This window comes from Astatotilapia calliptera, chromosome 22 (genome assembly GCF_964374335.1).
Source record: "Astatotilapia calliptera chromosome 22, fAstCal68.1, whole genome shotgun sequence".
NCBI lineage: Eukaryota > Metazoa > Chordata > Actinopteri > Cichliformes > Cichlidae > Astatotilapia > Astatotilapia calliptera.
The window spans coordinates 9890123-9962211 of NC_137442.1; the positions used below are offsets into that span (position 1 = coordinate 9890123).

At 40.5% G+C, this 72089-nt stretch overlaps 3 long non-coding RNA genes across 4 annotated transcripts; all 3 read right to left on the reverse strand.

Annotated features, from left to right (window-relative positions):
* Positions 1 to 9554: 9554 nt before the first annotated feature.
* LOC145423630 (uncharacterized) lies at positions 9555 to 14108 on the reverse strand. Of its 2 annotated transcripts, XR_013904688.1 has the most exons (4): positions 13625 to 14108; positions 12545 to 12630; positions 12313 to 12376; positions 9555 to 11068 (listed from the first exon to the last, which is right to left on the reverse strand). It is a non-coding gene; the product is annotated as an uncharacterized LOC145423630 (long non-coding RNA). The 2 variants fall into 2 exon arrangements; XR_013904687.1 differs by lacking the exon at positions 9555 to 11068 and having other exon boundaries at positions 11207 to 12376.
* A 13515-nt stretch (positions 14109 to 27623) lies between these two features.
* Positions 27624 to 32094, reverse strand: LOC145423663 (uncharacterized). The gene is made up of 3 exons (XR_013904720.1): positions 31745 to 32094; positions 30662 to 30747; positions 27624 to 30493 (listed from the first exon to the last, which is right to left on the reverse strand). It is a non-coding gene; the product is annotated as an uncharacterized LOC145423663 (long non-coding RNA).
* A 26731-nt stretch (positions 32095 to 58825) lies between these two features.
* LOC145423661 (uncharacterized) lies at positions 58826 to 64027 on the reverse strand. Its single transcript, XR_013904719.1, has 3 exons — positions 62870 to 64027; positions 61790 to 61875; positions 58826 to 61621 (listed from the first exon to the last, which is right to left on the reverse strand). It is a non-coding gene; the product is annotated as an uncharacterized LOC145423661 (long non-coding RNA).
* Between the last annotated feature and the right edge of the window lie 8062 nt (positions 64028 to 72089).

The following is a 72089-nucleotide window of genomic DNA, read 5'->3' on the forward strand; positions in this document are numbered from 1 at the left end:
CAGGGACTTGGAGGAGAGAGACCTAATATTTAATAATCCACATTTCACTGTTTTACTCTTTGGTTCAGATGTGGATACTGTATTGTTCTTTCTTTGTAATTGTTTATGTTTAAGTTGTTTGTTGCTGGTTTTTAGTTTGTTTTTTGTCTTTTTGGGAGCTGACACAGTCTCTATGGAGATGGGTTTTTGGGAGGGTAGCAGGAGGAGAGAAGCTGCAGAGAAGCGTGTAAGACTGCAACTCTGCTTCCTGGTCCCAACTCTGGATAGTCATATTTTGGGGGGTTTAATAAATTTGTCCATATTTCTAGAAATGAGAGCTGCTCCATCCAAAGTGGGATGGATGCCGTCTCTCCTAACAAGACCAGGTTTCCTCCAGAAGGTTTGCCAATTATCTATGAAGCCCACATCGTTTCTGGGACACCACTCAGACAGCCAGCAATTTAAGGAGAACATGCGGCTAAACATGTCACTCCTGGTCTGATTGGGGAGGGGACCAGAGAAAACTACAGAGTCCGACATTGTTTTGGCAAAGTTGCACACCGATTCAATATTGATTTTAGTGACCTCCGATTGGCGTAACCGGGTGTCATTACTGCCGACGTGAATTATGAATAAACTGAGATCCAAACTCTGTCTCGCAGCCTTTTCTATTAAAATACCTCATATAGCACTAAATCTGGTACCTGAACACACTGAAATATCTTCATTTTTAACATATTTATGGCTGTGATGAATCAGCATCTCTCTCATGTGTTTTAATACCTGTGACATGACGGTCATGAGCCTGCACACAGACGTCTTGTTGAACAGATGGCGCTGTGGTGAGGTCAGAATAACTAAGAGCTGATTGCGCTCAAAACTGAGACTTTTTTGTCTGATTGTAAACAGCCTTCAAAGTTAAATGTTGCTACCAGGAGCGTCATAGTGGAGGCTAAAGTGATGCTCAGACACCCACGGAGCCAAAGGAAGGAGGCAGCCGCAGGTCTCTCTCTTAAGGATGTGACACAAGATGAGCTCATACAACGACAATGAAACATTATTAAAACAGCAAATAGCTTTTATTGGTGGAAGTGAAGAGAGCGGAAAATAAAAGGTTTTCTAACACAGAGAAGAGCTTTTCTCTAAGTGGTGAAAATGGTTTTCGGGTAAATGAAGAGGGATGAGTTCTACTAAATTTAAATGGATATATTTCTAATTAATTTCTACTTTATTATTTGTAACTATGAATTCAATTGTAAAAATCTGTTCTTTGTGGGCGTTACCTATTTTCAATCAGACAATGGGGAACGTTGTTGTGGGCGGGGCCTGTTTCAAAGATGAAAGGCAAGAGAATCAGGCTTGTGACATCACAGTCAACCCAACTCTATAAATAGCAGGTGAGACCCACACAGGACAAGCACGTTTCTTACAGTCACGAGCGATTCACTGGATGAACTTTTGTTCTGCTGCCCTCAGTCATATCTGAATATCTGTTTCATTGTAACACCGTAGCGTTGTTTCAAATGTCAAAAATGAGCAACCAAAAAGCAAAACCACAATTTGTGTGCACTTTGCCAAAGAGTACACTGGACAACCTTATTCAGGTGAGGAAAGCCTTCCAAAACACTCTCTCTGAAAATAACATTTTAAAAGAGGATACAAAGACAGCCAGACAGCAAATCAAACAGCTGATGGCCCAAATTTCCCTGATGCGTGCTGAGCTGGACCAGTATGAGATCCAAGCTGGAGAACTCACTGATGAATCAGTGTCACGCAAAGTGGAAATGAGCAGCGCCACCAAAGAAAAAGGGGATCAGACTTGTTCAGGTCAGACCAACAACTTTGACCTTGACATGAACCGTCTGAAACAGCAGCTTCAGCAGAGGGACAGCGAAATCCTGACCCTGAAACAGGAGAAGGACAGTCTGTCTCCCAAACCTGCACAGCTTCAGACACACGAGAATCCCAAAGTTGTGTGCACGCTGCCAAAGAGTATAGTGGACGACCTTGTTCGGGTTAGGAAAGCCTTCCTAAAAGCTCTGTCCGAAAATAAACGTTTAAAAGAGGATTCAAAGACAGCCAGACAGCAAATCAAACAGCTGATGGCCCAAATTTCCCTGATGGGTACCAAGCTGGAACAATTTAAGATCCAAGCTGGAGAAGAAAAGGAGGAACAGACCATCGCCTTTGACCTTGAAATGAACTGTGTGAAAGAGCAGCTTGGGCAGAGTGACAGCAAAATCCTGATCCTGAAACAGGAGAAGGAAAGTCTGTCTGCTGAGCTCGCACAGCTTCAGCAACACCAGGCCTCTCTGGCAGACACTCTGTGGAATGAGAAAAAACACAGAGAGAATCTGGAGCAGGAGAAGAAAGTGCTGGAGGAAGAAAGTAAAGTCCTGGAAGAGCAGAAAGTGGTGAAGGACACAAAAGAAATTCAGAAAATTCTGGACGAGCAGACCCAAGAATTAGCGGAGGCAAAGACTGAGACAGTAGAGACGGCAACCCCAGAGTCGCCCTCATCAGAAACCCTCCAGGTGTATCACAGTGCAGATGAGACCAAACAAATACTGGAGACAAAGGCTGAAACATCAACACTGGAGAAAACACTGAAAATGGAGGATAAGTTGCGCGTCAACAGACTGATCCAGTCGGTGGTTTCTCAGGCCATAGAAAAAGTCTCCTCTAAATACAAGCTCTTCACAGAGCGCCTCACTCCCGACTGCATCAGCGATCGCCTGATTGAGAAAATCTGGCCTGATGTTGAGAAGAAACATTTGGATCTGTCCCCAAAACGGCTGAAAAATCTAGACAAGGCCATTCTCAAGAATCTTTCCAAAGCACATAACTGCAAGGAAAAATATTTGATTTTTAATCTGAGGGAACAGCTTGATAATATTACTGTCCCAGTCTTCACCGAAAAGCTGTTGTCATTACCAAGAAGAGTCCTCAGTGTCTCTAAACACAGAGAAGAGTACAAGGAAGTGGTGAAAAACGTCACTAAAGATCTGGTAATGCACGCTATGAACCAAGAAAATGAGACGACAACATGGCGTCCAGGAACATCAGATTTTATTATACAGAAGCTTTCCCATAAGATCTGGAACAAAATTCTGTCCAAAAACTACAAAATGTCCTTGGAGAACATTGAACAACTCGCCCTGACGGTGTACAACGAACTCCATGACAGGTGGGATTCTCCAGCACTCTTATTGAAGTCAAGCAACCCAGTGGTTGACGAAGCAATCATCAAAAGCTTCAAAAAACACGCCAAACTGAGGAGCCAAAACATCATCTTTAGGGCTTTCTCGTGTGCACGCTAAAATTGAACTGACACGTGCATGCCACTATGTGGCAAAACTCTTAAAGTGGCTTAAAATATTCATTGAAATTGGGCATCTAAATTTAATTTTAAAACCAGGTGGTTAAAAAGAACCCCTCTTCTTCTCCCAACTTCCTTCCCTCATCACCAACTGGCCGAGGCAGATGGCCACCCCATCCCAGAGCCTGGGTCTGCCGGAGGTTTCTCTCTTTTCAAAGAGAGTTTTTCCTTCCCACTGTCGCCAAAGTGCTTGCTCTAGGGGGTTGGACTTTTTGTGCAATATTGTAGGGTCTTGACCTTACAATATAAAGCACCATGAGGGAAGTGTTGTTGGGGCTTGGTGCTGTTTCTTAGCTCAAAATGTCCAATTACAACAGGACATTTTGAGTTCAGAAACAGCACCAAACCACAAAATAAAATAAAATTAAAAAAAAAAAAAAAAAAGAATTTGTGCTTTGTTCTATTTGCTGTAAATTTGCTAAGAATGTCATATCAGATTAGAATTGTTTGTCTCAATATCATGTATCGTAGCATCGCCCTGTAGTTCAATTTGAAGTGGATGTCACAGTAATGTCTTTCTGTATGTGTGAAAAACACGGGAGACACTCAAAGTATAACCGGTGTTTGAGGTTAGCTGGTTGCATTTGTTTAGATATTCTACTCTCCGTGTTCCAGATCCCCAGAATTGATATTTTCACCAAATGGTCTTTTCTGCCTGCCAGTGTGTCATGCAGTTTTCAAGATTAAAGACTTTGGATAAGAAGAAAAATAAATCCCCACTCCTGGAAATGCATCTAGCCTTCATAACAATATTATTTACAGACAATTAATTATTTTAATTTTGAATAGAAAGCCTTCAACCTGGTTTTATTTAGATTTGTTTAGATTGTGTTCCCCCTCAGACTGACACATCTGAATTAAAACTGATAAACAGGATTTAAAAGGACACTGAGCAACAGATCAGTCCATGTAGAAACAGGACATAAGGTTAAGGAACAGGGGGGATCATTTGATTGTGATCATTTTTTGATCTGACTCAGTGATGCTGGCTTCTCTCCTGGACACATCTTCCCTTTGCATGCAATTCACTGATGTAGAATAGGTGTAACACGGTGAAGGACCAGGGCGCCTGACTGTAGCATGATAAATAATAAGCTAATCAGAATTGCTTCGCCTACGGAGGCCGAATGTTTGAATAAAACACAGGAAACAGAAATAGAGCCCAAAAATAAATATATTATTTATGTTAAGTTGATGCTGAGTTTATAGACAGATATACAAAAAATAAATATGCATATATCACAACAAAAACAATAGTAATAATACAAAACAGCTCATTCCTCATTTCCCCTTTAATTTAATGACTGATATGTTGAAATGGTTTGACACACAGTGAAATGATTTAATGCACAGCAGAAAGTGCATATTCAAATTCATCTCCACATTAAGATGAGTGTAGCCTGGAAAATGGTTAGCCACACAGGACACAAATACTGGGGTTCTTAACGTGCAGTTTTTATTGTCAATAAACAAAAATGTCCTTTGACCTTTACTTTTGTCAAACAGCAGCCATGTGGACTTGTACTGAACACTGACAACATGAGAGGTAACGTGGCAAAGTAACAGAATAAACGATTTTTAAAAAAAGATGTGCCGGCACAATATGAGGAAGAAAGGAAATGAAATAAAATACAAAACACAAAAATACGGCAGTGGCCTCTGTCTGTGCAGAACAAAATACAAAGAGCTAAATCACACAAGGCTCCTTTAAAAAAAAAAAGTGGAAGTGTTACATACATTTTCTATAAACACTGATATTCCACAGCAATCTCAGCTCACTTGGAATACTGCAGCACACAGCTCACAACTTATCCCTTGCATGCAGAAAATAGCCGCTCATACACATACAGGTCCTTTGCATCATCCATTTCAGAAACACATCATCTTGTTAAAATACTGATGTTTTACCACTGCACTACAATTATACCAATATCTTTCAACGAGTTATGTGCATATTTAACAATTCCTTACCAACAATTTAACTTCTTCACAACAATCCGATCCACATCCACAAATAAAAGTAAACAGGAAGTCCCAAGATGCATTTCTTGGTAAGTTTTTTTGGGGAAACTGCAGGTAAAGCCTTAAGCACTGCTCCCCCCGTGACCACAATATGTAACTACACAAACCAATAAAATTAACAGGTTCAAGTGCACATAACATGCAGATAACATGCAGATAACAAAAGAAATAGCACAAGAAATAACATAAAATTACTCAATAACATTGTTGTCTTAACATACATGGAAATAAAGAAACAACATTTTAAGACCCTGTTTTGAACCTTATATGGATATTTGGTTAACTGAAGGTTAACTGGCATGTTTTCTGCTACTGCAAACATACGAAATCCCATCTCATCTTTAGGTTGCTGCTCTGCGCTGGTCCTTTTCAGCTCATCTTTGTCAGGATTTGGATGGAAGACTTTATAATAAATAACTTTAAGTATTAGACCGAGGACGTAAACTGCAATAACACAGGCAGCTGTGATTAAAGCGTGCATGGGCTGTATCACAAAATCAGGAGGATGTTTGCTCATCTTCCAGCACCACACAGCACAGAGGATGCAAATATCAGTCATTATCAGTCAATAACCAGCATTTTTCCGTCTACAGAAAATGAAAATGGACTTTCTTTTGGTACTGTCACGAATACCTCGTACATTAAGGGATAGTATTTTTAAGGAACTGAAATGTAAGTCTGCCATAGGGGAAGAAGGGAACAAATAAAGTGAACTGGATGTCTGTTATTAAATTAACTGAAACTTGTAACGTGCTAAGGTATAAACACCTAAAGAAGATGCTCTCAAAAGGGAACAATAAGTTTTCAGTACCTCAGTAAAATTTATCAGACTGTTTTTTCTTTTTTCAATGAAGTGACCAAAATGCAAATTAATCGAGCCATGACGTCAGAAGCTCTGTTCTTTGTGGGCGTTACCTATTTTCAATCAGACAATGGGGAACGTTGTTGTGGGCGGGGCCTGTTTCAAAGATGAAAGGCAAGAGAATCAGGCTTGTGACATCACAGTCAACCCAACTCTATAAATAGCAGGTGAGACCCACACAGGACAAGCACGTTTCTTACAGTCACGAGCGATTCACTGGATGAACTTTTGTTCTGCTGCCCTCAGTCATATCTGAATATCTGTTTCATTGTAACACCGTAGCGTTGTTTCAAATGTCAAAAATGAGCAACCAAAAAGCAAAACCACAATTTGTGTGCACTTTGCCAAAGAGTACACTGGACAACCTTATTCAGGTGAGGAAAGCCTTCCAAAACACTCTCTCTGAAAATAACATTTTAAAAGAGGATACAAAGACAGCCAGACAGCAAATCAAACAGCTGATGGCCCAAATTTCCCTGATGCGTGCCGAGCTGGACCAGTATGAGATCCAAGCTGGAGAACTCACTGATGAATCAGTGTCACGCAAAGTGGAAATGAGCAGCGCCACCAAAGAAAAAGGGGATCAGACTTGTTCAGGTCAGACCAACAACTTTGACCTTGACATGAACCGTCTGAAACAGCAGCTTCAGCAGAGGGACAGCGAAATCCTGACCCTGAAACAGGAGAAGGACAGTCTGTCTCCCGAACCTGCACAGCTTCAGACACACGAGAATCCCAAAGTTGTGTGCACGCTGCCAACGAGTACACTGGACGACCTTGTTCGGGTTAGGAAAGCCTTCCTAAAAGCTCTGTCCGAAAATAAACGTTTAAAAGAGGATTCAAAGACAGCCAGACAGCAAATCAAACAGCTGATGGCCCAAATTTCCCTGATGGGTACCAAGCTGGAACAATTTAAGATCCAAGCTGGAGAAGAAAAGGAGGAACAGACCATCGCCTTTGACCTTGAAATGAACTGTGTGAAAGAGCAGCTTGGGCAGAGTGACAGCAAAATCCTGATCCTGAAACAGGAGAAGGAAAGTCTGTCTGCTGAGCTCGCACAGCTTCAGCAACACCAGGCCTCTCTGGCAGACACTCTGTGGAATGAGAAAAAACACAGAGAGAATCTGGAGCAGGAGAAGAAAGTGCTGGAGGAAGAAAGTAAAGTCCTGGAAGAGCAGAAAGTGGTGAAGGACACAAAAGAAATTCAGAAAATTCTGGACGAGCAGACCCAAGAATTAGCGGAGGCAAAGACTGAGACAGTAGAGACGGCAACCCCAGAGTCGCCCTCATCAGAAACCCTCCAGGTGTATCACAGTGCAGATGAGACCAAACAAATACTGGAGACAAAGGCTGAAACACCAACACTGGAGAAAACACTGAAAATGGAGGATAAGTTGCGCGTCAACAGACTGATCCAGTCGGTGGTTTCTCAGGCCATAGAAAAAGTCTCCTCTAAATACAAGCTCTTCACAGAGCGCCTCACTCCCGACTGCATCAGCGATCGCCTGATTGAGAAAATCTGGCCTGATGTTGAGAAGAAACATTTGGATCTGTCCCCAAAACGGCTGAAAAATCTAGACAAGGCCATTCTCAAGAATCTTTCCAAAGCACATAACTGCAAGGAAAAATATTTGATTTTTAATCTGAGGGAACAGCTTGATAATATTACTGTCCCAGCCTTCACCGAAAAGCTGTTGTCATTACCAAGAAGAGTCCTCAGTGTCTCTAAACACAGAGAAGAGTACAAGGAAGTGGTGAAAAACGTCACTAAAGATCTGGTAATGCACGCTATGAGCCAAGAAAATGAGACGACAACATGGCGTCCAGGAACATCAGATTTTGTTATACAGAAGCTTTCCCATAAGATCTGGAACAAAATTCTGTCCAAAAACTACAAAATGTCCTTGGAGAACATTGAACAACTCGCCCTGACGGTGTACAACGAACTCCATGACAGGTGGGATTCTCCAGCACTCTTATTGAAGTCAAGCAACCCAGTGGTTGACGAAGCAATCATCAAAAGCTTCAAAAAACACGCCAAACTGAGGAGCCAAAACATCATCTTTAGGGCTTTCTCGTGTGCACGCTAAAATTGAACTGACACGTGCATGCCACTATGTGGCAAAACTCTTAAAGTGGCTTAAAATATTCATTGAAATTGGGCATCTAAATTTAATTTTAAGACCAGGTGGTTAAAAAGAACCCCTCTTCTTCTCCCAACTTCCTTCCCTCATCACCAACTGGCCGAGGCAGATGGCCACCCCATCCCAGAGCCTGGGTCTGCCGGAGGTTTCTCTCTTTTCAAAGAGAGTTTTTCCTTCCCACTGTCGCCAAAGTGCTTGCTCTAGGGGGTTGGACTTTTTGTGCAATATTGTAGGGTCTTGACCTTACAATATAAAGCACCATGAGGGAAGTGTTGTTGGAGTTTGGTGCTGTTTCTTAGCTCAAAATGTCCAATTACAACAGGACATTTTGAGTTCAGAAACAGCACCAAACCACAAAATAAAATAAAATAAAAATAAAAAATAAAAAAAAACTTTGAATTTGTGCTTTGTTCTATTTGCTGTAAATTTGCTAAGAATGTCATATCAGATTAGAATTGTTTGTCTCAATATCATGTATCGTAGCATCACCCTGTAGTTCAATTTGAAGTGGATGTCACAGTAATGTCTTTCTGTATGTGTGAAAAACACGGGAGATACTCAAAGTATAACCGGTGTTTGAGGTTAGCTGGTTGCATTTGTTTAGATATTCTACTCTCCGTGTTCCAGATCCCCAGAATTGATATTTTCACCAAATGGTCTTTTCTGCCTGCCAGTGTGTCATGCAGTTTTCAAGATTAAAGACTTTGGATAAGAAGAAAAATAAATCCCCACTCCTGGAAATGCATCTAGCCTTCATAACAATATTATTTACAGACAATTAATTATTTTAATTTTGAATAGAAAGCCTTCAACCTGGTTTTATTTAGATTTGTTTAGATTGTGTTCCCCCTCAGACTGACACATCTGAATTAAAACTGATAAACAGGATTTAAAAGGACACTGAGCAGCAGATCAGTCCATGTAGAAACAGGACATAAGGTTAAGGAACAGGGGGGATCATTTGATTGTGATCATTTTTTGATCTGACTCAGTGATGCTGGCTTCTCTCCTGGACACATCTTCCCTTTGCATGCAATTCACTGATGTAGAATAGGTGTAACACGGTGAAGGACCAGGGCGCCTGACTGTAGCATGATAAATAATAAGCTAATCAGAATTGCTTCGCCTACGGAGGCCGAATGTTTGAATAAAACACAGGAAACAGAAATAGAGCCCAAAAATAAATATATTATTTATGTTAAGTTGATGCTGAGTTTATAGACAGATATACAAAAAATAAATATGCAAATATATCACAACAAAAACAATAGTAATAATACAAAACAGCTCATTCCTCATTTCCCCTTTAATTTAATGACTGATATGTTGAAATGGTTTGACACACAGTGAAATGATTTAATGCACAGCAGAAAGTGCATATTCAAATTCATCTCCACATTAAGATGAGTGTAGCCTGGAAAATGGTTAGCCACACAGGACACAAACACTGGGGTTCTTAATGTGCAGTTTTTATTGTCAATAAACAAAAATGTCCTTTGACCTTTACTTTTGTCAAACAGCAGCCATGTGGACTTGTACTGAACACTGACAACATGAGAGGTAACGTGGCAAAGTAACAGAATAAACGATTTTTAAAAAAAGATGTGCCGGCACAATATGAGGAAGAAAGGAAATGAAATAAAATACAAAACACAAAAATACGGCAGTGGCCTCTGTCTGTGCAGAACAAAATACAAAGAGCTAAATCACACAAGGCTCCTTTAAAAAAAAAAAGTGGAAGTGTTACATACATTTTCTATAAACACTGATATTCCACAGCAATCTCAGCTCACTTGGAATACTGCAGCACACAGCTCACAACTTATCCCTTGCATGCAGAAAATAGCCGCTCATACACATACAGGTCCTTTGCATCATCCATTTCAGAAACACATCATCTTGTTAAAATACTGATGTTTTACCACTGCACTACAATTATACCAATATCTTTCAACGAGTTATGTGCATATTTAACAATTCCTTACCAACAATTTAACTTCTTCACAACAATCCGATCCACATCCACAAATAAAAGTAAACAGGAAGTCCCAAGATGCATTTCTTGGTAAGTTTTTTTGGGGAAACTGCAGGTAAAGCCTTAAGCACTGCTCCCCCCGCGACCACAATATGTAACTACACAAACCAATAAAATTAACAGGTTCAAGTGCACATAACATGCAGATAACATGCAGATAACAAAAGAAATAGCACAAGAAATAACATAAAATTACTCAATAACATTGTTGTCTTAACATACATGGAAATAAAGAAACAACATTTTAAGACCCTGTTTTGAACCTTATATGGATATTTGGTTAACTGAAGGTTAACTGGCATGTTTTCTGCAGAATACAGTTAAGTAAATAGAAATACTTGAGTAAAGTAGAATCTAAGCTGGGGCGCTTCTGCTGTTGGTTTGTTTTCTATCAGTGCAACACTGCCACCTTGTGTTTAAACTGTGGGGGGACAAGGGAAAAGTGAAATTTGGATCTTCTCCAGCTTTGATGGCACCATGCCTTTGCTTCACTTCAGTCTATCCACAGTCAGGTTAATTTCTCACCAAGATCTTGCACTGATGAAGCACATCCCAAAGATTCTCAAAGGGGTCAAAATATGGACTTGATGATCCAAGTGTGAAAATGATGCCTCCTGCTCCCCAAACCACTCTTTCATGGTTTGATCCTGGTTAATCATTTTGGAACACACACACACACACACACACACACACACACACACACACACACACACACACACACACACACACACACACACACACACACACACACACACACACACACACACACACACACACAACCATAAGAAGTCCCGTTTGTACTTTGCCACAAGCCATGTGGGGGACACAGCAAACATGTGGAAGAAGGTGCTCTGGTCAGATGAGACCAAAAGGGAACTTTTTGGCCAAAATGCAAAACACTGTGTGTGGCGGAAAACTAACACTGCACATCACTCTGAACACACCATCCCCACTGTCAAATATGGGGGTGGCAGCATCATGCTCTGGGGGTGCTTCTCTTCAGCAGGGACAGGGAAGCTGGTCAGAGTTGATGGGAAGATGGATGGAGCCAAATACAGGGCAATCTTGGAAGAAAACCTCTTAGAGTCTGCAAAAGACCTGAGACTGGGGCAGAGGTTCACCTTCCAGCAGGACAACGACCCTAAACATAAAGCCAGGGCAACAATGGAATGGTTTAAAACAAAACATCCATGTGTTAGAATAGCCCAGTCAAAGTCCAGATCTAAATCCAATCGAGAATCTGTGGCAAGATCTGAAAACTGCTGTTCACAAACGCTGTCCATCCAATCTGACTGAGCTGGAGCTGTTTTGCAAAGAAGAATGGGCAAGGATTTCAGTCTCTAGATGTGCAAAGCTGGTAGAGACATACCTGGTCAAACTTAAGCTCTCCTCTGTCTGCAGCAAACTTGCAGGCAGCACCTTCTCCCCCCTCGCTCACATGCGTAAGTGCTCAGTCGCCTAGTGCCCAAGCTCGGATCATACCAAAATTAGGGGGAATTTACGACTGTGCGCTATGTGCTTCGAATATTGTATAGTTTTTGTTTTATACAGTTGTCAGTCAGGCATCTAACTATGAGACAAATTACACTCCAAAAAACCCCGGGCTTCTGAAACAACAGCCCGGGCTTAAGCCCAGTAATGTCCCACTTGTCAGTCTGGACAGCCCTGACCACCAACCGAAACATATTCATGTCATGAAAGCATATTTTTTAAAAATGGCTAAGCAAACACAGCCAATAACCTTCATTCTGATGATCTGCAGAATGATTTGGGCACAAAACAAATTTCACTGTTCAAAAACTTGCAAACTATATACTGTGTGGACAGTGTGGACTGATCATATCCCACAAACTAAGTTTGTGCAGACTAAACTGTCTTTGTATTCACTTACACAACATGTCTCTCAGGATTAACTGGAGTCATCAGCAACAGCATAGAGCAATCAGGTCTCAAGTCTAATAACAGAAGACAGGAAAAGATCAATAAAGAAACAACTTCCCCAAACCAAAGCACAAATGAAACAATAAGTAAAACAGGTTGATCTAAAGTATAATTAAAGCTCAGCCTGATTAATATAAATGTCACTGACAATTATTAATATATTGGAAAACCAAAATAGTTACCACTCAGTTAAAGACTTTCTGTCCAACTGCTTCTTCTTACAGACTTGTAAGGGTTTGATGTAACCTGGGGAGTGCTGGTCCCGAGCCTCAAAGACCGTAAGAAGCAAGCAGAGGGAGAAAAAACAGAAAATTATTTAGAAACTGATTTGATCCTTAATGGCTGTGCAGCAGTTATAACTTACAACACAGAAGGTCAATGTAGTAGACCTCATACAACCAAATTAGACTAGCACATATAGTACTAAAATCCTCTATTACTGTGTCTGAATTTGTGGCATTAACACTGTTAGTTTAGGCCTAAAGAGATGTGTTTAAAGAAAAGACCACCTAACTTAAATGTAATCATTGCACGCTTGTTAAAAGCTAACTTTCAATATATAAAGTCTCTAATAAGCACAATTACCAGATAAAACATATGGCAGTGTTTATATGTGACACAGGCAACCCCAACATGTTCTGATGATTCAACTGTGGGATTTAGCTTCATTATTTAGAATATAGAAGAAGCTATAAAGCCAACATAGACTTTAACCATTTAGCAAGCCACGAATCTGGTTTATGGCTTTGGACTTTCACAACAAAAAATGTGTCTAAACACATGTTTTAACAAAACAAATACTGTTGTTGTTCTTCTTCTTATTGTTTAAAATGTAATTACACAGATATGTTTGTTAAATGTAAAAGCAGTTTGCTTATGGCTAAAGGCTAGATTTGACATTAATAGATGCCACAGATGTTCAAAAGCTGCCTCAAAGCATTCAAATAAATACAGGGGTTAAGAATAAACGGTTCATATGTTAGAAAGTTTTATATGGACTAAAAACAAGCCCCCAACCTTAACGGCTGCACCTTTCGAAAAGGTTTCTTCTGGGCTCTTATATAATAGCTGCTCACTTTTCTATTTCAATTAATCAAAATAAAGTTTCACTTTTTAAAACTGTGGGGTTAATTTGAAGTAACAGGAGCCGAGAGGTAGCAGCAACGTTAGGCTAACACTAGCTAGCTAGCAAGATCATAAATCTGGTGCTAAACTGAGAGAAGGCACAAAAGCAGTTTGAATAACAGTAAACATTTACTCACCAAATCAGTATATAACGTAAGGAATCACAGCAATGACAAGCGGCTCGATAAAACCATTCTCCACAACGACTTTCCATGAAGTTCGTCTTGAATCGCTAACGAAGAAGAATAAAACCAGCCAAGTGCAGATGAAGTGGGCGAAGATGAAGCAGGGCAGCACGGAGGCGAAAGGAGCGAGGGCAGTGAGACGAGATGAGAAACAGTGTGACGGCCTTTAAGTTCTGGAAAAATATAAACAAAAATCAATAGAAAGCCTTCAACCTGGTTTTATTTAGATTTGTTTAGATTGTGTTCCCCCTCAGACTGACACATCTGAATTAAAACTGATAAACAGGATTTAAAAGGACACTGAGCAACAGATCAGTCCATGTAGAAACAGGACATAAGGTTAAGGAACAGGGGGGATCATTTGATTGTGATCATTTTTTGATCTGACTCAGTGATGCTGGCTTCTCTCCTGGACACATCTTCCCTTTGCATGCAATTCACTGATGTAGAATAGGTGTAACACGGTGAAGGACCAGGGCGCCTGACTGTAGCATGATAAATAATAAGCTAATCAGAATTGCTTCGCCTACGGAGGCCGAATGTTTGAATAAAACACAGTGTTAGGTATTTTAGTACCATGGGAGCATTTACTGGATATTGTTTTATAGTGACATCATGCAGGAAAACTCTGTCATTCAATAAGGCCCCTTTGTTTCAGTGTTTTTCTCTTTGACCCAAGAATTGATGTGTGAGAATCACAGGCTGGTACAAGGTTGAAATACCACAGAGATCACTCCCTCAGCTACATTAGTTTCTTAATCTTTTAGACGCCTGTTGAAGGCCAAATGGTTTGTTTCAGATTTCACTAATGTAAGAACTCTTCGTTTTGTGCCTTGAAAATATGTCGCTGAGATAATCACAATTGTAGCTGAACTAATAAACTACACAAAGGATGCTTCTTCACCCAAGGGCAGGAAGACGCTGCCTTATCTTGGTCTGTACTGGTTTAAACTGATAATCTGCTGTCTCATGAATTTTACCCTCTATATAAACTGTTGTACTTGTGAATAAAGTTGAGTCACTTTGGGAAGACAATCTAAAGCAGTCTCTGTTTTCTTGTTCTCCCAAGCTGCTCCCGAGCTCGTACTAACACGCTGAATGGCATGCTTGAATATTACTTGAGAATATATTTGACTGTGTTACAGACTAAGGGACATTCTCTGCTGATAGGTGAAGGTACATTCTCTGCTGATAGACGTCCACGCCTCGGAAGAAGCCGATCCACGGAGTAGGCCCTGGAAACAGTTTCCTTCACACAGGAAACAGAAATAGAGCCCAAAAATAAATATATTATTTATGTTAAGTTGATGCTGAGTTTATAGACAGATATACAAAAAATAAATATGCATATATCACAACAAAAACAATAGTAATAATACAAAACAGCTCATTCCTCATTTCCCCTTTAATTTAATGACTGATATGTTGAAATGGTTTGACACACAGTGAAATGATTTAATGCTCAGCAGAAAGTGCATATTCAAATTCATCTCCACATTAAGATGAGTGTAGCCTGGAAAATGGTTAGCCACACAGGACACAAACACTGGGGTTCTTAATGTGCAGTTTTTATTGTCAATAACCAAAAATGTCCTTTGACCTTTACTTTTGTCAAACAGCAACCATGTGGACTTGTACTGAACACTGACAACATGAGAGGTAACGTGGCAAAGTAACAGAATAAACGATTTTTAAAAAAAGATGTGCCGGCACAATATGAGGAAGAAAGGAAATGAAATAAAATACAAAACACAAAAATACGGCCGTCAATGAAGTGACCAAAATGCAAATTAATCGAGCCATGATGTCAGAAGCTCTGTTCTTTGTGGGCGTTACCCATTTCAATCAGCCAATAGGGAACGTTGTTGTGGGCGGGGCCTGTTTCAAAGATGAAAGGCAAGAGAATCAGGCTTGTGACATCACAGTCAACCCAACTCTATAAATAGCAGGTGAGACCCACACAGGACAAGCACGTTTCTTACAGTCACGAGCGATTCACTGGATGAACTTTTGTTCTGCTGCCCTCAGTCATATCTGAATATCTGTTTCATTGTAACACCGTAGCGTTGTTTCAAATGTCAAAAATGAGCAACCAAAAAGCAAACCCACAATTTGTGTGCACTTTGCCAAAGAGTACACTGGACAGCCTTATTCAGGTGAGGAAAGCCTTCCAAAACACTCTCTCTGAAAATAACATTTTAAAAGAGGATACAAAGACAGCCAGACAGCAAATCAAACAGCTGATGGCCCAAATTTCCCTGATGCGTGCCGAGCTGGACCAGTATGAGATCCAAGCTGGAGAACTCACTGATGAATCAGTGTCACGCAAAGTGGAAATGAGCAGCGCCACCAAAGAAAAAGGGGATCAGACTTGTTCAGGTCAGACCAACAACTTTGACCTTGACATGAACCGTCTGAAACAGCAGCTTCAGCAGAGGGACAGCGAAATCCTGACCCTGAAACAGGAGAAGGACAGTCTGTCTCCCAAACCTGCACAGCTTCAGACACACGAGAATCCCAAAGTTGTGTGCACGCTGCCAAAGAGTATAGTGGACGACCTTGTTCGGGTTAGGAAAGCCTTCCTAAAAGCTCTGTCCGAAAATAAACGTTTAAAAGAGGATTCAAAGACAGCCAGACAGCAAATCAAACAGCTGATGGCCCAAATTTCCCTGATGGGTACCAAGCTGGAACAATTTAAGATCCAAGCTGGAGAAGAAAAGGAGGAACAGACCATCGCCTTTGACCTTGAAATGAACTGTGTGAAAGAGCAGCTTGGGCAGAGTGACAGCAAAATCCTGATCCTGAAACAGGAGAAGGAAAGTCTGTCTGCTGAGCTCGCACAGCTTCAGCAACACCAGGCCTCTCTGGCAGACACTCTGTGGAATGAGAAAAAACACAGAGAGAATCTGGAGCAGGAGAAGAAAGTGCTGGAGGAAGAAAGTAAAGTCCTGGAAGAGCAGAAAGTGGTGAAGGACACAAAAGAAATTCAGAAAATTCTGGACGAGCAGACCCAAGAATTAGTGGAGGCAAAGACTGAGACAGTAGAGACGGCAACCCCAGAGTCGCCCTCATCAGAAACCCTCCAGGTGTATCACAGTGCAGATGAGACCAAACAAATACTGGAGACAAAGGCTGAAACACCAACACTGGAGAAAACACTGCAAATGGAGGATAAGTTGCGCGTCAACAGACTGATCCAGTCGGTGGTTTTTCAGGCCATAGAAAAAGTCTCCTCTAAATACAAGCTCTTCACAGAGCGCCTCACTCCCGACTGCATCAGCGATCGCCTGATTGAGAAAATCTGGCCTGATGTTGAGAAGAAACATTTGGATCTGTCCCCAAAACGGCTGAAAAATCTAGACAAGGCCATTCTCAAGAATCTTTCCAAAGCACATAACTGCAAGGAAAAATATTTGATTTTTAATCTGAGGGAACAGCTTGATAATATTACTGTCCCAGCCTTCACCGAAAAGCTGTTGTCATTACCAAGAAGAGTCCTCAGTGTCTCTAAACACAGAGAAGAGTACAAGGAAGTGGTGAAAAACGTCACTAAAGATCTGGTAATGCACGCTATGAGCCAAGAAAATGAGACGACAACATGGCGTCCAGGAACATCAGATTTTATTATACAGAAGCTTTCCCATAAGATCTGGAACAAAATTCTGTCCAAAAACTACAAAATGTCCTTGGAGAACATTGAACAACTCGCCCTGACGGTGTACAACGAACTCCATGACAGGTGGGATTCTCCAGCACTCTTATTGAAGTCAAGCAACCCAGTGGTTGACGAAGCAATCGTCAAAACCTTCAAAAAACACGCCAAACTGAGGAGCCAAAACATCATCTTTAGGGCTTTCTCGTGTGCACGCTAAAATTGAACTGACACGTGCATGCCACTATGTGGCAAAACTCTTAAAGTGGCTTAAAATATTCATTGAAATTGGGCATCTAAATTTAATTTTAAGACCAGGTGGTTAAAAAGAACCCCTCTTCTTCTCCCAACTTCCTTCCCTCATCACCAACTGGCCGAGGCAGATGGCCACCCCATCCCAGAGCCTGGGTCTGCCGGAGGTTTCTCTCTTTTCAAAGAGAGTTTTTCCTTCCCACTGTCGCCAAAGTGCTTGCTCTAGGGGGTTGGACTTTTTGTGCAATATTGTAGGGTCTTGACCTTACAATATAAAGCACCATGAGGGAAGTGTTGTTGGAGTTTGGTGCTGTTTCTTAGCTCAAAATGTCCAATTACAACAGGACATTTTGAGTTCAGAAACAGCACCAAACCACAAAATAAAATAAAAAATAAAAAAACCTTTGAATTTGTGCTTTGTTCTATTTGCTGTAAATTTGCTAAGAATGTCATATCAGATTAGAATTGTGTGTCTCAATATCATGTATCGTAGCATCGCCCTGTAGTTCAATTTGAAGTGGATGTCACAGTAATGTGTTTCTGTATGTGTGAAAAACACGGGAGATACTCAAAGTATAACCGGTGTTTGAGGTTAGCTGGTTGCATTTGTTTAGATATTCTACTCTCCGTGTTCCAGATCCCCAGAATTGATATTTTCACCAAATGGTCTTTTCTGCCTGCCAGTGTGCAGTTTTCAAGATTAAAGACTTTGGATAAGAAGAAAAATAAATCCCCACTCCTGGAAATGCATCTAGCCTTCATAACAATATTATTTACAGACAATTAATTATTCTAATTTTGAATAGAAAGCCTTCAACCTGGTTTTATTTAGATTTGTTTAGATTGTGTTCCCCCTCAGACTGACACATCTGAATTAAAACTGATAAACAGGATTTAAAAGGACACTGAGCAACAGATCAGTCCATGTAGAAACAGGACATAAGGTTAAGGAACAGGGGGGATCATTTGATTGTGGTCATTTTTTGATCTGACTCAGTGATGCTGGCTTCTCTCCTGGACACATCTTCTCTTTGCATGCAATTCACTGATGTAGAATAGGTGTAACACGGTGAAGGACCAGGGCGCCTGACTGTAGCATGATAAATAATAAGCTAATCAGAATTGCTTCGCCTACGGAGGCCGAATGTTTGAATAAAACACAGGAAACACAAATAGAGCCCAAAAATAAATATATTATTTATGTTAAGTTGATGCTGAGTTTATAGACAGATATACAAAAAATAAATATGCAAATATATCACAACAAAAACAATAGTAATAATACAAAACAGCTCATTCCTCATTTCCCCTTTAATTTAATGACTGATATGTTGAAATGGTTTGACACACAGTGAAATGATTTAATGCTCAGCAGGAAGTGCATATTCAAATTCATCTCCACATTAAGATGAGTGTAGCCTGGAAAATGGTTAGCCACACAGGACACAAACACTGGGGTTCTTAACGTGCAGTTTTTATTGTCAATAACCAAAAATGTCCTTTGACCTTTACTTTTGTCAAACAGCAACCATGTGGACTTGTACTGAACACTGACAACATGAGAGGTAACGTGGCAAAGTAACAGAATAAACGATTTAAAAAAAAAGATGTGCCGGCACAATATGAGGAAGAAAGGAAATGAAATAAAATACAAAACACAAAAATACGGCAGTGGCCTCTGTCTGTGCAGAACAAAATACAAAGAGCTAAATCACACAAGGCTCCTTTAAAAAAAAAAAAAGTGGAAGTGTTAAATACATTTTCTATAAACACTGATATTCCACAGCAATCTCAGCTCACTTGGAATACTGCAGCACACAGCTCACAACTTATCCCTTGCATGCAGAAAATAGCCGCTCATACACATACAGGTCCTTTGCATCATCCATTTCAGAAACACATCATCTTGTTAAAATACTGATGTTTTACCACTGCACTACAATTATACCAATATCTTTCAACGAGTTATGTGCATATTTAACAATTCCTTACCAACAATTTAACTTCTTCACAACAATCCGATCCACATCCACAAATAAAAGTAAACAGGAAGTCCCAAGATGCATTTCTTGGTAAGTTTTTTTGGGGAAACTGCAGGTAAAGCCTTAAGCACTGCTCCCCCCGTGACCACAATATGTAACTACACAAACCAATAAAATTAACAGGTTCAAGTGCACATAACATGCAGATAACATGCAGATAACAAAAGAAATAGCACAAGAAATAACATAAAATTACTCAATAACATTGTTGTCTTAACATACATGGAAATAAAGAAACAACATTTTAAGACCCTGTTTTGAACCTTATATGGATATTTGGTTAACTGAAGGTTAACTGGCATGTTTTCTGCTACTGCAAACATACGAAATCCCATCTCATCTTTAGGTTGCTGCTCTGCGCTGGTCCTTTTCAGCTCATCTTTGTCAGGATTTGGATGGAAGACTTTATAATAAATAACTTTAAGTATTAGACCGAGGACGTAAACTGCAATAACACAGGCAGCTGTGATTAAAGCGTGCATGGGCTGTATCACAAAATCAGGAAGATGTTTGCTCATCTTCCAGCACCACACAGCACAGAGGATGCAAATATCAGTCATTATCAGTCAATAACCAGCATTTTTCCGTCTACAGAAAATGAAAATGGACTTTCTTTTGGTACTGTCACGAATACCTCGTACATTAAGGGATAGTATTTTTAAGGAACTGAAATGTAAGTCTGCCATAGGGGAAGAAGGGAACAAATAAAGTGAACTGGATGTCTGTTATTAAATTAACTGAAACTTGTAACGTGCTAAGGTATAAACACCTAAAGAAGATGCTCTCAAAAGGGAACAATAAGTTTTCAGTACCTCAGTAAAATTTATCAGACTGTTTTTTCTTTTTTCAATGAAGTGACCAAAATGCAAATTAATCGAGCCATGACGTCAGAAACTCTGTTCTTTGTGGGCGTTACCTATTTTCAATCAGACAATGGGGAACGTTGTTGTGGGCGGGGCCTGTTTCAAAGATGAAAGGCAAGAGAATCAGGCTTGTGACATCACAGTCAACCCAACTCTATAAATAGCAGGTGAGACCCACACAGGACAAGCACGTTTCTTACAGTCACGAGCGATTCACTGGATGAACTTTTGTTCTGCTGCCCTCAGTCATATCTGAATATCTGTTTCATTGTAACACCGTAGCGTTGTTTCAAATGTCAAAAATGAGCAACCAAAAAGCAAACCCACAATTTGTGTGCACTTTGCCAAAGAGTACACTGGACAGCCTTATTCAGGTGAGGAAAGCCTTCCAAAACACTCTCTCTGAAAATAACATTTTAAAAGAGGATACAAAGACAGCCAGACAGCAAATCAAACAGCTGATGGCCCAAATTTCCCTGATGCGTGCCGAGCTGGACCAGTATGAGATCCAAGCTGGAGAACTCACTGATGAATCAGTGTCACGCAAAGTGGAAATGAGCAGCGCCACCAAAGAAAAAGGGGATCAGACTTGTTCAGGTCAGACCAACAACTTTGACCTTGACATGAACCGTCTGAAACAGCAGCTTCAGCAGAGGGACAGCGAAATCCTGACCCTGAAACAGGAGAAGGACAGTCTGTCTCCCAAACCTGCACAGCTTCAGACACACGAGAATCCCAAAGTTGTGTGCACGCTGCCAAAGAGTATAGTGGACGACCTTGTTCGGGTTAGGAAAGCCTTCCTAAAAGCTCTGTCCGAAAATAAACGTTTAAAAGAGGATTCAAAGACAGCCAGACAGCAAATCAAACAGCTGATGGCCCAAATTTCCCTGATGGGTACCAAGCTGGAACAATTTAAGATCCAAGCTGGAGAAGAAAAGGAGGAACAGACCATCGCCTTTGACCTTGAAATGAACTGTGTGAAAGAGCAGCTTGGGCAGAGTGACAGCAAAATCCTGATCCTGAAACAGGAGAAGGAAAGTCTGTCTGCTGAGCTCGCACAGCTTCAGCAACACCAGGCCTCTCTGGCAGACACTCTGTGGAATGAGAAAAAACACAGAGAGAATCTGGAGCAGGAGAAGAAAGTGCTGGAGGAAGAAAGTAAAGTCCTGGAAGAGCAGAAAGTGGTGAAGGACACAAAAGAAATTCAGAAAATTCTGGACGAGCAGACCCAAGAATTAGCGGAGGCAAAGACTGAGACAGTAGAGACGGCAACCCCAGAGTCGCCCTCATCAGAAACCCTCCAGGTGTATCACAGTGCAGATGAGACCAAACAAATACTGGAGACAAAGGCTGAAACATCAACACTGGAGAAAACACTGAAAATGGAGGATAAGTTGCGCGTCAACAGACTGATCCAGTCGGTGGTTTCTCAGGCCATAGAAAAAGTCTCCTCTAAATACAAGCTCTTCACAGAGCGCCTCACTCCCGACTGCATCAGCGATCGCCTGATTGAGAAAATCTGGCCTGATGTTGAGAAGAAACATTTGGATCTGTCCCCAAAACGGCTGAAAAATCTAGACAAGGCCATTCTCAAGAATCTTTCCAAAGCACATAACTGCAAGGAAAAATATTTGATTTTTAATCTGAGGGAACAGCTTGATAATATTACTGTCCCAGCCTTCACCGAAAAGCTGTTGTCATTACCAAGAAGAGTCCTCAGTGTCTCTAAACACAGAGAAGAGTACAAGGAAGTGGTGAAAAACGTCACTAAAGATCTGGTAATGCACGCTATGAGACAAGAAAATGAGACGACAACATGGCGTCCAGGAACATCAGATTTTGTTATACAGAAGCTTTCCCATAAGATCTGGAACAAAATTCTGTCCAAAAACTACAAAATGTCCTTGGAGAACATTGAACAACTCGCCCTGACGGTGTACAACGAACTCCATGACAGGTGGGATTCTCCAGCACTCTTATTGAAGTCAAGCAACCCAGTGGTTGACGAAGCAATCATCAAAAGCTTCAAAAAACACGCCAAACTGAGGAGCCAAAACATCATCTTTAGGGCTTTCTCGTGTGCACGCTAAAATTGAACTGACACGTGCATGCCACTATGTGGCAAAACTCTTAAAGTGGCTTAAAATATTCATTTAAATTGGGCATCTAAATTTAATTTTAAAACCAGGTGGTTAAAAAGAACCCCTCTTCTTCTCCCAACTTCCTTCCCTCATCACCAACTGGCCGAGGCAGATGGCCACCCCATCCCAGAGCCTGGGTCTGCCGGAGGTTTCTCTCTTTTCAAAGAGAGTTTTTCCTTCCCACTGTCGCCAAAGTGCTTGCTCTAGGGGGTTGGACTTTTTGTGCAATATTGTAGGGTCTTGACCTTACAATATAAAGCACCATGAGGGAAGTGTTGTTGGGGCTTGGTGCTGTTTCTTAGCTCAAAATGTCCAATTACAACAGGACATTTTGAGTTCAGAAACAGCACCAAACCACAAAATAAAATAAAATTAAAATTAAAAATAAAAAAAACCTTTGAATTTGTGCTTTGTTCTATTTGCTGTAAATTTGCTAAGAATGTCATATCAGATTAGAATTGTGTGTCTCAATATCATGTATCGTAGCATCGCCCTGTAGTTCAATTTGAAGTGGATGTCACAGTAATGTCTTTCTGTATGTGTGAAAAACACGGGAGATACTCAAAGTATAACCGGTGTTTGAGGTTAGCTGGTTGCATTTGTTTAGATATTCTACTCTCCGTGTTCCAGATCCCCAGAATTGATATTTTCACCAAATGGTCTTTTCTGCCTGCCAGTGTGTCATGCAGTTTTCAAGATTAAAGACTTTGGATAAGAAGAAAAATAAATCCCCACTCCTGGAAATGCATCTAGCCTTCATAACAATATTATTTACAGACAATTAATTATTTTAATTTTGAATAGAAAGCCTTCAACCTGGTTTTATTTAGATTTGTTTAGATTGTGTTCCCCCTCAGACTGACACATCTGAATTAAAACTGATAAACAGGATTTAAAAGGACACTGAGCAACAGATCAGTCCATGTAGAAACAGGACATAAGGTTAAGGAACAGGGGGGATCATTTGATTGTGGTCATTTTTTGATCTGACTCAGTGATGCTGGCTTCTCTCCTGGACACATCTTCCCTTTGCATGCAATTCACTGATGTAGAATAGGTGTAACACGGTGAAGGACCAGGGCGCCTGACTGTAGCATGATAAATAATAAGCTAATCAGAATTGCTTCGCCTACGGAGGCCGAATGTTTGAATAAAACACAGGAAACACAAATAGAGCCCAAAAATAAATATATTATTTATGTTAAGTTGATGCTGAGTTTATAGACAGATATACAAAAAATAAATATGCAAATATATCACAACAAAAACAATAGTAATAATACAAAACAGCTCATTCCTCATTTCCCCTTTAATTTAATGACTGATATGTTGAAATGGTTTGACACACAGTGAAATGATTTAATGCTCAGCAGGAAGTGCATATTCAAATTCATCTCCACATTAAGATGAGTGTAGCCTGGAAAATGGTTAGCCACACAGGACACAAATACTGGGGTTCTTAATGTGCAGTTTTTATTGTCAATAAACAAAAATGTCCTTTGACCTTTACTTTTGTCAAACAGCAGCCATGTGGACTTGTACTGAACACTGACAACATGAGAGGTAACGTGGCAAAGTAACAGAATAAACGATTTTTAAAAAAAGATGTGCCGGCACAATATGAGGAAGAAAGGAAATGAAATAAAATACAAAAAAACACAAAAATACGGCCGTCAATGAAGTGACCAAAATGCAAATTAATCGAGCCATGACGTCAGAAGCTCTGTTCTTTGTGGGCGTTACCCATTTCAATCAGCCAATAGGGAACGTTGTTGTGGGCGGGGCCTGTTTCAAAGATGAAAGGCAAGAGAATCAGGCTTGTGACATCACAGTCAACCCAACTCTATAAATAGCAGGTGAGACCCACACAGGACAAGCACGTTTCTTACAGTCACGAGCGATTCACTGGATGAACTTTTGTTCTGCTGCCCTCAGTCATATCTGAATATCTGTTTCATTGTAACACCGTAGCGTTGTTTCAAATGTCAAAAATGAGCAACCAAAAAGCAAACCCACAATTTGTGTGCACTTTGCCAAAGAGTACACTGGACAACCTTATTCAGGTGAGGAAAGCCTTCCAAAACACTCTCTCTGAAAATAACATTTTAAAAGAGGATACAAAGACAGCCAGACAGCAAATCAAACAGCTGATGGCCCAAATTTCCCTGATGCGTGCCGAGCTGGACCAGTATGAGATCCAAGCTGGAGAACTCACTGATGAATCAGTGTCACGCAAAGTGGAAATGAGCAGCGCCACCAAAGAAAAAGGGGATCAGACTTGTTCAGGTCAGACCAACAACTTTGACCTTGACATGAACCGTCTGAAACAGCAGCTTCAGCAGAGGGACAGCGAAATCCTGACCCTGAAACAGGAGAAGGACAGTCTGTCTCCCAAACCTGCACAGCTTCAGACACACGAGAATCCCAAAGTTGTGTGCACGCTGCCAAAGAGTATAGTGGACGACCTTGTTCGGGTTAGGAAAGCCTTCCTAAAAGCTCTGTCCGAAAATAAACGTTTAAAAGAGGATTCAAAGACAGCCAGACAGCAAATCAAACAGCTGATGGCCCAAATTTCCCTGATGGGTACCAAGCTGGAACAATTTAAGATCCAAGCTGGAGAAGAAAAGGAGGAACAGACCATCGCCTTTGACCTTGAAATGAACTGTGTGAAAGAGCAGCTTGGGCAGAGTGACAGCAAAATCCTGATCCTGAAACAGGAGAAGGAAAGTCTGTCTGCTGAGCTCGCACAGCTTCAGAAACACCAGGCCTCTCTGGCAGACACTCTGTGGAATGAGAAAAAACACAGAGAGAATCTGGAGCAGGAGAAGAAAGTGCTGGAGGAAGAAAGTAAAGTCCTGGAAGAGCAGAAAGTGGTGAAGGACACAAAAGAAATTCAGAAAAATCTGGACGAGCAGACCCAAGAATTAGCAGAGGCAAAGACTGAGACAGTAGAGACGGCAACCCCAGAGTCGCCCTCATCAGAAACCCTCCAGGTGTATCACAGTGCAGATGAGACCAACCAAATACTGGAGACAAAGGCTGAAACACCAACACTGGAGAAAACACTGAAAATGGAGGATAAGTTGCGCGTCAACAGACTGATCCAGTCGGTGGTTTTTCAGGCCATAGAAAAAGTCTCCTCTAAATACAAGCTCTTCACAGAGCGCCTCACTCCCGACTGCATCAGCGATCGCCTGATTGAGAAAATCTGGCCTGATGTTGAGAAGAAACATTTGGATCTGTCCCCAAAACGGCTGAAAAATCTAGACAAGGCCATTCTCAAGAATCTTTCCAAAGCACATAACTGCAAGGAAAAATATTTGATTTTTAATCTGAGGGAACAGCTTGATAATATTACTGTCCCAGCCTTCACCGAAAAGCTGTTGTCATTACCAAGAAGAGTCCTCAGTGTCTCTAAACACAGAGAAGAGTACAAGGAAGTGGTGAAAAACGTCACTAAAGATCTGGTAATGCACGCTATGAACCAAGAAAATGAGACGACAACATGGCGTCCAGGAACATCAGATTTTATTATACAGAAGCTTTCCCATAAGATCTGGAACAAAATTCTGTCCAAAAACTACAAAATGTCCTTGGAGAACATTGAACAACTCGCCCTGACGGTGTACAACGAACTCCATGACAGGTGGGATTCTCCAGCACTCTTATTGAAGTCAAGCAACCCAGTGGTTGACGAAGCAATCATCAAAAGCTTCAAAAAACACGCCAAACTGAGGAGCCAAAACATCATCTTTAGGGCTTTCTCGTGTGCACGCTAAAATTGAACTGACACGTGCATGCCACTATGTGGCAAAACTCTTAAAGTGGCTTAAAATATTCATTGAAATTGGGCATCTAAATTTAATTTTAAGACCAGGTGGTTAAAAAGAACCCCTCTTCTTCTCCCAACTTCCTTCCCTCATCACCAACTGGCCGAGGCAGATGGCCACCCCATCCCAGAGCCTGGGTCTGCCGGAGGTTTCTCTCTTTTCAAAGAGAGTTTTTCCTTCCCACTGTCGCCAAAGTGCTTGCTCTAGGGGGTTGGACTTTTTGTGCAATATTGTAGGGTCTTGACCTTACAATATAAAGCACCATGAGGGAAGTGTTGTTGGAGTTTGGTGCTGTTTCTTAGCTCAAAATGTCCAATTACAACAGGACATTTTGAGTTCAGAAACAGCACCAAACCACAAAATAAAATAAAATAAAAATAAAAAATAAAAAAAAACTTTGAATTTGTGCTTTGTTCTATTTGCTGTAAATTTGCTAAGAATGTCATATCAGATTAGAATTGTGTGTCTCAATATCATGTATCGTAGCATCACCCTGTAGTTCAATTTGAAGTGGATGTCACAGTAATGTCTTTCTGTATGTGTGAAAAACACGGGAGACACTCAAAGTATAACCGGTGTTTGAGGTTAGCTGGTTGCATTTGCTTAGATATTCTACTCTCCGTGTTCCAGATCCCCAGAATTGATATTTTCACCAAATGGTCTTTTCTGCCTGCCAGTGTGTCATGCAGTTTTCAAGATTAAAGACTTTGGATAAGAAGAAAAATAAATCCCCACTCCTGGAAATGCATCTAGCCTTCATAACAATATTATTTACAGACAATTAATTATTTTAATTTTGAATAGAAAGCCTTCAACCTGGTTTTATTTAGATTTGTTTAGATTGTGTTCCCCCTCAGACTGACACATCTGAATTAAAACTGATAAACAGGATTTAAAAGGACACTGAGCAGCAGATCAGTCCATGTAGAAACAGGACATAAGGTTAAGGAACAGGGGGGATCATTTGATTGTGATCATTCTTTGATCTGACTCAGTGATGCTGGCTTCTCTCCTGGACACATCTTCTCTTTGCATGCAATTCACTGATGTAGAATAGGTGTAACACGGTGAAGGACCAGGGCGCCTGACTGTAGCATGATAAATAATAAGCTAATCAGAATTGCTTCGCCTACGGAGGCCGAATGTTTGAATAAAACACAGGAAACAGAAATAGAGCCCAAAAATAAATATATTATTTATGTTAAGTTGATGCTGAGTTTATAGACAGATATACAAAAAATAAATATGCAAATATATCACAACAAAAACAATAGTAATAATACAAAACAGCTCATTCCTCATTTCCCCTTTAATTTAATGACTGATATGTTGAAATGGTTTGACACACAGTGAAATGATTTAATGCTCAGCAGAAAGTGCATATTCAAATTCATCTCCACATTAAGATGAGTGTAGCCTGGAAAATGGTTAGCCACACAGGACACAAACACTGGGGTTCTTAATGTGCAGTTTTTATTGTCAATAAACAAAAATGTCCTTTGACCTTTACTTTTGTCAAACAGCAGCCATGTGGACTTGTACTGAACACTGACAACATGAGAGGTAACGTGGCAAAGTAACAGAATAAACGATTTTTAAAAAAAGATGTGCCGGCACAATATGAGGAAGAAAGGAAATGAAATAAAATACAAAACACAAAAATACGGCAGTGGCCTCCGTCTGTGCAGAACAAAATACAAAGAGCTAAATCACACAAGGCTCCTTTAAAAAAAAAAAAAGTGGAAGTGTTACATACATTTTCTATAAACACTGATATTCCACAGCAATCTCAGCTCACTTGGAATACTGCAGCACACAGCTCACAACTTATCCCTTGCATGCAGAAAATAGCCGCTCATACACATACAGGTCCTTTGCATCATCCATTTCAGAAACACATCATCTTGTTAAAATACTGATGTTTTACCACTGCACTACAATTATACCAATATCTTTCAACGAGTTATGTGCATATTTAACAATTCCTTACCAACAATTTAACTTCTTCACAACAATCCGATCCACATCCACAAATAAAAGTAAACAGGAAGTCCCAAGATGCATTTCTTGGTAAGTTTTTTTGGGGAAACTGCAGGTAAAGCCTTAAGCACTGCTCCCCCCGTGACCACAATATGTAACTACACAAACCAATAAAATTAACAGGTTCAAGTGCACATAACATGCAGATAACATGCAGATAACATGCAGATAACAAAAGAAATAGCACAAGAAATAACATAAAATTACTCAATAACATTGTTGTCTTAACATACATGGAAACAAAGAAACAACATTTTAAGGCCCTGTTTTGAACCTTATATGGATATTTGGTTAACTGAAGGTTAACTGGCATGTTTTCTGCAGAATACAGTTAAGTAAATAGAAATACTTGAGTAAAGTAGAATCTAAGCTGGGGCGCTTCTGCTGTTGGTTTGTTTTCTATCAGTGCAACACTGCCACCTTGTGTTTAAACTGTGGGGGGACAAGGGAAAAGTGAAATTTGGATCTTCTCCAGCTTTGATGGCACCATGCCTTTGCTTCACTTCAGTCTATCCACAGTCAGGTTAATTTCTCACCAAGATCTTGCACTGATGAAGCACATCCCAAAGATTCTCAAAGGGGTCAAAATATGGACTTGATGATCCAAGTGTGAAAATGATGCCTCCTGCTCCCCAAACCACTCTTTCATGGTTTGATCCTGGTTAATCATTTTGGAACACACACACACACACACACACACACACACACACACACACACACACACACACACACACACACACACACACACACACACACACACACACACACACACACACACACACACACACACACACACACACACACACACACACACACAACAGAAAACCATAAGAAGTCCTGTTTGCAGTTTGCCACAAGCCATGTGGGGGACACAGCAAACATGTGGAAGAAGGTGCTCTGGTCAGATGAGACCAAAAGGGAACTTTTTGGCCAAAATGCAAAACACTGTGTGTGGCGGAAAACTAACACTGCACATCACTCTGAACACACCATCCCCACTGTCAAATATGGGGGTGGCAGCATCATGCTCTGGGGGTGCTTCTCTTCAGCAGGGACAGGGAAGCTGGTCAGAGTTGATGGGAAGATGGATGGAGCCAAATACAGGGCAATCTTGGAAGAAAACCTCTTAGAGTCTGCAAAAGACCTGAGACTGGGGCAGAGGTTCACCTTCCAGCAGGACAACGACCCTAAACATAAAGCCAGGGCAACAATGGAATGGTTTAAAACAAAACATCCATGTGTTAGAATAGCCCAGTCAAAGTCCAGATCTAAATCCAATCGAGAATCTGTGGCAAGATCTGAAAACTGCTGTTCACAAACGCTGTCCATCCAATCTGACTGAGCTGGAGCTGTTTTGCAAAGAAGAATGGGCAAGGATTTCAGTCTCTAGATGTGCAAAGCTGGTAGAGACATACCTGGTCAAACTTAAGCTCTCCTCTGTCTGCAGCAAACTTGCAGGCAGCACCTTCTCCCCCCTCGCTCACATGCGTAAGTGCTCAGTCGCCTAGTGCCCAAGCTCGGATCATACCAAAATTAGGGGGAATTTACGACTGTGCGCTATGTGCTTCGAATATTGTATAGTTTTTGTTTTATACAGTTGTCAGTCAGGCATCTAACTATGAGACAAATTACACTCCAAAAAACCCCGGGCTTCTGAAACAACAGCCCGGGCTTAAGCCCAGTAATGTCCCACTTGTCAGTCTGGACAGCCCTGACCACCAACCGAAACATATTCATGTCATGAAAGCATATTTTTTAAAAATGGCTAAGCAAACACAGCCAATAACCTTCATTCTGATGATCTGCAGAATGATTTGGGCACAAAACAAATTTCACTGTTCAAAAACTTGCAAACTATATACTGTGTGGACAGTGTGGACTGATCATATCCCACAAACTAAGTTTGTGCAGACTAAACTGTCTTTGTATTCACTTACACAACATGTCTCTCAGGATTAACTGGAGTCATCAGCAACAGCATAGAGCAATCAGGTCTCAAGTCTAATAACAGAAGACAGGAAAAGATCAATAAAGAAACAACTTCCCCAAACCAAAGCACAAATGAAACAATAAGTAAAACAGGTTGATCTAAAGTATAATTAAAGCTCAGCCTGATTAATATAAATGTCACTGACAATTATTAATATATTGGAAAACCAAAATAGTTACCACTCAGTTAAAGACTTTCTGTCCAACTGCTTCTTCTTACAGACTTGTAAGGGTTTGATGTAACCTGGGGAGTGCTGGTCCCGAGCCTCAAAGACCATAAGAAGCAAGCAGAGGGAGAAAAAACAGAAAATTATTTAGAAACTGATTTGATCCTTAATGGCTGTGCAGCAGTTATAACTTACAACACAGAAGGTCAATGTAGTAGACCTCATACAACCAAATTAGACTAGCACATATAGTACTAAAATCCTCTATTACTGTGTCTGAATTTGTGGCATTAACACTGTTAGTTTAGGCCTAAAGAGATGTGTTTAAAGAAAAGACCACCTAACTTAAATGTAATCATTGCACGCTTGTTAAAAGCTAACTTTCAATATATAAAGTCTCTAATAAGCACAATTACCAGATAAAACATATGGCAGTGTTTATATGTGACACAGGCAACCCCAACATGTTCTGATGATTCAACAGTGGGATTTAGCTTCATTATTTAGAATATAGAAGAAGCTATAAAGCCAACATAGACTTTAACCATTTAGCAAGTCACGAATCTGGTTTATGGCTTTGGACTTTCACAACAAAAAATGTGTCTAAACACATGTTTTAACAAAACAAATACTGTTGTTGTTCTTCTTCTTCTTATTGTTTAAAATGTAATTACACAGATATGTTTGTTAAATGTAAAAGCAGTTTGCTTATGGCTAAAGGCTAGATTCGACATTAATAGATGCCACAGATGTTCAAAAGCTGCCTCAAAGCATTCAAATAAATACAGGGGTTAAGAATAAACGGTTCATATGTTAGAAAGTTTTATATGGACTATAAACAAGCCCCCAACCTTAACGGCTGCACCTTTCGAAAAGATTTCTTCTGGGCTCTTATATAATAGCTGCTCACTTTTCTATTTCAATTAATCAAAATAAAGTTTCACTTTTTAAAACTGTGGGGTTAATTTGAAGTAACAGGAGCCGAGAGGTAGCAGCAACGTTAGGCTAACACTAGCTAGCTAGCAAGATCATAAATCTGGTGCTAAACTGAGAGAAGGCACAAAAGCAGTTTGAATAACAGTAAACATTTACTCACCAAATCAGTATGTAACGTAAGGAATCACAGCAATGACAAGCGGCTCGATAAAACCATTCTCCACAACGACTTTCCATGAAGCTCGTCTTGAATCGCTAACGAAGAAGAATAAAACCAGCCAAGTGCAGATGAAGTGGGCGAAGATGAAGCAGGGCAGCACGGAGGCGAAAGGAGCGAGGGCAGTGAGACGAGATGAGAAACAGTGTGACGGCCTTTAAGTTCTGGAAAAATATAAGCAAATATCAACCCAATAATTTCTTACAACTTAAACATAAACGAAAGTTAACTTAATCTGATTCAACAGGTTAAAAAAGTGGGTAAAAAAATTATTTTAAACCCTCCCGTCGCCCCATCTGACATTCGGCAAACAAAACATTTCCACCACACCTCTCCAGGGGGCTCTTAAAATCCCTTAATTATTGGGAGGGTGCAGAGGTTAACAAACTATTCACTTTTCAAAACCATAACAAACAGAACATTTTAAAAAATGTCTATTTTTATTGCAGGGAATAAGTAAGGTTAAAGTTTAACAACAAACACTGAGCCTCACTTTTGATATTCGCACACAACATTTCAATTCAATTTCAATTCAATTTTATTTATATAGCGCCAAATCACAACAAAAGTCGCCTCAAGGCGCTTCATAGATACAGAGAAAAACCCAACAATCATATGACCCCCTATGAGCAAGCACTTTGGCGACAGTGGGAAGGAAAAACTCCCTTTTAACAGGAAGAAACCTCCGGCAGAACCAGGCTCAGGGAGGGGCGGCCATCTGCTGCGACCGGTTGGGGTGAGAGAAGGAAGACAGGATAAAGACATGCTGTGGAAGAGAGACAGAGGTTAATAACAGATATGATTCAATGCAGAGAGGTCTATTAATACATAGTGAGTGAGAAAGGTGACTGGAAAGGAAAAACTCAATGCATCATGGGAATCCCCCGGCAGCCTACATCTATTGCAGCATAACAAAGGGAGGATTCAGGGTCACCTGGTCCAGCCCTAACTATATGCTTTAGAAAAAAGGAAAGTTTTAAGCCTAATCTTAAAAGTAGAGATAGTGTCTGTCTCCCGAATCCAAACTGGAAGCTGGTTCCACAGAAGAGGGGCCTGAAAACTGAAGGCTCTCCCTCCCATTCTACTTTTAAATACTCTAGGAACAACAAGTAGGCCTGCAGAGCGAGAGCGGAGCGCTCTAATAGGGTGATATGGTACTACAAGGTCATTAAGATAAGATGGGGCCTGATTATTTAAGACCTTGTATGTGAGGAGCAGGATTTTGAATTCAATTCTGGATTTAACAGGAAGCCAATGAAGGGAAGCCAAAACAGGAGAAATATGCTCTCTCTTTCTAGTCCCTGTCAGGACTCTTGCTGCAGCATTTTGGATTAGCTGAAGGCTTTTCAGTAAGTTTTTTGGACATCCTGATAATAATGAATTACAGTAGTCCAGCCTGGAAGTAATAAATGCATGAACTAGTTTTTCAGCGTCACTCTGAGACAGGATATTTCTAATTTTAGAGATGTTGCGCAAATGGAAGAAAGCAGTCTTACATATTTGTTTAATATGTGCGTTGAAGGACATGTCCTGGTCAAAAATGACTCCAAGGTTCCTCACCGCGTTACTGGAGGCCAAGGTAATGCCATCCAGAGTAAGAATCTGATTAGATACCATATTTCTAAGATTTTCAGGGCCGAGTACAATAACCTCAGTTTTATCTGAATTAAGAAGCAGAAAGTTAGCGGCCATCCAGGTCTTTATGTCTTTAAGACATTCCTGCAGTTTAACTAATTGGTGTGTGTTATCTGGCTTCATGGACAGATAGAGCTGGGTGTCATCTGCATAGCAGTGAAAATGTATGCTATGTCTTCTAATGATACTGCCTAAGGGAAGCATGTATAATGTAAACAGAATTGGTCCTAGCACTGAACCCTGTGGAACTCCATAATTAGCCTCAGTGTGTGAAGAGGACTCTCCATTTACATGCACGAATTGGAGTCTATTAGATAGATATGATACAAACCACTGCAGTGCAGTACCTGTAATACCTACAGCATGTTCTAATCGCTCTAATAGGATATTATGATCAACAGTATCGAACGCTGCACTGAGGTCTAGCAGGACAAGCACAGAGATGAGTCCACTGTCAGAGGCCATAAGAAGATCATTTGTAACCTTCACTAAAGCTGTTTCTGTGCTGTGCTGAGCTCTGAAACCTGACTAAAACTCTTCAAATAAGATCGAAGAATTAATTAATGGCAGGACTTCTTTGAGCAGTTTTGTAGGAATGGGGTCTAAAAGACACGTTGATGGTTTGGAGGAAGTAATTATTGAAGTTAACTCAGAAAGATCAATTGGAGAAAAAGAGTCTAACTTAATATCAATGGTACTAAGAGTAACTGTAGATAATATTACATCTGTGGGATGATTATTGGTAATTTTTTCTCTAATGATAAAAATTTTATTTGTGAAGAAGTTCATGAAGTCATTACTAGTTAACGTTAAAGGGATGGTTGGCTCAAAAGAGCTCTGACTTTTTGTCAGCTTGGCTACAGTGCTGAAGAGAAACCTGGGGTTGTTCTTATTTCCTTCAATCAGTGATGAATAGTAAGATGTTCTGGCTTTGCGGAGGGCTTTCTTATAAAGCAGCAAACTATTTCTCCAGGCTAAATGATGATCCTCTAGATTTGTGACACGCCATTTCCTCTCCAGATTACGAGTCATCTGCTTTAGGGTACATGTTTCAGAATTATACCACGGAGTCAGGTACTTCTGATTTGAGGCCTTAGTTTTCACAGGAGCTACAGTATCCAGAGTCGTACGTAGTGAGGAGGTGAAATTATTAACAAGATAATCGACCTCTGTTGGGGTAGCGTTCAGATAGCTGCTCTGCTCTGTGTTGGTACAGGGCATTGGAGATGATAACAGTGGGTGGATTATATTCTTAAACTTAGTTACAGTGCTTTCAGAAAGACATCTACTTTGATAAAGTCTACTCTTCACCGCTGTGTAATCAATTATTGTAAAAGTAAATGTTATCAGGAAATGATCAGACAGGAGAGGGTTTTCAGGAAACACTGTTAAATGTTCAGTTTCTATGCCATATGTTAAAACAAGATCTAGAGTGTGATTAAAGTGGTGGGTGGGTTCTTTTACATTTTGAGAGAAACCAATTGAGTCTAATAACAGATTAAATGCCATGTTGAGGCTGTCACTTTTAGCATCTACATGGATGTTAAAATCACCCACAATAATTATTTTATCTGAGCTCAGAACTAAATTAGATATAAAGTCTGAGAAATCAGAGAGAAACTCTGTGTAAGGCCCAGGTGGACGATAGATGATAACAAGTAAGACTGGTTTCTGAGTTTTACAGCTGGGGTGGACAATGTTAAGCATCAGGCTTTCAAATGAATTAAAAGTCTGTCTTGGTCTTTCATTAATTAATAGGCTGGTGTGAAAAATTGCTGCCACACCGTCCCCTCGGCCTGTGCTTCGAGATTTCTGGTAGTTAGAATGGCTCGGGGGTGTTGATTCATTTAAACTAACATAATCATCCTGCTGCAACCAGGTTTCTGTAAGGCAGAGTAAATCAATTTGTTGATCAATTATTAAGTCATGTACTAACAGAGACTTGGAGGAGAGAGACCTAATATTTAATAATCCACATTTCACTGTTTTACTCTTTGGTTCAGATGTGGATACTGTATTGTTCTTTCTTTGTAATTGTTTATGTTTAAGTTGTTTGTTGCTGGTTTTTAGTTTGTTTTTTGTCTTTTTGGGAGCTGACACAGTCTCTATGGAGATGGGTTTTTGGGAGGGTAGCAGGAGGAGAGAAGCTGCAGAGAAGCGTGTAAGACTGCAACTCTGCTTCCTGGTCCCAACTCTGGATAGTCATATTTTGGGGGGTTTAATAAATTTGTCCATATTTCTAGAAATGAGAGCTGCTCCATCCAAAGTGGGATGGATGCCGTCTCTCCTAACAAGACCAGGTTTCCTCCAGAAGGTTTGCCAATTATCTATGAAGCCCACATCGTTTCTGGGACACCACTCAGACAGCCAGCAATTTAAGGAGAACATGCGGCTAAACATGTCACTCCTGGTCTGATTGGGGAGGGGACCAGAGAAAACTACAGAGTCCGACATTGTTTTGGCAAAGTTGCACACCGATTCAATATTGATTTTAGTGACCTCCGATTGGCGTAACCGGGTGTCATTACTGCCGACGTGAATTATGAATAAACTGAGATCCAAACTCTGTCTCGCAGCCTTTTCTATTAAAATACCTCATATAGCACTAAATCTGGTACCTGAACACACTGAAATATCTTCATTTTTAACATATTTATGGCTGTGATGAATCAGCATCTCTCTCATGTGTTTTAATACCTGTGACATGACGGTCATGAGCCTGCACACAGACGTCTTGTTGAACAGATGGCGCTGTGGTGAGGTCAGAATAACTAAGAGCTGATTGCGCTCAAAACTGAGACTTTTTTGTCTGATTGTAAACAGCCTTCAAAGTTAAATGTTGCTACCAGGAGCGTCATAGTGGAGGCTAAAGTGATGCTCAGACACCCACGGAGCCAAAGGAAGGAGGCAGCCGCAGGTCTCTCTCTTAAGGATGTGACACAAGATGAGCTCATACAACGACAATGAAACATTATTAAAACAGCAAATAGCTTTTATTGGTGGAAGTGAAGAGAGCGGAAAATAAAAGGTTTTCTAACACAGAGAAGAGCTTTTCTCTAAGTGGTGAAAATGGTTTTCGGGTAAATGAAGAGGGATGAGTTCTACTAAATTTAAATGGATATATTTCTAATTAATTTCTACTTTATTATTTGTAACTATGAATTCAATTGTAAAAATCTGTTCTTTGTGGGCGTTACCTATTTTCAATCAGACAATGGGGAACGTTGTTGTGGGCGGGGCCTGTTTCAAAGATGAAAGGCAAGAGAATCAGGCTTGTGACATCACAGTCAACCCAACTCTATAAATAGCAGGTGAGACCCACACAGGACAAGCACGTTTCTTACAGTCACGAGCGATTCACTGGATGAACTTTTGTTCTGCTGCCCTCAGTCATATCTGAATATCTGTTTCATTGTAACACCGTAGCGTTGTTTCAAATGTCAAAAATGAGCAACCAAAAAGCAAACCCACAATTTGTGTGCACTTTGCCAAAGAGTACACTGGACAGCCTTATTCAGGTGAGGAAAGCCTTCCAAAACACTCTCTCTGAAAATAACATTTTAAAAGAGGATACAAAGACAGCCAGACAGCAAATCAAACAGCTGATGGCCCAAATTTCCCTGATGCGTGCCGAGCTGGACCAGTATGAGATCCAAGCTGGAGAACTCACTGATGAATCAGTGTCACGCAAAGTGGAAATGAGCAGCGCCACCAAAGAAAAAGGGGATCAGACTTGTTCAGGTCAGACCAACAACTTTGACCTTGACATGAACCGTCTGAAACAGCAGCTTCAGCAGAGGGACAGCGAAATCCTGACCCTGAAACAGGAGAAGGACAGTCTGTCTCCCAAACCTGCACAGCTTCAGACACACGAGAATCCCAAAGTTGTGTGCACGCTGCCAACGAGTATAGTGGACGACCTTGTTCGGGTTAGGAAAGCCTTCCTAAAAGCTCTGTCCGAAAATAAACGTTTAAAAGAGGATTCAAAGACAGCCAGACAGCAAATCAAACAGCTGATGGCCCAAATTTCCCTGATGGGTACCAAGCTGGAACAATTTAAGATCCAAGCTGGAGAAGAAAAGGAGGAACAGACCATCGCCTTTGACCTTGAAATGAACTGTGTGAAAGAGCAGCTTGGGCAGAGTGACAGCAAAATCCTGATCCTGAAACAGGAGAAGGAAAGTCTGTCTGCTGAGCTCGCACAGCTTCAGCAACACCAGGCCTCTCTGGCAGACACTCTGTGGAATGAGAAAAAACACAGAGAGAATCTGGAGCAGGAGAAGAAAGTGCTGGAGGAAGAAAGTAAAGTCCTGGAAGAGCAGAAAGTGGTGAAGGACACAAAAGAAATTCAGAAAATTCTGGACGAGCAGACCCAAGAATTAGTGGAGGCAAAGACTGAGACAGTAGAGACGGCAACCCCAGAGTCGCCCTCATCAGAAACCCTCCAGGTGTATCACAGTGCAGATGAGACCAAACAAATACTGGAGACAAAGGCTGAAACACCAACACTGGAGAAAACACTGAAAATGGAGGATAAGTTGCGCGTCAACAGACTGATCCAGTCGGTGGTTTCTCAGGCCATAGAAAAAGTCTCCTCTAAATACAAGCTCTTCACAGAGCGCCTCACTCCCGACTGCATCAGCGATCGCCTGATTGAGAAAATCTGGCCTGATGTTGAGAAGAAACATTTGGATCTGTCCCCAAAACGGCTGAAAAATCTAGACAAGGCCATTCTCAAGAATCTTTCCAAAGCACATAACTGCAAGGAAAAATATTTGATTTTTAATCTGAGGGAACAGCTTGATAATATTACTGTCCCAGCCTTCACCGAAAAGCTGTTGTCATTACCAAGAAGAGTCCTCAGTGTCTCTAAACACAGAGAAGAGTACAAGGAAGTGGTGAAAAACGTCACTAAAGATCTGGTAATGCACGCTATGAGCCAAGAAAATGAGACGACAACATGGCGTCCAGGAACATCAGATTTTATTATACAGAAGCTTTCCCATAAGATCTGGAACAAAATTCTGTCCAAAAACTACAAAATGTCCTTGGAGAACATTGAACAACTCGCCCTGACGGTGTACAACGAACTCCATGACAGGTGGGATTCTCCAGCACTCTTATTGAAGTCAAGCAACCCAGTGGTTGACGAAGCAATCATCAAAAGCTTCAAAAAACACGCCAAACTGAGGAGCCAAAACATCATCTTTAGGGCTTTCTCGTGTGCACGCTAAAATTGAACTGACACGTGCATGCCACTATGTGGCAAAACTCTTAAAGTGGCTTAAAATATTCATTGAAATTGGGCATCTAAATTTAATTTTAAAACCAGGTGGTTAAAAAGAACCCCTCTTCTTCTCCCAACTTCCTTCCCTCATCACCAACTGGCCGAGGCAGATGGCCACCCCATCCCAGAGCCTGGGTCTGCCGGAGGTTTCTCTCTTTTCAAAGAGAGTTTTTCCTTCCCACTGTCGCCAAAGTGCTTGCTCTAGGGGGTTGGACTTTTTGTGCAATATTGTAGGGTCTTGACCTTACAATATAAAGCACCATGAGGGAAGTGTTGTTGGAGTTTGGTGCTGTTTCTTAGCTCAAAATGTCCAATTACAACAGGACATTTTGAGTTCAGAAACAGCACCAAACCACAAAATAAAATAAAATAAAAAAATAAAAAAAACTTTGAATTTGTGCTTTGTTCTATTTGCTGTAAATTTGCTAAGAATGTCATATCAGATTAGAATTGTGTGTCTCAATATCATGTATCGTAGCATCGCCCTGTAGTTCAATTTGAAGTGGATGTCACAGTAATGTCTTTCTGTATGTGTGAAAAACACGGGAGATACTCAAAGTATAACCGGTGTTTGAGGTTAGCTGGTTGCATTTGTTTAGATATTCTACTCTCCGTGTTCCAGATCCCCAGAATTGATATTTTCACCAAATGGTCTTTTCTGCCTGCCAGTGTGTCATGCAGTTTTCAAGATTAAAGACTTTGGATAAGAAGAAAAATAAATCCCCACTCCTGGAAATGCATCTAGCCTTCATAACAATATTATTTACAGACAATTAATTATTTTAATTTTGAATAGAAAGCCTTCAACCTGGTTTTATTTAGATTTGTTTAGATTGTGTTCCCCCTCAGACTGACACATCTGAATTAAAACTGATAAACAGGATTTAAAAGGACACTGAGCAACAGATCAGTCCGTGTAGAAACAGGACATAAGGTTAAGGAACAGGGGGGATCATTTGATTGTGATCATTTTTTGATCTGACTCAGTGATGCTGGCTTCTCTCCTGGACACATCTTCCCTTTGCATGCAATTCACTGATGTAGAATAGGTGTAACACGGTGAAGGACCAGGGCGCCTGACTGTAGCATGATAAATAATAAGCTAATCAGAATTGCTTCGCCTACGGAGGCCGAATGTTTGAATAAAACACAGGAAACACAAATAGAGCCCAAAAATAAATATATTATTTATGTTAAGTTGATGCTGAGTTTATAGACAGATATACAAAAAATAAATATGCAAATATATCACAACAAAAACAATAGTAATAATACAAAACAGCTCATTCCTCATTTCCCCTTTAATTTAATGACTGATATGTTGAAATGGTTTGACACACAGTGAAATGATTTAATGCACAGCAGAAAGTGCATATTCAAATTCATCTCCACATTAAGATGAGTGTAGCCTGGAAAATGGTTAGCCACACAGGACACAAATACTGGGGTTCTTAACGTGCAGTTTTTATTGTCAATAAACAAAAATGTCCTTTGACCTTTACTTTTGTCAAACAGCAGCCATGTGGACTTGTACTGAACACTGACAACATGAGAGGTAACGTGGCAAAGTAACAGAATAAACGATTTTTAAAAAAAGATGTGCCGGCACAATATGAGGAAGAAAGGAAATGAAATAAAATACAAAACACAAAAATACGGCAGTGGCCTCCGTCTGTGCAGAACAAAATACAAAGAGCTAAATCACACAAGGCTCCTTTAAAAAAAAAAAGTGGAAGTGTTACATACATTTTCTATAAACACTGATATTCCACAGCAATCTCAGCTCACTTGGAATACTGCAGCACACAGCTCACAACTTATCCCTTGCATGCAGAAAATAGCCGCTCATACACATACAGGTCCTTTGCATCATCCATTTCAGAAACACATCATCTTGTTAAAATACTGATGTTTTACCACTGCACTACAATTATACCAATATCTTTCAACAAGTTATGTGCATATTTAACAATTCCTTACCAACAATTTAACTTCTTCACAACAATCCGATCCACATCCACAAATAAAAGTAAACAGGAAGTCCCAAGATGCATTTCTTGGTAAGTTTTTTTGGGGAAACTGCAGGTAAAGCCTTAAGCACTGCTCCCCCCGCGACCACAATATGTAACTACACAAACCAATAAAATTAACAGGTTCAAGTGCACATAACATGCAGATAACAAAAGAAATAGCACAAGAAATAACATAAAATTACTCAATAACATTGTTGTCTTAACATACATGGAAATAAAGAAACAACATTTTAAGACCCTGTTTTGAACCTTATATGGATATTTGGTTAACTGAAGGTTAACTGGCATGTTTTCTGCTACTGCAAACATACGAAATCCCATCTCATCTTTAGGTTGCTGCTCTGCGCTGGTCCTTTTCAGCTCATCTTTGTCAGGATTTGGATGGAAGACTTTATAATAAATAACTTTAAGTATTAGACCGAGGACGTAAACTGCAATAACACAGGCAGCTGTGATTAAAGCGTGCATGGGCTGTATCACAAAATCAGGAAGATGTTTGCTCATCTTCCAGCACCACACAGCACAGAGGATGCAAATATCAGTCATTATCAGTCAATAACCAGCATTTTTCCGTCTACAGAAAATGAAAATGGACTTTCTTTTGGTACTGTCACGAATACCTCGTACATTAAGGGATAGTATTTTTAAGGAACTGAAATGTAAGTCTGCCATAGGGGAAGAAGGGAACAAATAAAGTGAACTGGATGTCTGTTATTAAATTAACTGAAACTTGTAACGTGCTAAGGTATAAACACCTAAAGAAGATGCTCTCAAAAGGGAACAATAAGTTTTCAGTACCTCAGTAAAATTTATCAGACTGTTTTTTCTTTTTTCAATGAAGTGACCAAAATGCAAATTAATCGAGCCATGACGTCAGAAGCTCTGTTCTTTGTGGGCGTTACCTATTTTCAATCAGACAATGGGGAACGTTGTTGTGGGCGGGGCCTGTTTCAAAGATGAAAGGCAAGAGAATCAGGCTTGTGACATCACAGTCAACCCAACTCTATAAATAGCAGGTGAGACCCACACAGGACAAGCACGTTTCTTACAGTCACGAGCGATTCACTGGATGAACTTTTGTTCTGCTGCCCTCAGTCATATCTGAATATCTGTTTCATTGTAACACCGTAGCGTTGTTTCAAATGTCAAAAATGAGCAACCAAAAAGCAAAACCACAATTTGTGTGCACTTTGCCAAAGAGTACACTGGACAACCTTATTCAGGTGAGGAAAGCCTTCCAAAACACTCTCTCTGAAAATAACATTTTAAAAGAGGATACAAAGACAGCCAGACAGCAAATCAAACAGCTGATGGCCCAAATTTCCCTGATGCGTGCCGAGCTGGACCAGTATGAGATCCAAGCTGGAGAACTCACTGATGAATCAGTGTCACGCAAAGTGGAAATGAGCAGCGCCACCAAAGAAAAAGGGGATCAGACTTGTTCAGGTCAGACCAACAACTTTGACCTTGACATGAACCGTCTGAAACAGCAGCTTCAGCAGAGGGACAGCGAAATCCTGACCCTGAAACAGGAGAAGGACAGTCTGTCTCCCAAACCTGCACAGCTTCAGACACACGAGAATCCCAAAGTTGTGTGCACGCTGCCAACGAGTATAGTGGACGACCTTGTTCGGGTTAGGAAAGCCTTCCTAAAAGCTCTGTCCGAAAATAAACGTTTAAAAGAGGATTCAAAGACAGCCAGACAGCAAATCAAACAGCTGATGGCCCAAATTTCCCTGATGGGTACCAAGCTGGAACAATTTAAGATCCAAGCTGGAGAAGAAAAGGAGGAACAGACCATCGCCTTTGACCTTGAAATGAACTGTGTGAAAGAGCAGCTTGGGCAGAGTGACAGCAAAATCCTGATCCTGAAACAGGAGAAGGAAAGTCTGTCTGCTGAGCTCGCACAGCTTCAGCAACACCAGGCCTCTCTGGCAGACACTCTGTGGAATGAGAAAAAACACAGAGAGAATCTGGAGCAGGAGAAGAAAGTGCTGGAGGAAGAAAGTAAAGTCCTGGAAGAGCAGAAAGTGGTGAAGGACACAAAAGAAATTCAGAAAATTCTGGACGAGCAGACCCAAGAATTAGTGGAGGCAAAGACTGAGACAGTAGAGACGGCAACCCCAGAGTCGCCCTCATCAGAAACCCTCCAGGTGTATCACAGTGCAGATGAGACCAAACAAATACTGGAGACAAAGGCTGAAACACCAACACTGGAGAAAACACTGAAAATGGAGGATAAGTTGCGCGTCAACAGACTGATCCAGTCGGTGGTTTTTCAGGCCATAGAAAAAGTCTCCTCTAAATACAAGCTCTTCACAGAGCGCCTCACTCCCGACTGCATCAGCGATCGCCTGATTGAGAAAATCTGGCCTGATGTTGAGAAGAAACATTTGGATCTGTCCCCAAAACGGCTGAAAAATCTAGACAAGGCCATTCTCAAGAATCTTTCCAAAGCACACAACTGCAAGGAAAAATATTTGATCTTTAATCTGAGGGAACAGCTTGATAATATTACTGTCCCAGCCTTCACCGAAAAGCTGTTGTCATTACCAAGAAGAGTCCTCAGTGTCTCTAAACACAGAGAAGAGTACAAGGAAGTGGTGAAAAACGTCACTAAAGATCTGGTAATGCACGCTATGAGCCAAGAAAATGAGACGACAACATGGCGTCCAGGAACATCAGATTTTATTATACAGAAGCTTTCCCATAAGATCTGGAACAAAATTCTGTCCAAAAACTACAAAATGTCCTTGGAGAACATTGAACAACTCGCCCTGACGGTGTACAACGAACTCCATGACAGGTGGGATTCTCCAGCACTCTTATTGAAGTCAAGCAACCCAGTGGTTGACGAAGCAATCATCAAAAGCTTCAAAAAACACGCCAAACTGAGGAGCCAAAACATCATCTTTAGGGCTTTCTCGTGTGCACGCTAAAATTGAACTGACACGTGCATGCCACTATGTGGCAAAACTCTTAAAGTGGCTTAAAATATTCATTGAAATTGGGCATCTAAATTTAATTTTAAGACCAGGTGGTTAAAAAGAACCCCTCTTCTTCTCCCAACTTCCTTCCCTCATCACCAACTGGCCGAGGCAGATGGCCACCCCATCCCAGAGCCTGGGTCTGCCGGAGGTTTCTCTCTTTTCAAAGAGAGTTTTTCCTTCCCACTGTCGCCAAAGTGCTTGCTCTAGGGGGTTGGACTTTTTGTGCAATATTGTAGGGTCTTGACCTTACAATATAAAGCACCATGAGGGAAGTGTTGTTGGAGTTTGGTGCTGTTTCTTAGCTCAAAATGTCCAATTACAACAGGACATTTTGAGTTCAGAAACAGCACCAAACCACAAAATAAAATAAAAAAATAAATAAAAAATAAAAAAAAACTTTGAATTTGTGCTTTGTTCTATTTGCTGTAAATTTGCTAAGAATGTCATATCAGATTAGAATTGTGTGTCTCAATATCATGTATCGTAGCATCGCCCTGTAGTTCAATTTGAAGTGGATGTCACAGTAATGTCTTTCTGTATGTGTGAAAAACACGGGAGATACTCAAAGTATAACCGGTGTTTGAGGTTAGCTGGTTGCATTTGTTTAGATATTCTACTCTCCGTGTTCCAGATCCCCAGAATTGATATTTTCACCAAATGGTCTTTTCTGCCTGCCAGTGTGTCATGCAGTTTTCAAGATTAAAGACTTTGGATAAGAAGAAAAATAAATCCCCACTCCTGGAAATGCATCTAGCCTTCATAACAATATTATTTACAGACAATTAATTATTTTAATTTTGAATAGAAAGCCTTCAACCTGGTTTTATTTAGATTTGTTTAGATTGTGTTCCCCCTCAGACTGACACATCTGAATTAAAACTGATAAACAGGATTTAAAAGGACACTGAGCAGCAGATCAGTCCGTGTAGAAACAGGACATAAGGTTAAGGAACAGGGGGGATCATTTGATTGTGGTCATTTTTTGATCTGACTCAGTGATGCTGGCTTCTCTCCTGGACACATCTTCTCTTTGCATGCAATTCACTGATGTAGAATAGGTGTAACACGGTGAAGGACCAGGGCGCCTGACTGTAGCATGATAAATAATAAGCTAATCAGAATTGCTTCGCCTACGGAGGCCGAATGTTTGAATAAAACACAGGAAACACAAATAGAGCCCAAAAATAAATATATTATTTATGTTAAGTTGATGCTGAGTTTATAGACAGATATACAAAAAATAAATATGCAAATATATCACAACAAAAACAATAGTAATAATACAAAACAGCTCATTCCTCATTTCCCCTTTAATTTAATGACTGATATGTTGAAATGGTTTGACACACAGTGAAATGATTTAATGCTCAGCAGGAAGTGCATATTCAAATTCATCTCCACATTAAGATGAGTGTAGCCTGGAAAATGGTTAGCCACACAGGACACAAACACTGGGGTTCTTAATGTGCAGTTTTTATTGTCAATAAACAAAAATGTCCTTTGACCTTTACTTTTGTCAAACAGCAGCCATGTGGACTTGTACTGAACACTGACAACATGAGAGGTAACGTGGCAAAGTAACAGAATAAACGATTTTTAAAAAAAGATGTGCCGGCACAATATGAGGAAGAAAGGAAATGAAATAAAATACAAAACACAAAAATACGGCAGTGGCCTCCGTCTGTGCAGAACAAAATACAAAGAGCTAAATCACACAAGGCTCCTTTAAAAAAAAAAAGTGGAAGTGTTACATACATTTTCTATAAACACTGATATTCCACAGCAATCTCAGCTCACTTGGAATACTGCAGCACACAGCTCACAACTTATCCCTTGCATGCAGAAAATAGCCGCTCATACACATACAGGTCCTTTGCATCATCCATTTCAGAAACACATCATCTTGTTAAAATACTGATGTTTTACCACTGCACTACAATTATACCAATATCTTTCAACAAGTTATGTGCATATTTAACAATTCCTTACCAACAATTTAACTTCTTCACAACAATCCGATCCACATCCACAAATAAAAGTAAACAGGAAGTCCCAAGATGCATTTCTTGGTAAGTTTTTTTGGGGAAACTGCAGGTAAAGCCTTAAGCACTGCTCCCCCCGCGACCACAATATGTAACTACACAAACCAATAAAATTAACAGGTTCAAGTGCACATAACATGCAGATAACATGCAGATAACAAAAGAAATAGCACAAGAAATAACATAAAATTACTCAATAACATTGTTGTCTTAACATACATGGAAATAAAGAAACAACATTTTAAGACCCTGTTTTGAACCTTATATGGATATTTGGTTAACTGAAGGTTAACTGGCATGTTTTCTGCTACTGCAAACATACGAAATCCCATCTCATCTTTAGGTTGCTGCTCTGCGCTGGTCCTTTTCAGCTCATCTTTGTCAGGATTTGGATGGAAGACTTTATAATAAATAACTTTAAGTATTAGACCGAGGACGTAAACTGCAATAACACAGGCAGCTGTGATTAAAGCGTGCATGGGCTGTATCACAAAATCAGGAAGATGTTTGCTCATCTTCCAGCACCACACAGCACAGAGGATGCAAATATCAGTCATTATCAGTCAATAACCAGCATTTTTCCGTCTACAGAAAATGAAAATGGACTTTCTTTTGGTACTGTCACGAATACCTCGTACATTAAGGGATAGTATTTTTAAGGAACTGAAATGTAAGTCTGCCATAGGGGAAGAAGGGAACAAATAAAGTGAACTGGATGTCTGTTATTAAATTAACTGAAACTTGTAACGTGCTAAGGTATAAACACCTAAAGAAGATGCTCTCAAAAGGGAACAATAAGTTTTCAGTACCTCAGTAAAATTTATCAGACTGTTTTTTCTTTTTTCAATGAAGTGACCAAAATGCAAATTAATCGAGCCATGACGTCAGAAACTCTGTTCTTTGTGGGCGTTACCTATTTTCAATCAGACAATGGGGAACGTTGTTGTGGGCGGGGCCTGTTTCAAAGATGAAAGGCAAGAGAATCAGGCTTGTGACATCACAGTCAACCCAACTCTATAAATAGCAGGTGAGACCCACACAGGACAAGCACGTTTCTTACAGTCACGAGCGATTCACTGGATGAACTTTTGTTCTGCTGCCCTCAGTCATATCTGAATATCTGTTTCATTGTAACACCGTAGCGTTGTTTCAAATGTCAAAAATGAGCAACCAAAAAGCAAAACCACAATTTGTGTGCACTTTGCCAAAGAGTACACTGGACAACCTTATTCAGGTGAGGAAAGCCTTCCAAAACACTCTCTCTGAAAATAACATTTTAAAAGAGGATACAAAGACAGCCAGACAGCAAATCAAACAGCTGATGGCCCAAATTTCCCTGATGCGTGCCGAGCTGGACCAGTATGAGATCCAAGCTGGAGAACTCACTGATGAATCAGTGTCACGCAAAGTGGAAATGAGCAGCGCCACCAAAGAAAAAGGGGATCAGACTTGTTCAGGTCAGACCAACAACTTTGACCTTGACATGAACCGTCTGAAACAGCAGCTTCAGCAGAGGGACAGCGAAATCCTGACCCTGAAACAGGAGAAGGACAGTCTGTCTCCCAAACCTGCACAGCTTCAGACACACGAGAATCCCAAAGTTGTGTGCACGCTGCCAAAGAGTATAGTGGACGACCTTGTTCGGGTTAGGAAAGCCTTCCTAAAAGCTCTGTCCGAAAATAAACGTTTAAAAGAGGATTCAAAGACAGCCAGACAGCAAATCAAACAGCTGATGGCCCAAATTTCCCTGATGGGTACCAAGCTGGAACAATTTAAGATCCAAGCTGGAGAAGAAAAGGAGGAACAGACCATCGCCTTTGACCTTGAAATGAACTGTGTGAAAGAGCAGCTTGGGCAGAGTGACAGCAAAATCCTGATCCTGAAACAGGAGAAGGAAAGTCTGTCTGCTGAGCTCGCACAGCTTCAGCAACACCAGGCCTCTCTGGCAGACACTCTGTGGAATGAGAAAAAACACAGAGAGAATCTGGAGCAGGAGAAGAAAGTGCTGGAGGAAGAAAGTAAAGTCCTGGAAGAGCAGAAAGTGGTGAAGGACACAAAAGAAATTCAGAAAATTCTGGACGAGCAGACCCAAGAATTAGTGGAGGCAAAGACTGAGACAGTAGAGACGGCAACCCCAGAGTCGCCCTCATCAGAAACCCTCCAGGTGTATCACAGTGCAGATGAGACCAAACAAATACTGGAGACAAAGGCTGAAACATCAACACTGGAGAAAACACTGAAAATGGAGGATAAGTTGCGCGTCAACAGACTGATCCAGTCGGTGGTTTTTCAGGCCATAGAAAAAGTCTCCTCTAAATACAAGCTCTTCACAGAGCGCCTCACTCCCGACTGCATCAGCGATCGCCTGATTGAGAAAATCTGGCCTGATGTTGAGAAGAAACATTTGGATCTGTCCCCAAAACGGCTGAAAAATCTAGACAAGGCCATTCTCAAGAATCTTTCCAAAGCACATAACTGCAAGGAAAAATATTTGATTTTTAATCTGAGGGAACAGCTTGATAATATTACTGTCCCAGCCTTCACCGAAAAGCTGTTGTCATTACCAAGAAGAGTCCTCAGTGTCTCTAAACACAGAGAAGAGTACAAGGAAGTGGTGAAAAACGTCACTAAAGATCTGGTAATGCACGCTATGAACCAAGAAAATGAGACGACAACATGGCGTCCAGGAACATCAGATTTTATTATACAGAAGCTTTCCCATAAGATCTGGAACAAAATTCTGTCCAAAAACTACAAAATGTCCTTGGAGAACATTGAACAACTCGCCCTGACGGTGTACAACGAACTCCATGACAGGTGGGATTCTCCAGCACTCTTATTGAAGTCAAGCAACCCAGTGGTTGACGAAGCAATCATCAAAAGCTTCAAAAAACACGCCAAACTGAGGAGCCAAAACATCATCTTTAGGGCTTTCTCGTGTGCACGCTAAAATTGAACTGACACGTGCATGCCACTATGTGGCAAAACTCTTAAAGTGGCTTAAAATATTCATTGAAATTGGGCATCTAAATTTTATTTTAAAACCAGGTGGTTAAAAAGAACCCCTCTTCTTCTCCCAACTTCCTTCCCTCATCACCAACTGGCCGAGGCAGATGGCCACCCCATCCCAGAGCCTGGGTCTGCCGGAGGTTTCTCTCTTTTCAAAGAGAGTTTTTCCTTCCCACTGTCGCCAAAGTGCTTGCTCTAGGGGGTTGGACTTTTTGTGCAATATTGTAGGGTCTTGACCTTACAATATAAAGCACCATGAGGGAAGTGTTGTTGGGGCTTGGTGCTGTTTCTTAGCTCAAAATGTCCAATTACAACAGGACATTTTGAGTTCAGAAACAGCACCAAACCACAAAATAAAATAAAATTAAAAATAAAAAAAAACTTTGAATTTGTGCTTTGTTCTATTTGCTGTAAATTTGCTAAGAATGTCATATCAGATTAGAATTGTTTGTCTCAATATCATGTATCGTAGCATCGCCCTGTAGTTCAATTTGAAGTGGATGTCACAGTAATGTCTTTCTGTATGTGTGAAAAACACGGGAGACACTCAAAGTATAACCGGTGTTTGAGGTTAGCTGGTTGCATTTGTTTAGATATTCTACTCTCCGTGTTCCAGATCCCCAGAATTGATATTTTCACCAAATGGTCTTTTCTGCCTGCCAGTGTGTCATGCAGTTTTCAAGATTAAAGACTTTGGATAAGAAGAAAAATAAATCCCCACTCCTGGAAATGCATCTAGCCTTCATAACAATATTATTTACAGACAATTAATTATTTTAATTTTGAATAGAAAGCCTTCAACCTGGTTTTATTTAGATTTGTTTAGATTGTGTTCCCCCTCAGACTGACACATCTGAATTAAAACTGATAAACAGGATTTAAAAGGACACTGAGCAGCAGATCAGTCCGTGTAGAAACAGGACATAAGGTTAAGGAACAGGGGGGATCATTTGATTGTGATCATTTTTTGATCTGACTCAGTGATGCTGGCTTCTCTCCTGGACACATCTTCCCTTTGCATGCAATTCACTGATGTAGAATAGGTGTAACACGGTGAAGGACCAGGGCGCCTGACTGTAGCATGATAAATAATAAGCTAATCAGAATTGCTTCGCCTACGGAGGCCGAATGTTTGAATAAAACACAGGAAACACAAATAGAGCCCAAAAATAAATATATTATTTATGTTAAGTTGATGCTGAGTTTATAGACAGATATACAAAAAATAAATATGCAAATATATCACAACAAAAACAATAGTAATAATACAAAACAGCTCATTCCTCATTTCCCCTTTAATTTAATGACTGATATGTTGAAATGGTTTGACACACAGTGAAATGATTTAATGCTCAGCAGGAAGTGCATATTCAAATTCATCTCCACATTAAGATGAGTGTAGCCTGGAAAATGGTTAGCCACACAGGACACAAACACTGGGGTTCTTAATGTGCAGTTTTTATTGTCAATAAACAAAAATGTCCTTTGACCTTTACTTTTGTCAAACAGCAGCCATGTGGACTTGTACTGAACACTGACAACATGAGAGGTAACGTGGCAAAGTAACAGAATAAACGATTTTTAAAAAAAGATGTGCCGGCACAATATGAGGAAGAAAGGAAATGAAATAAAATACAAAAAAACACAAAAATACGGCCGTCAATGAAGTGACCAAAATGCAAATTAATCGAGCCATGACGTCAGAAGCTCTGTTCTTTGTGGGCGTTACCCATTTCAATCAGCCAATAGGGAACGTTGTTGTGGGCGGGGCCTGTTTCAAAGATGAAAGGCAAGAGAATCAGGCTTGTGACATCACAGTCAACCCAACTCTATAAATAGCAGGTGAGACCCACACAGGACAAGCACGTTTCTTACAGTCACGAGCGATTCACTGGATGAACTTTTGTTCTGCTGCCCTCAGTCATATCTGAATATCTGTTTCATTGTAACACCGTAGCGTTGTTTCAAATGTCAAAAATGAGCAACCAAAAAGCAAACCCACAATTTGTGTGCACTTTGCCAAAGAGTACACTGGACAACCTTATTCAGGTGAGGAAAGCCTTCCAAAACACTCTCTCTGAAAATAACATTTTAAAAGAGGATACAAAGACAGCCAGACAGCAAATCAAACAGCTGATGGCCCAAATTTCCCTGATGCGTGCCGAGCTGGACCAGTATGAGATCCAAGCTGGAGAACTCACTGATGAATCAGTGTCACGCAAAGTGGAAATGAGCAGCGCCACCAAAGAAAAAGGGGATCAGACTTGTTCAGGTCAGACCAACAACTTTGACCTTGACATGAACCGTCTGAAACAGCAGCTTCAGCAGAGGGACAGCGAAATCCTGACCCTGAAACAGGAGAAGGACAGTCTGTCTCCCAAACCTGCACAGCTTCAGACACACGAGAATCCCAAAGTTGTGTGCACGCTGCCAAAGAGTATAGTGGACGACCTTGTTCGGGTTAGGAAAGCCTTCCTAAAAGCTCTGTCCGAAAATAAACGTTTAAAAGAGGATTCAAAGACAGCCAGACAGCAAATCAAACAGCTGATGGCCCAAATTTCCCTGATGGGTACCAAGCTGGAACAATTTAAGATCCAAGCTGGAGAAGAAAAGGAGGAACAGACCATCGCCTTTGACCTTGAAATGAACTGTGTGAAAGAGCAGCTTGGGCAGAGTGACAGCAAAATCCTGATCCTGAAACAGGAGAAGGAAAGTCTGTCTGCTGAGCTCGCACAGCTTCAGAAACACCAGGCCTCTCTGGCAGACACTCTGTGGAATGAGAAAAAACACAGAGAGAATCTGGAGCAGGAGAAGAAAGTGCTGGAGGAAGAAAGTAAAGTCCTGGAAGAGCAGAAAGTGGTGAAGGACACAAAAGAAATTCAGAAAAATCTGGACGAGCAGACCCAAGAATTAGCGGAGGCAAAGACTGAGACAGTAGAGACGGCAACCCCAGAGTCGCCCTCATCAGAAACCCTCCAGGTGTATCACAGTGCAGATGAGACCAACCAAATACTGGAGACAAAGGCTGAAACACCAACACTGGAGAAAACACTGAAAATGGAGGATAAGTTGCGCGTCAACAGACTGATCCAGTCGGTGGTTTTTCAGGCCATAGAAAAAGTCTCCTCTAAATACAAGCTCTTCACAGAGCGCCTCACTCCCGACTGCATCAGCGATCGCCTGATTGAGAAAATCTGGCCTGATGTTGAGAAGAAACATTTGGATCTGTCCCCAAAACGGCTGAAAAATCTAGACAAGGCCATTCTCAAGAATCTTTCCAAAGCACATAACTGCAAGGAAAAATATTTGATTTTTAATCTGAGGGAACAGCTTGATAATATTACTGTCCCAGCCTTCACCGAAAAGCTGTTGTCATTACCAAGAAGAGTCCTCAGTGTCTCTAAACACAGAGAAGAGTACAAGGAAGTGGTGAAAAACGTCACTAAAGATCTGGTAATGCACGCTATGAACCAAGAAAATGAGACGACAACATGGCGTCCAGGAACATCAGATTTTATTATACAGAAGCTTTCCCATAAGATCTGGAACAAAATTCTGTCCAAAAACTACAAAATGTCCTTGGAGAACATTGAACAACTCGCCCTGACGGTGTACAACGAACTCCATGACAGGTGGGATTCTCCAGCACTCTTATTGAAGTCAAGCAACCCAGTGGTTGACGAAGCAATCATCAAAAGCTTCAAAAAACACGCCAAACTGAGGAGCCAAAACATCATCTTTAGGGCTTTCTCGTGTGCACGCTAAAATTGAACTGACACGTGCATGCCACTATGTGGCAAAACTCTTAAAGTGGCTTAAAATATTCATTGAAATTGGGCATCTAAATTTAATTTTAAGACCAGGTGGTTAAAAAGAACCCCTCTTCTTCTCCCAACTTCCTTCCCTCATCACCAACTGGCCGAGGCAGATGGCCACCCCATCCCAGAGCCTGGGTCTGCCGGAGGTTTCTCTCTTTTCAAAGAGAGTTTTTCCTTCCCACTGTCGCCAAAGTGCTTGCTCTAGGGGGTTGGACTTTTTGTGCAATATTGTAGGGTCTTGACCTTACAATATAAAGCACCATGAGGGAAGTGTTGTTGGGGCTTGGTGCTGTTTCTTAGCTCAAAATGTCCAATTACAACAGGACATTTTGAGTTCAGAAACAGCACCAAACCACAAAACAAAATAAAATTAAAAATAAAAAAAACCTTTGAATTTGTGCTTTGTTCTATTTGCTGTAAATTTGCTAAGAATGTCATATCAGATTAGAATTGTGTGTCTCAATATCATGTATCGTAGCATCACCCTGTAGTTCAATTTGAAGTGGATGTCACAGTAATGTCTTTCTGTATGTGTGAAAAACACGGGAGATACTCAAAGTATAACCGGTGTTTGAGGTTAGCTGGTTACATTTGTTTAGATATTCTACTCTCCGTGTTCCAGATCCCCAGAATTGATATTTTCACCAAATGGTCTTTTCTGCCTGCCAGTGTGTCATGCAGTTTTCAAGATTAAAGACTTTGGATAAGAAGAAAAATAAATCCCCACTCCTGGAAATGCATCTAGCCTTCATAACAATATTATTTACAGACAATTAATTATTTTAATTTTGAATAGAAAGCCTTCAACCTGGTTTTATTTAGATTTGTTTAGATTGTGTTCCCCCTCAGACTGACACATCTGAATTAAAACTGATAAACAGGATTTAAAAGGACACTGAGCAGCAGATCAGTCCGTGTAGAAACAGGACATAAGGTTAAGGAACAGGGGGGATCATTTGATTGTGATCATTTTTTGATCTGACTCAGTGATGCTGGCTTCTCTCCTGGACACATCTTCCCTTTGCATGCAATTCACTGATGTAGAATAGGTGTAACACGGTGAAGGACCAGGGCGCCTGACTGTAGCATGATAAATAATAAGCTAATCAGAATTGCTTCGCCTACGGAGGCCGAATGTTTGAATAAAACACAGGAAACACAAATAGAGCCCAAAAATAAATATATTATTTATGTTAAGTTGATGCTGAGTTTATAGACAGATATACAAAAAATAAATATGCAAATATATCACAACAAAAACAATAGTAATAATACAAAACAGCTCATTCCTCATTTCCCCTTTAATTTAATGACTGATATGTTGAAATGGTTTGACACACAGTGAAATGATTTAATGCACAGCAGAAAGTGCATATTCAAATTCATCTCCACATTAAGATGAGTGTAGCCTGGAAAATGGTTAGCCACACAGGACACAAACACTGGGGTTCTTAATGTGCAGTTTTTATTGTCAATAAACAAAAATGTCCTTTGACCTTTACTTTTGTCAAACAGCAGCCATGTGGACTTGTACTGAACACTGACAACATGAGAGGTAACGTGGCAAAGTAACAGAATAAACGATTTAAAAAAAAAGATGTGCCGGCACAATATGAGGAAGAAAGGAAATGAAATAAAATACAAAACACAAAAATACGGCAGTGGCCTCTGTCTGTGCAGAACAAAATACAAAGAGCTAAATCACACAAGGCTCCTTTAAAAAAAAAAAAAAAAGTGGAAGTGTTACATACATTTTCTATAAACACTGATATTCCACAGCAATCTCAGCTCACTTGGAATACTGCAGCACACAGCTCACAACTTATCCCTTGCATGCAGAAAATAGCCGCTCATACACATACAGGTCCTTTGCATCATCCATTTCAGAAACACATCATCTTGTTAAAATACTGATGTTTTACCACTGCACTACAATTATACCAATATCTTTCAACGAGTTATGTGCATATTTAACAATTCCTTACCAACAATTTAACTTCTTCACAACAATCCGATCCACATCCACAAATAAAAGTAAACAGGAAGTCCCAAGATGCATTTCTTGGTAAGTTTTTTTGGGGAAACTGCAGGTAAAGCCTTAAGCACTGCTCCCCCCGCGACCACAATATGTAACTACACAAACCAATAAAATTAACAGGTTCAAGTGCACATAACATGCAGATAACATGCAGGTAACAAAAGAAATAGCACAAGAAATAACATAAAATTACTCAATAACATTGTTGTCTTAACATACATGGAAATAAAGAAACAACATTTTAAGACCCTGTTTTGAACCTTATATGGATATTTGGTTAACTGAAGGTTAACTGGCATGTTTTCTGCTACTGCAAACATACGAAATCCCATCTCATCTTTAGGTTGCTGCTCTGCGCTGGTCCTTTTCAGCTCATCTTTGTCAGGATTTGGATGGAAGACTTTATAATAAATAACTTTAAGTATTAGACCGAGGACGTAAACTGCAATAACACAGGCAGCTGTGATTAAAGCGTGCATGGGCTGTATCACAAAATCAGGAAGATGTTTGCTCATCTTCCAGCACCACACAGCACAGAGGATGCAAATATCAGTCATTATCAGTCAATAACCAGCATTTTTCCGTCTACAGAAAATGAAAATGGACTTTCTTTTGGTACTGTCACGAATACCTCGTACATTAAGGGATAGTATTTTTAAGGAACTGAAATGTAAGTCTGCCATAGGGGAAGAAGGGAACAAATAAAGTGAACTGGATGTCTGTTATTAAATTAACTGAAACTTGTAACGTGCTAAGGTATAAACACCTAAAGAAGATGCTCTCAAAAGGGAACAATAAGTTTTCAGTACCTCAGTAAAATTTATCAGACTGTTTTTTCTTTTTTCAATGAAGTGACCAAAATGCAAATTAATCGAGCCATGACGTCAGAAACTCTGTTCTTTGTGGGCGTTACCTATTTTCAATCAGACAATGGGGAACGTTGTTGTGGGCGGGGCCTGTTTCAAAGATGAAAGGCAAGAGAATCAGGCTTGTGACATCACAGTCAACCCAACTCTATAAATAGCAGGTGAGACCCACACAGGACAAGCACGTTTCTTACAGTCACGAGCGATTCACTGGATGAACTTTTGTTCTGCTGCCCTCAGTCATATCTGAATATCTGTTTCATTGTAACACCGTAGCGTTGTTTCAAATGTCAAAAATGAGCAACCAAAAAGCAAAACCACAATTTGTGTGCACTTTGCCAAAGAGTACACTGGACAACCTTATTCAGGTGAGGAAAGCCTTCCAAAACACTCTCTCTGAAAATAACATTTTAAAAGAGGATACAAAGACAGCCAGACAGCAAATCAAACAGCTGATGGCCCAAATTTCCCTGATGCGTGCCGAGCTGGACCAGTATGAGATCCAAGCTGGAGAACTCACTGATGAATCAGTGTCACGCAAAGTGGAAATGAGCAGCGCCACCAAAGAAAAAGGGGATCAGACTTGTTCAGGTCAGACCAACAACTTTGACCTTGACATGAACCGTCTGAAACAGCAGCTTCAGCAGAGGGACAGCGAAATCCTGACCCTGAAACAGGAGAAGGACAGTCTGTCTCCCAAACCTGCACAGCTTCAGACACACGAGAATCCCAAAGTTGTGTGCACGCTGCCAAAGAGTATAGTGGACGACCTTGTTCGGGTTAGGAAAGCCTTCCTAAAAGCTCTGTCCGAAAATAAACGTTTAAAAGAGGATTCAAAGACAGCCAGACAGCAAATCAAACAGCTGATGGCCCAAATTTCCCTGATGGGTACCAAGCTGGAACAATTTAAGATCCAAGCTGGAGAAGAAAAGGAGGAACAGACCATCGCCTTTGACCTTGAAATGAACTGTGTGAAAGAGCAGCTTGGGCAGAGTGACAGCAAAATCCTGATCCTGAAACAGGAGAAGGAAAGTCTGTCTGCTGAGCTCGCACAGCTTCAGCAACACCAGGCCTCTCTGGCAGACACTCTGTGGAATGAGAAAAAACACAGAGAGAATCTGGAGCAGGAGAAGAAAGTGCTGGAGGAAGAAAGTAAAGTCCTGGAAGAGCAGAAAGTGGTGAAGGACACAAAAGAAATTCAGAAAATTCTGGACGAGCAGACCCAAGAATTAGTGGAGGCAAAGACTGAGACAGTAGAGACGGCAACCCCAGAGTCGCCCTCATCAGAAACCCTCCAGGTGTATCACAGTGCAGATGAGACCAACCAAATACTGGAGACAAAGGCTGAAACACCAACACTGGAGAAAACACTGAAAATGGAGGATAAGTTGCGCGTCAACAGACTGATCCAGTCGGTGGTTTTTCAGGCCATAGAAAAAGTCTCCTCTAAATACAAGCTCTTCACAGAGCGCCTCACTCCCGACTGCATCAGCGATCGCCTGATTGAGAAAATCTGGCCTGATGTTGAGAAGAAACATTTGGATCTGTCCCCAAAACGGCTGAAAAATCTAGATAAGGCCATTCTCAAGAATCTTTCCAAAGCACATAACTGCAAGGAAAAATATTTGATTTTTAATCTGAGGGAACAGCTTGATAATATTACTGTCCCAGCCTTCACCGAAAAGCTGTTGTCATTACCAAGAAGAGTCCTCAGTGTCTCTAAACACAGAGAAGAGTACAAGGAAGTGGTGAAAAACGTCACTAAAGATCTGGTAATGCACGCTATGAGCCAAGAAAATGAGACGACAACATGGCGTCCAGGAACATCAGATTTTATTATACAGAAGCTTTCCCATAAGATCTGGAACAAAATTCTGTCCAAAAACTACAAAATGTCCTTGGAGAACATTGAACAACTCGCCCTGACGGTGTACAACGAACTCCATGACAGGTGGGATTCTCCAGCACTCTTATTGAAGTCAAGCAACCCAGTGGTTGACGAAGCAATCATCAAAAGCTTCAAAAAACACGCCAAACTGAGGAGCCAAAACATCATCTTTAGGGCTTTCTCGTGTGCACGCTAAAATTGAACTGACACGTGCATGCCACTATGTGGCAAAACTCTTAAAGTGGCTTAAAATATTCATTGAAATTGGGCATCTAAATTTAATTTTAAGACCAGGTGGTTAAAAAGAACCCCTCTTCTTCTCCCAACTTCCTTCCCTCATCACCAACTGGCCGAGGCAGATGGCCACCCCATCCCAGAGCCTGGGTCTGCCGGAGGTTTCTCTCTTTTCAAAGAGAGTTTTTCCTTCCCACTGTCGCCAAAGTGCTTGCTCTAGGGGGTTGGACTTTTTGTGCAATATTGTAGGGTCTTGACCTTACAATATAAAGCACCATGAGGGAAGTGTTGTTGGAGTTTGGTGCTGTTTCTTAGCTCAAAATGTCCAATTACAACAGGACATTTTGAGTTCAGAAACAGCACCAAACCACAAAATAAAATAAAATAAAAAAAATAAATAAAAAAAAACTTTGAATTTGTGCTTTGTTCTATTTGCTGTAAATTTGCTAAGAATGTCATATCAGATTAGAATTGTTTGTCTCAATATCATGTATCGTAGCATCGCCCTGTAGTTCAATTTGAAGTGGATGTCACAGTAATGTCTTTCTGTATGTGTGAAAAACACGGGAGACACTCAAAGTATAACCGGTGTTTGAGGTTAGCTGGTTGCATTTGTTTAGATATTCTACTCTCCGTGTTCCAGATCCCCAGAATTGATATTTTCACCAAATGGTCTTTTCTGCCTGCCAGTGTGTCATGCAGTTTTCAAGATTAAAGACTTTGGATAAGAAGAAAAATAAATCCCCACTCCTGGAAATGCATCTAGCCTTCATAACAATATTATTTACAGACAATTAATTATTTTAATTTTGAATAGAAAGCCTTCAACCTGGTTTTATTTAGATTTGTTTAGATTGTGTTCCCCCTCAGACTGACACATCTGAATTAAAACTGATAAACAGGATTTAAAAGGACACTGAGCAGCAGATCAGTCCGTGTAGAAACAGGACATAAGGTTAAGGAACAGGGGGGATCATTTGATTGTGATCATTTTTTGATCTGACTCAGTGATGCTGGCTTCTCTCCTGGACACATCTTCTCTTTGCATGCAATTCACTGATGTAGAATAGGTGTAACACGGTGAAGGACCAGGGCGCCTGACTGTAGCATGATAAATAATAAGCTAATCAGAATTGCTTCGCCTACGGAGGCCGAATGTTTGAATAAAACACAGGAAACACAAATAGAGCCCAAAAATAAATATATTATTTATGTTAAGTTGATGCTGAGTTTATAGACAGATATACAAAAAATAAATATGCAAATATATCACAACAAAAACAATAGTAATAATACAAAACAGCTCATTCCTCATTTCCCCTTTAATTTAATGACTGATATGTTGAAATGGTTTGACACACAGTGAAATGATTTAATGCTCAGCAGGAAGTGCATATTCAAATTCATCTCCACATTAAGATGAGTGTAGCCTGGAAAATGGTTAGCCACACAGGACACAAACACTGGGGTTCTTAATGTGCAGTTTTTATTGTCAATAACCAAAAATGTCCTTTGACCTTTACTTTTGTCAAACAGCAGCCATGTGGACTTGTACTGAACACTGACAACATGAGAGGTAACGTGGCAAAGTAACAGAATAAACGATTTTTAAAAAAAGATGTGCCGGCACAATATGAGGAAGAAAGGAAATGAAATAAAATACAAAACACAAAAATACGGCAGTGGCCTCCGTCTGTGCAGAACAAAATACAAAGAGCTAAATCACACAAGGCTCCTTTAAAAAAAAAAAGTGGAAGTGTTACATACATTTTCTATAAACACTGATATTCCACAGCAATCTCAGCTCACTTGGAATACTGCAGCACACAGCTCACAACTTATCCCTTGCATGCAGAAAATAGCCGCTCATACACATACAGGTCCTTTGCATCATCCATTTCAGAAACACATCATCTTGTTAAAATACTGATGTTTTACCACTGCACTACAATTATACCAATATCTTTCAACGAGTTATGTGCATATTTAACAATTCCTTACCAACAATTTAACTTCTTCACAACAATCCGATCCACATCCACAAATAAAAGTAAACAGGAAGTCCCAAGATGCATTTCTTGGTAAGTTTTTTTGGGGAAACTGCAGGTAAAGCCTTAAGCACTGCTCCCCCCGCGACCACAATATGTAACTACACAAACCAATAAAATTAACAGGTTCAAGTGCACATAACATGCAGATAACATGCAGATAACAAAAGAAATAGCACAAGAAATAACATAAAATTACTCAATAACATTGTTGTCTTAACATACATGGAAATAAAGAAACAACATTTTAAGACCCTGTTTTGAACCTTATATGGATATTTGGTTAACTGAAGGTTAACTGGCATGTTTTCTGCAGAATACAGTTAAGTAAATAGAAATACTTGAGTAAAGTAGAATCTAAGCTGGGGCGCTTCTGCTGTTGGTTTGTTTTCTATCAGTGCAACACTGCCACCTTGTGTTTAAACTGTGGGGGGACAAGGGAAAAGTGAAATTTGGATCTTCTCCAGCTTTGATGGCACCATGCCTTTGCTTCACTTCAGTCTATCCACAGTCAGGTTAATTTCTCACCAAGATCTTGCACTGATGAAGCACATCCCAAAGATTCTCAAAGGGGTCAAAATATGGACTTGATGATCCAAGTGTGAAAATGATGCCTCCTGCTCCCCAAACCACTCTTTCATGGTTTGATCCTGGTTAATCATTTTGGAACACACACACACACACACACACACACACACACACACACACACACACACACACACACACACACACACACACACACACACACACACACACACACAAGAAGTCCTGTTTGCAGTTTGCCACAAGCCATGTGGGGGACACAGCAAACATGTGGAGGAAGGTGCTCTGGTCAGATGAGACCAAAAGGGAACTTTTTGGCCAAAATGCAAAACACTGTGTGTGGCGGAAAACTAACACTGCACATCACTCTGAACACACCATCCCCACTGTCAAATATGGGGGTGGCAGCATCATGCTCTGGGGGTGCTTCTCTTCAGCAGGGACAGGGAAGCTGGTCAGAGTTGATGGGAAGATGGATGGAGCCAAATACAGGGCAATCTTGGAAGAAAACCTCTTAGAGTCTGCAAAAGACCTGAGACTGGGGCAGAGGTTCACCTTCCAGCAGGACAACGACCCTAAACATAAAGCCAGGGCAACAATGGAATGGTTTAAAACAAAACATCCATGTGTTAGAATAGCCCAGTCAAAGTCCAGATCTAAATCCAATCGAGAATCTGTGGCAAGATCTGAAAACTGCTGTTCACAAACGCTGTCCATCCAATCTGACTGAGCTGGAGCTGTTTTGCAAAGAAGAATGGGCAAAGATTTCAGTCTCTAGATGTGCAAAGCTGGTAGAGACATACCTGGTCAAACTTAAGCTCTCCTCTGTCTGCAGCAAACTTGCAGGCAGCACCTTCTCCCCCCTCGCTCACATGCGTAAGTGCTCAGTCGCCTAGTGCCCAAGCTCGGATCATACCAAAATTAGGGGGAATTTACGACTGTGCGCTATGTGCTTCGAATATTGTATAGTTTTTGTTTTATACAGTTGTCAGTCAGGCATCTAACTATGAGACAAATTACACTCCAAAAAACCCCGGGCTTCTGAAACAACAGCCCGGGCTTAAGCCCAGTAATGTCCCACTTGTCAGTCTGGACAGCCCTGACCACCAACCGAAACATATTCATGTCATGAAAGCATATTTTTTAAAAATGGCTAAGCAAACACAGCCAATAACCTTCATTCTGATGATCTGCAGAATGATTTGGGCACAAAACAAATTTCACTGTTCAAAAACTTGCAAACTATATACTGTGTGGACAGTGTGGACTGATCATATCCCACAAACTAAGTTTGTGCAGACTAAACTGTCTTTGTATTCACTTACACAACATGTCTCTCAGGATTAACTGGAGTCATCAGCAACAGCATAGAGCAATCAGGTCTCAAGTCTAATAACAGAAGACAGGAAAAGATCAATAAAGAAACAACTTCCCCAAACCAAAGCACAAATGAAACAATAAGTAAAACAGGTTGATCTAAAGTATAATTAAAGCTCAGCCTGATTAATATAAATGTCACTGACAATTATTAATATATTGGAAAACCAAAATAGTTACCACTCAGTTAAAGACTTTCTGTCCAACTGCTTCTTCTTACAGACTTGTAAGGGTTTGATGTAACCTGGGGAGTGCTGGTCCCGAGCCTCAAAGACCGTAAGAAGCAAGCAGAGGGAGAAATAACAGAAAATTATTTAGAAACTGATTTGATCCTTAATGGCTGTGCAGCAGTTATAACTTACAACACAGAAGGTCAATGTAGTAGACCTCATACAACCAAATTAGACTAGCACATATAGTACTAAAATCCTCTATTACTGTGTCTGAATTTGTGGCATTAACACTGTTAGTTTAGGCCTAAAGAGATGTGTTTAAAGAAAAGACCACCTAACTTAAATGTAATCATTGCACGCTTGTTAAAAGCTAACTTTCAATATATAAAGTCTCTAATAAGCACAATTACCAGATAAAACATATGGCAGTGTTTATATGTGACACAGGCAACCCCAACATGTTCTGATGATTCAACAGTGGGATTTAGCTTCATTATTTAGAATATAGAAGAAGCTATAAAGCCAACATAGACTTTAACCATTTAGCAAGCCACGAATCTGGTTTATGGCTTTGGACTTTCACAACAAAAAATGTGTCTAAACACATGTTTTAACAAAACAAATACTGTTGTTGTTCTTCTTCTTATTGTTTAAAATGTAATTACACAGATATGTTTGTTAAATGTAAAAGCAGTTTGCTTATGGCTAAAGGCTAGATTCGACATTAATAGATGCCACAGATGTTCAAAAGCTGCCTCAAAGCATTCAAATAAATACAGGGGTTAAGAATAAACGGTTCATATGTTAGAAAGTTTTATATGGACTATAAACAAGCCCCCAACCTTAACGGCTGCACCTTTCGAAAAGGTTTCTTCTGGGCTCTTATATAATAGCTGCTCACTTTTCTATTTCAATTAATCAAAATAAAGTTTCACTTTTTAAAACTGTGGGGTTAATTTGAAGTAACAGGAGCCGAGAGGTAGCAGCAACGTTAGGCTAACACTAGCTAGCTAGCAAGATCATAAATCTGGTGCTAAACTGAGAGAAGGCACAAAAGCAGTTTGAATAACAGTAAACATTTACTCACCAAATCAGTATATAACGTAAGGAATCACAGCAATGACAAGCGGCTCGATAAAACCATTCTCCACAACGACTTTCCATGAAGTTCGTCTTGAATCGCTAACGAAGAAGAATAAAACCAGCCAAGTGCAGATGAAGTGGGCGAAGATGAAGCAGGGCAGCACGGAGGCGAAAGGAGCGAGGGCAGTGAGACGAGATGAGAAACAGTGTGACGGCCTTTTAAGTTCTGGAAAAATATAAACAAAAATCAATAGAAAGCCTTCAACCTGGTTTTATTTAGATTTGTTTAGATTGTGTTCCCCCTCAGACTGACACATCTGAATTAAAACTGATAAACAGGATTTAAAAGGACACTGAGCAGCAGATCAGTCCATGTAGAAACAGGACATAAGGTTAAGGAACAGGGGGGATCATTTGATTGTGGTCATTTTTTGATCTGACTCAGTGATGCTGGCTTCTCTCCTGGACACATCTTCCCTTTGCATGCAATTCACTGATGTAGAATAGGTGTAACACGGTGAAGGACCAGGGCGCCTGACTGTAGCATGATAAATAATAAGCTAATCAGAATTGCTTCGCCTACGGAGGCCGAATGTTTGAATAAAACACAGGAAACAGAAATAGAGCCCAAAAATAAATATATTATTTATGTTAAGTTGATGCTGAGTTTATAGACAGATATACAAAAAATAAATATGCATATATCACAACAAAAACAATAGTAATAATACAAAACAGCTCATTCCTCATTTCCCCTTTAATTTAATGACTGATATGTTGAAATGGTTTGACACACAGTGAAATGATTTAATGCTCAGCAGGAAGTGCATATTCAAATTCATCTCCACATTAAGATGAGTGTAGCCTGGAAAATGGTTAGCCACACAGGACACAAACACTGGGGTTCTTAATGTGCAGTTTTTATTGTCAATAAACAAAAATGTCCTTTGACCTTTACTTTTGTCAAACAGCAACCATGTGGACTTGTACTGAACACTGACAACATGAGAGGTAACGTGGCAAAGTAACAGAATAAACGATTTTTAAAAAAAGATGTGCCGGCACAATATGAGGAAGAAAGGAAATGAAATAAAATACAAAACACAAAAATACGGCAGTGGCCTCTGTCTGTGCAGAACAAAATACAAAGAGCTAAATCACACAAGGCACACACTGGCTGTATCACAAAATCAGGAGGATGTTTGCTCATCTTCCAGCACCACACAGCACAGAGGATGCAAATATCAGTCATTATCAGTCAATAACCAGCATTTTTCCGTCTACAGAAAATGAAAATGGACTTTCTTTTGGTACTGTCACGAATACCTCGTACATTAAGGGATAGTATTTTTAAGGAACTGAAATGTAAGTCTGCCATAGGGGAAGAAGGGAACAAATAAAGTGAACTGGATGTCTGTTATTAAATTAACTGAAACTTGTAACGTGCTAAGGTATAAACACCTAAAGAAGATGCTCTCAAAAGGGAACAATAAGTTTTCAGTACCTCAGTAAAATTTATCAGACTGTTTTTTCTTTTTTCAATGAAGTGACCAAAATGCAAATTAATCGAGCCATGACGTCAGAAGCTCTGTTCTTTGTGGGCGTTACCTATTTTCAATCAGACAATGGGGAACGTTGTTGTGGGCGGGGCCTGTTTCAAAGATGAAAGGCAAGAGAATCAGGCTTGTGACATCACAGTCAACCCAACTCTATAAATAGCAGGTGAGACCCACACAGGACAAGCACGTTTCTTACAGTCACGAGCGATTCACTGGATGAACTTTTGTTCTGCTGCCCTCAGTCATATCTGAATATCTGTTTCATTGTAACACCGTAGCGTTGTTTCAAATGTCAAAAATGAGCAACCAAAAAGCAAAACCACAATTTGTGTGCACTTTGCCAAAGAGTACACTGGACAGCCTTATTCAGGTGAGGAAAGCCTTCCAAAACACTCTCTCTGAAAATAACATTTTAAAAGAGGATACAAAGACAGCCAGACAGCAAATCAAACAGCTGATGGCCCAAATTTCCCTGATGCGTGCCGAGCTGGACCAGTATGAGATCCAAGCTGGAGAACTCACTGATGAATCAGTGTCACGCAAAGTGGAAATGAGCAGCGCCACCAAAGAAAAAGGGGATCAGACTTGTTCAGGTCAGACCAACAACTTTGACCTTGACATGAACCGTCTGAAACAGCAGCTTCAGCAGAGGGACAGCGAAATCCTGACCCTGAAACAGGAGAAGGACAGTCTGTCTCCCGAACCTGCACAGCTTCAGACACACGAGAATCCCAAAGTTGTGTGCACGCTGCCAACGAGTATAGTGGACGACCTTGTTCGGGTTAGGAAAGCCTTCCTAAAAGCTCTGTCCGAAAATAAACGTTTAAAAGAGGATTCAAAGACAGCCAGACAGCAAATCAAACAGCTGATGGCCCAAATTTCCCTGATGGGTACCAAGCTGGAACAATTTAAGATCCAAGCTGGAGAAGAAAAGGAGGAACAGACCATCGCCTTTGACCTTGAAATGAACTGTGTGAAAGAGCAGCTTGGGCAGAGTGACAGCAAAATCCTGATCCTGAAACAGGAGAAGGAAAGTCTGTCTGCTGAGCTCGCACAGCTTCAGCAACACCAGGCCTCTCTGGCAGACACTCTGTGGAATGAGAAAAAACACAGAGAGAATCTGGAGCAGGAGAAGAAAGTGCTGGAGGAAGAAAGTAAAGTCCTGGAAGAGCAGAAAGTGGTGAAGGACACAAAAGAAATTCAGAAAATTCTGGACGAGCAGACCCAAGAATTAGTGGAGGCAAAGACTGAGACAGTAGAGACGGCAACCCCAGAGTCGCCCTCATCAGAAACCCTCCAGGTGTATCACAGTGCAGATGAGACCAAACAAATACTGGAGACAAAGGCTGAAACACCAACACTGGAGAAAACACTGAAAATGGAGGATAAGTTGCGCGTCAACAGACTGATCCAGTCGGTGGTTTCTCAGGCCATAGAAAAAGTCTCCTCTAAATACAAGCTCTTCACAGAGCGCCTCACTCCCGACTGCATCAGCGATCGCCTGATTGAGAAAATCTGGCCTGATGTTGAGAAGAAACATTTGGATCTGTCCCCAAAACGGCTGAAAAATCTAGACAAGGCCATTCTCAAGAATCTTTCCAAAGCACATAACTGCAAGGAAAAATATTTGATTTTTAATCTGAGGGAACAGCTTGATAATATTACTGTCCCAGTCTTCACCGAAAAGCTGTTGTCATTACCAAGAAGAGTCCTCAGTGTCTCTAAACACAGAGAAGAGTACAAGGAAGTGGTGAAAAACGTCACTAAAGATCTGGTAATGCACGCTATGAGCCAAGAAAATGAGACGACAACATGGCGTCCAGGAACATCAGATTTTATTATACAGAAGCTTTCCCATAAGATCTGGAACAAAATTCTGTCCAAAAACTACAAAATGTCCTTGGAGAACATTGAACAACTCGCCCTGACGGTGTACAACGAACTCCATGACAGGTGGGATTCTCCAGCACTCTTATTGAAGTCAAGCAACCCAGTGGTTGATGAAGCAATCATCAAAAGCTTCAAAAAACACGCCAAACTGAGGAGCCAAAACATCATCTTTAGGGCTTTCTCGTGTGCACGCTAAAATTGAACTGACACGTGCATGCCACTATGTGGCAAAACTCTTAAAGTGGCTTAAAATATTCATTGAAATTGGGCATCTAAATTTAATTTTAAGACCAGGTGGTTAAAAAGAACCCCTCTTCTTCTCCCAACTTCCTTCCCTCATCACCAACTGGCCGAGGCAGATGGCCACCCCATCCCAGAGCCTGGGTCTGCCGGAGGTTTCTCTCTTTTCAAAGAGAGTTTTTCCTTCCCACTGTCGCCAAAGTGCTTGCTCTAGGGGGTTGGACTTTTTGTGCAATATTGTAGGGTCTTGACCTTACAATATAAAGCACCATGAGGGAAGTGTTGTTGGAGTTTGGTGCTGTTTCTTAGCTCAAAATGTCCAATTACAACAGGACATTTTGAGTTCAGAAACAGCACCAAACCACAAAATAAAATAAAATTAAAATTAAAAATAAAAAAAACCTTTGAATTTGTGCTTTGTTCTATTTGCTGTAAATTTGCTAAGAATGTCATATCAGATTAGAATTGTGTGTCTCAATATCATGTATCGTAGCATCGCCCTGTAGTTCAATTTGAAGTGGATGTCACAGTAATGTCTTTCTGTATGTGTGAAAAACACGGGAGATACTCAAAGTATAACCGGTGTTTGAGGTTAGCTGGTTGCATTTGTTTAGATATTCTACTCTCCGTGTTCCAGATCCCCAGAATTGATATTTTCACCAAATGGTCTTTTCTGCCTGCCAGTGTGTCATGCAGTTTTCAAGATTAAAGACTTTGGATAAGAAGAAAAATAAATCCCCACTCCTGGAAATGCATCTAGCCTTCATAACAATATTATTTACAGACAATTAATTATTTTAATTTTGAATAGAAAGCCTTCAACCTGGTTTTATTTAGATTTGTTTAGATTGTGTTCCCCCTCAGACTGACACATCTGAATTAAAACTGATAAACAGGATTTAAAAGGACACTGAGCAGCAGATCAGTCCGTGTAGAAACAGGACATAAGGTTAAGGAACAGGGGGGATCATTTGATTGTGATCATTTTTTGATCTGACTCAGTGATGCTGGCTTCTCTCCTGGACACATCTTCCCTTTGCATGCAATTCACTGATGTAGAATAGGTGTAACACGGTGAAGGACCAGGGCGCCTGACTGTAGCATGATAAATAATAAGCTAATCAGAATTGCTTCGCCTACGGAGGCCGAATGTTTGAATAAAACACAGGAAACACAAATAGAGCCCAAAAATAAATATATTATTTATGTTAAGTTGATGCTGAGTTTATAGACAGATATACAAAAAATAAATATGCAAATATATCACAACAAAAACAATAGTAATAATACAAAACAGCTCATTCCTCATTTCCCCTTTAATTTAATGACTGATATGTTGAAATGGTTTGACACACAGTGAAATGATTTAATGCTCAGCAGGAAGTGCATATTCAAATTCATCTCCACATTAAGATGAGTGTAGCCTGGAAAATGGTTAGCCACACAGGACACAAACACTGGGGTTCTTAACGTGCAGTTTTTATTGTCAATAAACAAAAATGTCCTTTGACCTTTACTTTTGTCAAACAGCAGCCATGTGGACTTGTACTGAACACTGACAACATGAGAGGTAACGTGGCAAAGTAACAGAATAAACGATTTTTAAAAAAAGATGTGCCGGCACAATATGAGGAAGAAAGGAAATGAAATAAAATACAAAAAAACACAAAAATACGGCCGTCAATGAAGTGACCAAAATGCAAATTAATCGAGCCATGACGTCAGAAGCTCTGTTCTTTGTGGGCGTTACCCATTTCAATCAGCCAATAGGGAACGTTGTTGTGGGCGGGGCCTGTTTCAAAGATGAAAGGCAAGAGAATCAGGCTTGTGACATCACAGTCAACCCAACTCTATAAATAGCAGGTGAGACCCACACAGGACAAGCACGTTTCTTACAGTCACGAGCGATTCACTGGATGAACTTTTGTTCTGCTGCCCTCAGTCATATCTGAATATCTGTTTCATTGTAACACCGTAGCGTTGTTTCAAATGTCAAAAATGAGCAACCAAAAAGCAAACCCACAATTTGTGTGCACTTTGCCAAAGAGTACACTGGACAGCCTTATTCAGGTGAGGAAAGCCTTCCAAAACACTCTCTCTGAAAATAACATTTTAAAAGAGGATACAAAGACAGCCAGACAGCAAATCAAACAGCTGATGGCCCAAATTTCCCTGATGCGTGCCGAGCTGGACCAGTATGAGATCCAAGCTGGAGAACTCACTGATGAATCAGTGTCACGCAAAGTGGAAATGAGCAGCGCCACCAAAGAAAAAGGGGATCAGACTTGTTCAGGTCAGACCAACAACTTTGACCTTGACATGAACCGTCTGAAACAGCAGCTTCAGCAGAGGGACAGCGAAATCCTGACCCTGAAACAGGAGAAGGACAGTCTGTCTCCCAAACCTGCACAGCTTCAGACACACGAGAATCCCAAAGTTGTGTGCACGCTGCCAACGAGTACACTGGACGACCTTGTTCGGGTTAGGAAAGCCTTCCTAAAAGCTCTGTCCGAAAATAAACGTTTAAAAGAGGATTCAAAGACAGCCAGACAGCAAATCAAACAGCTGATGGCCCAAATTTCCCTGATGGGTACCAAGCTGGAACAATTTAAGATCCAAGCTGGAGAAGAAAAGGAGGAACAGACCATCGCCTTTGACCTTGAAATGAACTGTGTGAAAGAGCAGCTTGGGCAGAGTGACAGCAAAATCCTGATCCTGAAACAGGAGAAGGAAAGTCTGTCTGCTGAGCTCGCACAGCTTCAGCAACACCAGGCCTCTCTGGCAGACACTCTGTGGAATGAGAAAAAACACAGAGAGAATCTGGAGCAGGAGAAGAAAGTGCTGGAGGAAGAAAGTAAAGTCCTGGAAGAGCAGAAAGTGGTGAAGGACACAAAAGAAATTCAGAAAATTCTGGACGAGCAGACCCAAGAATTAGTGGAGGCAAAGACTGAGACAGTAGAGACGGCAACCCCAGAGTCGCCCTCATCAGAAACCCTCCAGGTGTATCACAGTGCAGATGAGACCAAACAAATACTGGAGACAAAGGCTGAAACACCAACACTGGAGAAAACACTGAAAATGGAGGATAAGTTGCGCGTCAACAGACTGATCCAGTCGGTGGTTTTTCAGGCCATAGAAAAAGTCTCCTCTAAATACAAGCTCTTCACAGAGCGCCTCACTCCCGACTGCATCAGCGATCGCCTGATTGAGAAAATCTGGCCTGATGTTGAGAAGAAACATTTGGATCTGTCCCCAAAACGGCTGAAAAATCTAGACAAGGCCATTCTCAAGAATCTTTCCAAAGCACACAACTGCAAGGAAAAATATTTGATTTTTAATCTGAGGGAACAGCTTGATAATATTACTGTCCCAGCCTTCACCGAAAAGCTGTTGTCATTACCAAGAAGAGTCCTCAGTGTCTCTAAACACAGAGAAGAGTACAAGGAAGTGGTGAAAAACGTCACTAAAGATCTGGTAATGCACGCTATGAGCCAAGAAAATGAGACGACAACATGGCGTCCAGGAACATCAGATTTTATTATACAGAAGCTTTCCCATAAGATCTGGAACAAAATTCTGTCCAAAAACTACAAAATGTCCTTGGAGAACATTGAACAACTCGCCCTGACGGTGTACAACGAACTCCATGACAGGTGGGATTCTCCAGCACTCTTATTGAAGTCAAGCAACCCAGTGGTTGACGAAGCAATCATCAAAAGCTTCAAAAAACACGCCAAACTGAGGAGCCAAAACATCATCTTTAGGGCTTTCTCGTGTGCACGCTAAAATTGAACTGACACGTGCATGCCACTATGTGGCAAAACTCTTAAAGTGGCTTAAAATATTCATTGAAATTGGGCATCTAAATTTAATTTTAAGACCAGGTGGTTAAAAAGAACCCCTCTTCTTCTCCCAACTTCCTTCCCTCATCACCAACTGGCCGAGGCAGATGGCCACCCCATCCCAGAGCCTGGGTCTGCTGGAGGTTTCTCTCTTTTCCAAGAGAGTTTTTCCTTCCCACTGTCGCCAAAGTGCTTGCTCTAGGGGGTTGGACTTTTTGTGCAATATTGTAGGGTCTTGACCTTACAATATAAAGCACCATGAGGGAAGTGTTGTTGGGGCTTGGTGCTGTTTCTTAGCTCAAAATGTCCAATTACAACAGGACATTTTGAGTTCAGAAACAGCACCAAACCACAAAATAAAATAAAAAATAAAAATAAAAAAAACTTTGAATTTGTGCTTTGTTCTATTTGCTGTAAATTTGCTAAGAATGTCATATCAGATTAGAATTGTGTGTCTCAATATCATGTATCGTAGCATCGCCCTGTAGTTCAATTTGAAGTGGATGTCACAGTAATGTGTTTCTGTATGTGTGAAAAACACGGGAGATACTCAAAGTATAACCGGTGTTTGAGGTTAGCTGGTTGCATTTGTTTAGATATTCTACTCTCCGTGTTCCAGATCCCCAAAATTGATATTTTCACCAAATGGTCTTTTCTGCCTGCCAGTGTGTCATGCAGTTTTCAAGATTAAAGACTTTGGATAAGAAGAAAAATAAATCCCCACTCCTGGAAATGCATCTAGCCTTCATAACAATATTATTTACAGACAATTAATTATTTTAATTTTGAATAGAAAGCCTTCAACCTGGTTTTATTTAGATTTGTTTAGATTGTGTTCCCCCTCAGACTGACACATCTGAATTAAAACTGATAAACAGGATTTAAAAGGACACTGAGCAGCAGATCAGTCCATGTAGAAACAGGACATAAGGTTAAGGAACAGGGGGGATCATTTGATTGTGGTCATTTTTTGATCTGACTCAGTGATGCTGGCTTCTCTCCTGGACACATCTTCCCTTTGCATGCAATTCACTGATGTAGAATAGGTGTAACACGGTGAAGGACCAGGGCGCCTGACTGTAGCATGATAAATAATAAGCTAATCAGAATTGCTTCGCCTACGGAGGCCGAATGTTTGAATAAAACACAGGAAACACAAATAGAGCCCAAAAATAAATATATTATTTATGTTAAGTTGATGCTGAGTTTATAGACAGATATACAAAAAATAAATATGCATATATCACAACAAAAACAATAGTAATAATACAAAACAGCTCATTCCTCATTTCCCCTTTAATTTAATGACTGATATGTTGAAATGGTTTGACACACAGTGAAATGATTTAATGCACAGCAGGAAGTGCATATTCAAATTCATCTCCACATTAAGATGAGTGTAGCCTGGAAAATGGTTAGCCACACAGGACACAAACACTGGGGTTCTTAATGTGCAGTTTTTATTGTCAATAAACAAAAATGTCCTTTGACCTTTACTTTTGTCAAACAGCAACCATGTGGACTTGTACTGAACACTGACAACATGAGAGGTAACGTGGCAAAGTAACAGAATAAACGATTTTTAAAAAAAGATGTGCCGGCACAATATGAGGATGAAAGGAAATGAAATAAAATACAAAACACAAAAATACGGCAGTGGCCTCTGTCTGTGCAGAACAAAATACAAAGAGCT